This window comes from Juglans regia, chromosome 4 (assembly GCF_001411555.2).
Source record: "Juglans regia cultivar Chandler chromosome 4, Walnut 2.0, whole genome shotgun sequence".
NCBI classification, from domain to species: domain Eukaryota; kingdom Viridiplantae; phylum Streptophyta; class Magnoliopsida; order Fagales; family Juglandaceae; genus Juglans; species Juglans regia.
Genome location: NC_049904.1, coordinates 4,539,465 through 4,611,553, shown reverse-complemented (window position 1 = coordinate 4,611,553; position 72,089 = coordinate 4,539,465). Strand labels below are relative to the sequence as shown.

Here is a 72,089-nt window from a genome sequence, read left to right as displayed (position 1 = left end):
TGAATATATCTGCCATATAGATGATGGAATCCCAAACTGTCCACTTTGGACAATTCAAGAGCTGTACCCAAACATTCTTTTTAAAAAAATGTTTGGCCACAACTCTCGAACGCGTTACAAGAAAACAGGCCTATTGCGGCGATTTTAATTTTGCCGTAATAGAAAATGCCGCAATAGAACTTTATTTACAGCGACTTTGTAGTCGCTGGTCACTTTTAACAGCAACTTCCACTGTTTTCATTTATTAGGTAGTGTTTTCCTTTTTGCAGCGATATCTAGGTCTACTGCATCCGAAAGTTTCGTCGCAAATTCAATATAACTTGTTGCGTCGTTTTTTTCCGTCGGCAAAAATTTGTTCTAACGGTAAGTATGTCAATTAGGCACCATGCATAACGCACTAAATTTCCTTCCCGAAACCCTCGAAAACCAAAACACACGAAAACTTTCCCCTTATCAGATTTCCTCTTCCATTTACCACGAAATCACAGTGCTCACACAGAAATCCCCTTCTCCATAGCAACCTTCTCCACTCTATTGTCGCAATCTTCGGTCACCTTCTCCCTGTCTTTGCCTTCGCATCCACAGATTGGACCCCCTAGCATTTCGAATCCACTGGACTTGCAGAAGATTTTCGGCCAACACCAGAGATAAGTCGCAAATCCACCGAATTATAGCTCCTCCTCATTCAACATCAACAACGACTCCCAAATCTACAGATTATTTGCAGAAAAGATCCCTCCACAAAGTGGAAATTCTAGTTCCCTGTCACTGGGGACCCAAATTGTTCTTGGCACCAATTTCAACCCGAATTGACTCTTCCAAGTCACTGTCGAGTGACTGTTGGGCAACCCACATCGGAGGTATATTGTCTTGAATAATCAAAATTTGCTCCCGACTTTCACAACTCTACAGGTAACTCTATATCTCTTTGGATTTTCGCTCCCCTCCACCCTTGCAGTTCTCGATATTGCATTGCCATATTCCATTACTCATTATTTTGCTGGGGACTTTAATCTTTAGTGATTAGTACATACTTACAAATTCCTCTACGTATCTGCCTTTTGTGTGCCGTGTGCCATTCTTATGATGTGGGTATTACTTTCTGGCAAATTTTTTGTTGGGTAGTATTTTGCAGTTGACACAGCACATATGCATGGATTTTGCACTGGTATGCCAAACATGCATGACCATCCATTCCACTTGTTACACCTTTTTGACATGTGTTTAACTCCAGGCAAATTTAGAAAATCGAGTTGTACGTACATTGTTCTTTTAATATACCATTATTTTCAACATTTGTTTTGGCATTATTAGCAACCCACATACATGTCATAATGGTGCATGTCTGTATTTGACTTAAATGAGTAGGGCCTGCATGTTGGTCACTGCATGGACCAACAGGGAACATTATTCCCCACCATTCAATCTTGGTCAAAAATTAATGTTGTTGTTTGCGTCCCGCGTGCATTGTTGACACAATTATTGCATGATTGTTAAGAGCTGCCCTATTACTTCCTAAAGTGTATTATTGACGTCGTGTGGTATAACAATCGAGATTTGTTATGCTTTGTATTATTACCAAAAGGTGAAAAGGAAGATGGTGAATTAACAATGCACAATAACATTAACAAGCTGGCCTGAATTTTGTTACTTGTAAGTAGGATTCTAAGTTCCATCTAGCCCACATAGGGTCCCACCTTCTTTCTCTCTATTAGCTAAAACAGAGCCAACACAAACATGTCAATATATATAAACATTTTAATTGGCTATGAATTTAATTGGGTGGTATAGCCATTATGATCAACAACAACTGATAAAGTGTAGGTGCGAAAGAGTGAATGGACCATCTGCCACCTGAATTGGAAGACCTCCCATCAAACTGACTAAAAGACTGATTTAGACCTCCCACCTGAATCCCCATTAAGTTAAGATTTCTGGATATATATTGATGGTAATTAAATTGTAAATTTCTTACAATTAAACTCATTAAATATATTTATATTGATATATTGAGTTTATTAATTAAATTAGTTCATGTATTGTGGCAAATTCTCATAACTCCAGTGTCTTTTTAATAGATGGTTAAAGTCAATAAATATCCTGCATATTGCAGCTACTAAGTATATGTCATCCACACAGAAAAAAATAGATGGTTAAAGTCAATAAATATCCTGCATATATGTTATCTATTATTAAGTTTATAAAGACACTTAAGGCAGAAATTGGGATAGAGTCTTGTTGGGTAATGTTAAGCGGATCCCGAACTGTTTTGTTGTTTCCCTGTGCCATTTAGGATAGATTATCTACATCCAATAATATATCAATTCACATGCTTCTCATGACATCCAATTGATAGACTACATTCAATTTTAAATTTGTAGGTTAAGGATTTCTCTCCCTATTCAACTGCCCAACCAATTGCACCATTTCGATTCTTGACTTGCTGTTTTATTTATTTTTCCTATAGACTGCATAAATCTTAGCTGGCAGCCATTCATGCTATCTAGTTAATGGATCTTACTTGACTGAATCCCTCCCACTACTTGGAAGGGCTAATCATAGACCTCCCACTACATAATATGTTCTCTGTTTTATGACAGTGGTCATTATATATGCGAATAATTACTAAACCATACTTATTACTTTCTATTTTGGTATGCAACAACTTGACTTATCTTGGTACGAGTGTCATCAAGAAGGGGAGTTTTTGTTCTCTGCTTATTTTAAAACCCTAGCTTGGTGCATGCTACTGTGCAGATAAGAATTGTTACCATCGAATGATCTGGACATTTTACTATTTTTTTGTCCCCGCAAATAATATATATTCAATTGCATAAACTCAGTTATTCCTCTTTCTCTATTAATTAATGACAGCAATGAGAGGATAAAAACCTGAATATTGCTGTCATGTTAGGTTGTCCTTTAGCCCTCTAGTTTTTTTAATTGGCACATATGGACTATTTTTTACATGCGCCAATTCAGTGTTATGACTCGTTAGTGGATCATTTCAAATTAGATGATCACGACATTAACAATAGTTTTGGTTTTGTCTGTCTAGCAGAGCCAGAAACAGAGTTTTAACAGAAAACTCGTTGCCACAATAAATTCCGAGGAAAACAACTGCCATTGCACTTGAAGAACTCCCATTATACACTAATAATGAGACAAAAGCTTTAGAGTTCAAGCTGTGCACAGGCTTCACATCTAGCTGCGTATAAATCTGTTTGATACCCCTGTGAAGCCCACAAATATATGGGTTGATGCCGGCATCAATAAGACCAAATACAACTAACTTTATAAGTGCGTTCACACAATGAAAATTGATAATATATAATGAGACAAGTGTTGTTCAACGCTAAGAATTGAACCATAAGGAATACTCACGACATTGTCTTCTCCTCTAGGCCATCATTGTCTACTGATACAAGGTTGAATTAGATTTGGTCAAATATCAAATGTGATCCTAACGAAAAAAACTATTATTTTTTTGGAATTGATGTGAAAAGGTTACCATGCAACCAATCAAATAACAATTTTGAACCACAATAGTTTTTTACGTGGATTTGTTATCTTTACTTAACCCAATCGCGTATGCACAAAAATCATTTGAAGAAAAAATGGGCTAATGAAGTCTAACACCGCTATTTAAAAAAAGCTAGTTGGGAGTTTGGATGGTTTTGTGCATACATGGGGAATGACTGTGATCAAAGGGGGACTCAATTGGCTTTGTAAAATTTGTCCGGATCAAACTACAATATTAGTTCTACCTTGTAGCTAACTCAACTAATCACTTTTCCTTCCTTGGAATATAAAAGTAATACATTTGTCATAAATGTGATGTTACAAAAGTAAGATGGTGCAAACTAATGTGATTTAATGCAATTAGCAGGTTAGATTATAACATTATTTTGGTTGTAAAACATCATTCTAATATATTATATCTAGCTACATCATTGCATCAGAAATTTTGCTATATATTCCACATGTTAGACCCCTATATATTCCTTAGATGCATATCCAATGTGGGTGTTACTCTCTGTTTTCTTCTCTCAATTGTCTACAATATGATCAACTTGTTTATCCTAGATGTTTCATTTCTTTTTATGCACTTCTCCTGACCCATTGAAAATTCACAAGCCAAACTCTATGTTTCTCTCTCTCTCTCTCTCTAGATAGCAAAGGAGAAGTTGTGCTCTCATCAAGTGTATATTGTTGTTGTAAATAGACAGACTAGTGCTCTCATTCATGGAACATATGCTCTTCCTATGAACGATTAATTCACCCATTTGAAGGCTGACTGGATACCCTACTCGTATAACAATTTAAAGCTATTGCAGCCATCAATAAACCGGTTTATTGAGTTCAAAGAATGGTAGAGATTCTTTGAACTCAAGACCCACCTCACAAGTCTCCAAACTGAGTCTTTTAAATGTATCTTCGCTCTCAACCCATAATTAACACTCAACCAACTAGCCCTGCCAACTTCCCCTCTATCACCATATATATCACCAGAAATATATCAATTTGCGTCTTTGGAGGTTGGCAGACCAAAATAATTCAGCTCTCCCACAGATGCAATAACTATAGTTAAGCTAAATTTGCTCAGAACAGAGAGCCAATAAGGGTGGATGAAAAATTATTACATCTAAATAATTAGAAAGATGGATCCTAAATTTGCTCAGAACAAAGAGCTAATATAGCCATATTCTCATTTTGAATATCTTCCAAATGACAATGTTGCTATACTCTACTAATAATGTTGTATCATTATTGTAGTGATGGACAAAAGCTGGATGACTGACTCCAATAGACTTCGATCACCTGCTTATGCCATAGGCGTTAACAATTTTCTTGAGATGGCACGAAACCACGCTTGGGGAAGTGATCGCATTCGGCGTCCATGTCGAATATGTTGTAATAATCTCTTCCTATCTTTATTTACCGTAGAGAGTCACTTGTTCATAAATGGGATCAATCTGAACTACACTCAATGGATTTTCCATGGTGAGGAGGAAACCCGAAATTTCAATGTGGACGATGAAGAAGTTGCTGTTAGTGATGAAGATGAATTCATCGATGATATGGACAATATGTTAGACGACATATGGGTTGGGACAAACGTCGATGTTCCCCAAAGCAGTACTCCATTGCCGAGCCAGGATTCAGTTCCTGAATCATTACCAGTGTCATCGTTTGACCAGCTATTAGAGGATGCTTGACGTCCACTTTTCGGCGGTTGTACAAAATTCTCTAAACTGTCGTTCATTGTGAAATTGTTACACATAAAAACCCTTGGTGGCTGGTCAATCAAGTCATTTGATATGCTTCTTAACTTGTTGAAGTCTGCTTTTCTGGATGTTGAATTGCCACACTCATATGAAGATGCTCGTTCATTGGAGCGAGGTTTGGGCTTCAAGTACAGCAAAATTCATGCCTGCCCCAACGATTGCATCTTATATTGGAAGGAATATTCAGAACTGAATTCATGCCCTATATGTAAGGCCTCAAGGTGGATGTCAACTACAAATCGGACTCGGGTGATCCCTCAAAAGGTGTTGCGGCATTTTCCTTTAAAGCCAAGATTATAGTAGCTTTTCCTGTCTACAAAGATAGCAGCTGAAATGAGATGGCATAAAGAGAAGCGAGTGACAGATGAGAATAATATTCGTCATCCCGCCAACTCTAAGTCTTGGAAGTCATTTGATGAAGCCAATAGTTGGTTCGCGAACGATGCTCGCAATGTTAGGCTTGGTTTAGCAAGTGATGGTTTTAACCTCTTCAACAATATGGCTAAGCCTTACAGCATATGGCCAGTGATGTTGGCGATAAGGACCACATGACTAGTGTCAACATGGACAAGACTTGGTATAAGGACGACCCATTTGTCTTGGCATGGCAGGCTTCACAGTGTTTTTACATTAGAGATCTAAGAATGAGGGGAAATTGGTGTGTTGTGCAGAAGTTCACAAATAGGAATGTATATGACATTCCACCAATCATGAGGGTGTTAGAAGATTTAGATGGTCAATGTAGTGACGATGATGCTTATCAAGAAAATGAATCTGCATATCCCATGCAATGTAATGAAGTTCCTATCTCGACTCCACTAAGTCGGATTGATATAGAACCTGGGGAAATTCATGCATGCGAAGTGGCTATGATGGGTCTAGCAGGCATAGATTCAGTTACAAGAGCAACAATGGAAGATTCCCTCGCCATGTCAGGTTCAGCAGATGGGTATAGGGATGGAGAATATTCTGATGAGCACGACCTATCCATAGATGAGGAGTCCATGTAAGATTACACAATCACTTGGAATATTTCTTGGAAGGTAAATACTCTATATTTCTCAAACCCCCTAAAAGGGTGTGGACCACACACCTATTTCCATGTCAACTACAAATGTAGATGCACATCTCGTTGTTGCGTGTTGTTAATATGCTCAATAATTACATGTCCTTATTGAGCTAACCCAACTCTTGTGGTTTTGTTAACAGGTGTATGCTCCAAGGGGTGCAAGATGGCCAACGCACAACATTTCATCAATAATACAAGTTAACTTCATATTGCTGGTAAAAGATTTTTTCCAACACATTTTGTTCACCCATTAAGATATAGAAGATTTAGATGCCACTTACCTTGGGCTTCGATACATGTGATGTTAATGCAGGTGCGAGGTTGGTGTACATGTTCTCAAGACGTGGTATGGAATAGAAGATGAGAATAGAAGATGAGAGATCTTCAAATGAATATTACTAGAAGATGTGTTGTATTGTATAAAGTAATTCCCAAAATCCAGCAATATGCATGGCCATTAGTGGCAGCTTAAATTTAAACAAAGCAGACCATTAATTGTTTAGCAAATTTAAACAAACTTGGGCAATATTTAGCATAAGCAGCATTTCAAAATAATACCTCCCACCCCCTAAATGAAACTTGAAGAATTAAGATCATATGAACCATTAATGGGAGATTAATCTTTTCCTTGGACTGTTATATTGTGTACTGTCTTATCACGTATATTTTGTTTAAAATCTGGCCAACTTTGTGAAATGGAATATAGTGGTAAAAATGACAGCACCCTTGGGTAAAACATTTGCCAAACAGAGTGTAGATGGTGATGAGATTGTTAATAGACTATGTTATGTAGTAATGTTAGATAATGCCATGGTCAATTCAGGTGTAACATCGAAATTGGAATGGAAAAACTGGTTGTAAAACGTATATGAGCATCAGCTTATTTTGGTTTTTGGATTGACAATAAAAAAGTCTGCCCACAATAGGGGGCATTTCTTCAAGGCCTAGAGAGAAGTGAGGTACGAATGATGAATAATATAGAGTTCACCAAGAAAAATTGTAATTACATTACCCAACTTGAAATTTGTTAAATTATATGGACGAATCAAATTTAAGCTAAAGACTTAAATGGGTGATCCCATACTGCTGAGTAAATAGTGATTTACTAGTTCTATAAAGATGATGCTAAGCACAACAATATAAATGGGATAAAGTATATATACTTAGACTGGGGGATAATAACAAAGAATCTAGCCAGCTAGAGAGGTGCCAAAGATTTTTAGTACGATGTTTTAGCATGAACTACACTCCCCTAGACACATTGTAAAAATGCATGGCCCGTCTCTACACTCAGTATACAACTGTCATCGTGGAGTTACATTCCAATTTGCATGTCCCTATCTACTACTAATATCCGAAACTTGTGTATCTCAGGATAAAGCCCAAAAAGTTGGCGCTAACATCCAAGACAAGATGGGCGGGAGTTTTACAAAAAGCTAAGACAGAATGAGGGCAAAATAGTAATCTCATGCTGCTGACATGAGATTGAGAGCTAACACAGTTTAAGTCATGCTCCATATCATACTTTCACACGGTAGAACCAGAAAACACTTGAAGAATATAGATGTTCCTCCATATGCACCTCTAGCTGCCCTGCTGCAACCTAAAGAAAAGCTTGAGCTTTTCACCCACCCACGTCCATACCTAGAAGCTGCACTAGACCAGTACTGATCTGCTCCAAAATTGCACAAAAACAAAAGCTGTTTCCTGGCAAGTAGTGAAGTGGAGCCATTTTTAATCAAGTCATCGAGGTTGATGTCTGGTTCTGCGTGGTAGGCTTCTCCAAAAAATAACTGGTATGTATTGTTGAAGACCCTTAAGCACTCTTTATCCATAAAAGTGGGAGGTTTCCCCAACACATGCCATTTTTTCATTTGCAATATCTGGGTGTTTTGCTGATGTATATTAGCTTGGGGGGTTTTGTTGGGTTAAAATAACATGCAGGGAGGGGGGTAGCTATTTACAACATAGTTATATCCAATAAATATGTGGAGTTGATGTAAAAATTGAAATGGCATGTTTACTTACATATTCTCTATAACGGTAACCATATTTGTTTTCAGGTGCAATCTGGTATTGCGCCCACTTGCCAAATCTCCAAAACAGAAGGTTAGTATACAATGTTTGAATCCTTCCACACATTGTATAATAACTATTTATCATATTGAATAATAAAAAATACATGCATAGTTGGGAAGTTGTCTGGCTGCCAATAATGTATCCTTCTCCCATCTGAATGTTATAATAGGTTGATGACAAGCATGTGGTCTGTGGTTCTTTCTTTTGTGCATTATTTTGTGGGACATTCGAATCTGGCCAACAGTTAGAGGCATTGCCACGCAATCTCTGTTTTTAGATTTCAGCATTAGAACCCTTCACATATTGTTTTGTTGTTGGTAGTTTTGATCAGAAAAAAAAGTGAGGTATGAATGTGATGCTTCTGATGCTTATGGAGTCCATTTATGTTCCAGCACATTTAAATGTACTTGGCATTCCATGGAGCATATATTATTTGTAGCCAGTTGTAACTAACTATTTTTCCAAATTTAATGAGTTCTATTTTTAGGTGACCTCATGGAGACAAGTGGCCATTTTAGATGAAGAGGACCAGTAATCCGTCCTAGACGACGTTTGCCACCGTGGTCAAGTTGAGCTCGCCGACCACGCGGTGTTCACATCGCGTCATACCACAACCTTGTTGAGTCATCTAAGTCCAACTCAGATGACTCAACACAGCCTCCCTCACACGTTTGGGAGACTCCACCTGCCAATCCAATCCCACAACCGTAACCTACTAGAGATGAAATTGGTAAGGTTAATTACTGTTTATATATGCTTAACACTGATTAACAGTTTTAATCATATAGTAGTACAATAGGCAATAATCACCAAACAAAGAATGAGATTGATATATTAATTTATACTGTCATACAGACATGGAGGCAACAATGGTGCCTATTGTAAACCAAGTTAAGAATAAACGTGTGCTGGGCCCGTGAAGTGCACAGAGTTTGAAAAATTGCGAAAGCATGGGAAAATTCACTTGAAGATTAATGATGGAGAAACCGCACCTTGTTGTGAGAACGCGTGAATATTTACGACATGGATAACATGGATATTAAAACATCATTTGGACATGTCATATGCTAGATGGAGTGATGTACCCAAGGCAGAGAAGGACGAGCTGATTGAACGGGTCCGGGTAATTTTCTCAAAACTTCATTGACAAAACTAAAAGTGAACTTAGTATAATGATAGTGGTAAAAGATTTTTGGTTATAAATATGTAGGGTGACTTAGAATTAGATTGGGAGCTAGATAATCATCGACTGGCAGTTACGAAACAGTTGCAAAAGAGGTTTAACGCCTTCCACCATGAGTTGCATAAGAAGTACATGGCTTATGGCAGCCATGAATAAGCGTTGGCGTTTGGGACTACTTTGGTCGACAATCTCGTATGGGTAAAGCTATGTGGTCGATGGGGATCTGACGCGTTCAAGGTATGGTGTGGTTGTTAATTGACATTAGTTAGATAAGTAATACAATTAGTGATGTAGGTTGGAGGTCAGCAGCTTGTTCACACGTGCGGCCAACTAAGAATGGTTGTTTTTGGGCAGAAAATGTCAGCCCAAAATCGGGAGAACTGGAAGAGGCTCAATACCAATCACATTGCAGGGCGTAAATCGTTTGTTCGGATACTAGAGGAGAAGGTAGTATAATAGTTTGGGTGGGATATGCTATTATGCAAACTAAAAACAGCTTGAGCTTTGCTCAATTAAAGCTGTGGTAGTCAAAATAATTTCTGGTTGAGTTACGAAATCAGTTTTTAAATAATCGCATTTCCTAGACAAAGTGTATGTTTGATTGATACATGTCATATGCACATTGTAGAAGGCTGAACGAGCCAACTTGGTGGACTTCCACAAGGAAGTTCGTTGGTCTAAGAAGATGGACAAATTTGTGACGCCTACCACAGAAGACATCCACGTGCGTCTTGAGAAATTACATTCAGCCACTACTACTTCTAAACAGCAGATGGTTCAATTATTGTGCCAAAATTGATAAACAAATAAACTTCATAGGAGCACTTACAATAAATCTCTCTCTCCATGTGCAGAAATCCATGGTCTCAAAGATGGATGAGTTAGAACCTTCCCAACGTACTGAGGAGGCAGTGGCGACAATCTTCAGGGAGGTCCTTGGAAGTCGATCAGGTTATGCACGAGGGTTAGGCGAGATGGTGATACCAGAGACTACCAGAGTTCGTGACCGGGAGCGAGATCAACGATACTTAGATTTAGTGGCCAAACATAAGAGGGATGCAGAGATGCACAAAGCTGAAATAGATGGGATGAAGGCAAACATGAACAGAGTTTTGGAGAGACAGAATGAGATGGAGAGGATGATGACGACATTCTTTACCGAATTCCCTTATCAGCTCACTGACTCTCTTCGGAGGTCTCAGTGAACAAGATACAATTTATAGATTTTTGCAATGATCTTTTTGAGTAGTTTGGGTGCATTTTTGGTAGAGATATGGTGGATGGGCAGTATATATGCATGGGAGGTTAAAGGTAGTGTTTTGTGGTAACTAGAACAACCTCATTGAAACTAGTGTCATTTGATATGAATCATGACATCTTTTTTTATATGAGAGGAGGATAAAGCTAGTAATATGAATGTTGCATTTTGGAAAATATGGGTTTTGGGGTAATGGTAACGAGGTATGCTTCATCCTATATTTTCCTGCACTTCAATGTCTTTTATTGTGACTACTGGCATGCTATCTAACTCCGACATAATTTTGTTATACAGGCACATGGACAATGGGCAGATTTCTTGTTAAATTGGGAAACCCAAGTTGTAGATAACAATTGAGGTGGGAGAGACGGACGAATCAAACTGGTATTGCAGATGGTTAAAGTGGGAAAAGGCCAGTGTTTTCCTTTGGGGTGCATTTCAGGTGTGGTTGTTTTTCATAATATAGATTAAGAATATATTATAAGACATAATAGGTTGATGACATTGAGTATGTTTCTAAAAGATATTTGCTTGCGAAAAAACACACAAATGTCTTCCCTCTCTTCCACACTACATTCAATTCAATTTATTCTGATGATATTTGAACACAACATATATGATAGTTATTTTGTAATTCCATGATAACTATCATATATTCTGATGATAACTTGTCTACAATCCCATTATTACTGTACATGTTCTCAAGTTTGTGGGGGTATTTTTGAATGTAGGGGTAGTATAGTGTAATGAACATCCTGCATCATGTGAAAGTTAGATAGAAGCAGTAAATACTCTGCCATAGGGTGGTCATCGGTACAGCAAGACTGTCATGAGATGGGATAATTAGATACTAAGCATGTTATTAGACAATTTTTTCAGTAATTGATATAGGTAAAAATGACTATAGCAACTTTCAGTTTATAACCCACCTTCCTCAGCGCCAACATATATCAGCATATATGCTAATATCAGTCCACAACTACAGCCCACCTTTATCAGCATATATCAGTCTAATGTCAACAACAAACTAAAATTACCCAAAGAAATTAATTAATGGTATATATATTAATTTCTCCATGCTGGAAGAGAACAAAAAGGATGAAAGAAATTGAATAAAACTAGCCAACTAGTTTCCACACTCCGGGGACCAAATACATGAAAGTTCCTCCAAAGAAAGAATTCATGCTGAGTGGAATGAAAAGAATTACAATATATGTTCCAACTTCTAACTAGTATCTCAATGGATTTGCATATATATATATATATACCTTCACTCAATAAAGAAATACTTCAAGAAATATCATTAAATGTTATATGTACAATTACTGGGTAAAAAACAACAAACATGTACAAAAATTAATTAAAATAAAAAGGGAAAAGGAAGCTGGCTAGCTAATTATAAATGAAGGGAGACAAACTGGCTACTCGTGTCTCAGTGTTGCTTTGTTGAGAACATTTATTGTGGGTAACAGTACATATTGGATACCCTAGGAATACAGACTTGAAGCTAGCTTAGCTTAATATTATTTTGTCAGACCAATTGATATTTGAAGGGTTATTGACAAGATCTAGAGAGAGAGAGAGAGAGAGAGAGAGAGAGATCTTATATTTGTCCATGATTTAATAATACTAGCTAATACTAAGATACAAACAAAGAACAACGAGCAGGGAAAAGGTAGGAGAAGGCCAGCAGGGAGAGAAGACACATATATATATATGTTTCAATCAGGACATACTTCCAAGAGAAAATAATGATATCATAAACATATATACCTGAATTAATAAAGTTAAATAAATTTAATGTAGATCTAGGGCCCTTTGAGACAAGACAATTTTATTGGAATATTATTTATGTTTTGGACTTCTCCTACTGATATCTCAAATATTCCACAAAGTTGTTGTGACGACCCCTCTGATCTCCCGGCCCTACCCCCCAACTCCATACCCCACCCATCCCCTTACTTCTTTAGACCATACATTTTCTATGGTCTTATCTTCTTAGCTGGCCAGTGATTATATTTATATGATGATCAAGAATATACAACCAAACTCTTTGATGTTATCATGAGGATATTCATTTAATTAATTGTGTAAATTAAAAACAAGATCTCTGCATATTCCTCATCTATTATATCATGAGGATATTCATGTAATTAATATTCCTTTTAGCGCCCATCTTTCCCTGAAGGTCAAGGGGAGTTTTTGAGTCAGCTTTCTGAGTCTTTTATTTCAAAATATTAGTTCTATCAGCCTACCATAGATCTCTAAATTCCATTACTTCTCTGTAGATCAATTGGGCTACTTATCATTGTTACAAGACTAGTTTGAATAAATATAATAATATACCATTAGTGGGATTGGGGCTAATGATACCATGATTCTACAGAGAGAGAATTCATGTTACTGCATGTCATGTAGTATATATATAAGCAATGAAAGGATGTATGTCATGTGGTTATATTCAAGCATTTATATATAAGTGGTTTCATGCCTAACGATATCTGTTAAAGATGTATTACACTGAGATGCAGGGTTGTAACCCAGATGCAAGGGCTAATTAATGTACATGAGCAAAGATGTTGCTAGTGTGTAGATGGGAAAGTAGATGCAATACTTATGTTGGTGGAGATCCAGTCATGCATGCGGCAACAAAGAGAATATAACTAAGAGCTGCAAAGGGCATATGGACTGAAGGAGAAAGCTGCAGGTCATTGAGTCCATGTCTGTTTGTGAAACAGGGTATCATTCCTAACTACTTAAGCCAACCATCTTTCTACATGTCTATAGCCAATATGCACCAGTACATGTATATAATGGCTTATAAGGAAGTTAAAATGACAAGATGTATGCCTCTTAGGGGGCTTTGCTGTTGATATGAATTGCTTTAGATATTTGATGAATGAATCATGATCTCTGTCTTAGCACTCATGATGATGGTTTATTTAATATAGAAAAGGGAATGTGTTTCTATATATGTATATACTTTGGTGTTCAGGATCGTCATTCTCAACTTGATGCTATATGTATACATGTATATAACTAGCTATATTATACTAGATGAATACTATGCATTGACTTGTTCATAATTAGTACATATTAAATTTGCATCCAGATTGCAAATTTAATTATAATTGAATTTGTTTGTTTAAGTCATAATTTGTTCAACATATATGTTTGTTTAATTATAAAGTACGTACCAACCCAGATTGACATTGCCATAGATTTTAACGCAAATATATATTGCAAATAACATATATGTTAAAGCAATATATTTATAGTTGGGGTATGTACATAAAATTGTGCCAAAAGTAGTGCAGCAGGACAGTAGCAATTTAGGCTATGTAATGGGTTTTTTTTTTACACGCAAATATGTGCACGTTTTGAGCTAAAACATCATTGTAAAAAAATACCTATTGCAGCGAAATAATAAGCTGACGGGAATGAATCCCCAGCATTTCAATTACAGTGCGTCGAACACAAAATTTGCTGGGAAAAAAACCTATTGTGGAGAAAAAAACTAGCTTTGCAATAGTCAGACGTTGGGTCATACACATTTCCGTCCGTATTCTGACATCGTTGCAAAAGCCAATTGCGGCGATATAAGCACCCCGCGAGCAGTAAATAAATGTTAGAATAGACATATTGCAGCAGACTGTATATTCATCGTGACAACAGATTTCCAGCGAGAGAGACGGATTTTACGACGACATATATCGCGGCAACAAACCCCAATTGCGGCGATTCCTGACACGCCAACGAAAAGCTCCATTAATTGCAGCGACTAATTAATTTTTTGCGTCGCAAAATATTGACTAAAGTAACTTCTTCTGTCGATTAAATGTGATGTCTGGACACACATTTGTGGCGATTAAGGTTGCCATTTGCGGCGATAGGAGTTCACGGGAAAATAATAGCCATTTGCGGCGATTTTAACATCTCGCTGACCGTCATAAAAAAAAATGCATTTAATCTCAACCAACGTGCGGCGATACAATTAGCACCGAGAAAGGGTATTTTCAGCGAGTTGGTGGGGTAATTGTGACGAAAACTGGCACTAAGAAATGTCTGTTTTCTTGTAGTGACGGGTCTAAGGTTCAATTACATGGATATAAAAATAACACTAAAATCCATATAGCTCCTAACTAGTAAACCAAATCACATTCCAAATCATATGTTTCTATTTTTAAGTATTAATTATAATTTAAATTAATTATTTTTTAATTATACCTCATAGCTTTTAAACTCATTATCTTTTAAGCATTAATTGTAATTTATGTATTAAATAAATCTTATATTTCTTATTTTTAAAGTATTAATTATAATTTATATTTATATTTCGTCTCTAATAAATAAATTTCATCCCTAAATTATTTCATCCCTAAAACTTAAATTTCTTGTAGTATTATACAGCTTCCGCTGCTTGTAAACTCAATTTGTACATTATGTTATAACTGAAAGATGTTCTCTTATAAATTTGTACATTTTCCTCATAAATGAAAGATATTCTCTTATCTGCTCGTTGTGTGTGAGACGTAGATTCTCGAAAACATGTCTTGTTTTTTTTTTTACAGATGAAATAAATTGAGATAAAAGTTAAAAATAAAATTAAATATTATGAAAATATTTTTTTTAATATTATTTTTATTTTAAAATTTGAAAAAGTTAAATCTATTTATTTATTTTTATAAATTTAAAAAAATTATAATAATTAGATAAAATAAAATAAAATGAATTGAAAAGAATGGTAAAAACAAACTAGACTTATGGTACCCGAGCTACAGGTGAACACAGAGAACATTACTTGTTTTATCGCTAGCATTTACATTAGAATTAATTTTGGGAGCAGCCACTGTTTGGGAGCAACCATTTTGCACACACTACGTGGCATCATCCAAACCACACATCTCTCACACATCATCCAAACCGGGCTGAGAGAGAGATGATGGATGAGAGGTGGAGAGTGAGAGAGAGGTGGAGGGCGAGGAAGAGAGACCGAGTGCGAGGTGGAGGGCTTGGCTGGCTCGGAGGTGCTCGGGGAGGAGTTGGGGTGGTCAGGGGAGGTGCTCAGTGAGGCTAGAACCGACGCATGGCGGCGATAAGGCCGTCAGTGGCTCGAGCCCGAGCTCGTATGAAACCCATTTTATGGGTAGTTTGCGTGTGTGTGACGGAGAGGGAGAAGGAGGTTCATGGTGGCTAGGTCTGCGAGAGGTGGTCGTCGGTGTGAGGTGGTGGAGGTGCGGTGGCCTGGGTGGCCGCGTACGGTGGCGCAAGTGGAGAGAAATGGGTGAAACCCATTTCAGTTGGGTTACCACAAGGGAGAGAGAAAGCTATGCATGGGGGAGATCGATGGTGACTGGCTTGGTCGCCCGTGTGAGGGGGAGTCGCCGGTGGTGGCAGTGAGGTTGGGCGGCGCCATGTTGGGCTAAAAGGAGATCAGGCAAGAGGAGAGAGTGAGAAAGTGAGGAACGGGAAAGGGACTAAAAAAAAATATAAGGATTAGAAGTAATCACATAATATATGTATTGTGTGTACAACTACAATAACTGTTCTGTAGCACTTTCTCTTTACGTTGGCGTGTGCCGATGGACGTTTTTGGCAAGTGCTGGTGGATGTTGTCTACACGTGGTAAGGCTGTAATTGACGAACACAGTTGGCCAGCATTGGGCCATTGTTATCAACAGGTGGATATCAACTACCTTTGGGAAATCATCACGTTGGAATCTCCGTATTGTTACAGACTTTGGCACATCAGAGAGCGTTGATTGATATTGTGTCAGAAGTTTTAAAAAGTAATTAAATAATTTTAAAAAAAGTTTAAACGAAAAATTAAATTATTAAAATATTATATATTAAATTTTTTACAATTTTAAATAAATTAAAAATTATATTTAAGAAAAAATATCATTTTAACGTTTTTTTCTTAAACATTGTTTTCTAGATAATTCAAAATGTAGTTAGAATTTTAAAAAGATTATGAATAAACAAAAATACCTATAAAATTTTTAAATAATTAAAACTTCAACAACATTTTTTTTTATTATTCTATAAAGAGTTAGGGTCACATGTCCAAGAGTGACCCCTTTCCAATTTTATTAAACACAAACCCTCACTTATGGTGGAGGAATACCTTAGTAAAAAAACAAGCATATATAAAACACAACTAGCAATATGCCACAAAAAACCAAACCTCACCAATAAAAGACTAAACCAAGAAAGAAAAATTATAAAACCAGCAAATCAAAGACCTCTCAGATAAGGCAAAGACAATTTATCCATGTGCAGTAATCCTTTAAGAAATTTTGGAACTCTCAATAAAGTGTGCCAAACATAAGTCGAACATTTGAGCTCCCATTTTAGCTAGATAATCAGCTAGTGCATTTCCTTCACGAAAAATATGATTTATACCATAGTCTTCACCTTCAATCAAACCCATTGCCTCCTCCCAAAAATCTTCTAACTACCACACTCCACAACGCTTCTTCTAAACCCAGGATACACAAACCAAAGAATCAGATTCAATATCCACATGAAGCAATCCCAAAGAATGACAATATTTTAACCCAATTAATAAAGCTTTCAACTCAGCAAGATTATTGGATTCCACCCAAAGATAACAAGAAAAGGCAAGCATCAAATCACCATTAAAATCCCTAATAACCCCTCCTGCACCTAAGCTCCCTGGATTGCCAAGGCTGCATCCATCAATATTTAATTTGAATCTATCATATCTCGGCTTCACCCAATAAACCAAACTAACAGGCGTCAGTTTAATTAGACTAACTGGAATATTCAATTCTCTCAACCTCTCCTCATCGGCAAAAGCAAGCTTAGTAAAACTAAACATGCTACGTTTCATTTTCCTTATCCACACACAAATAGACCTCCAAAGCACTTCCACTGAAATGCATTTATCTTCCATCCTTGCCTTACACCTACGATGCCACAACTTCCAAATAATAATAGAAGGAAGCAGCCCCAAAATACAACCCACCTGGGACTTAGTAGACGCACGTTGAAACCGAAGTAGTACCAACTCAAACCAACGTTTATTTGGGTCATAAGGCACACCCAAAATATTCAAAAACCTCTTCCAAACCCTAGTCGCAATGTCACCTGCAGCAAGAACATGATTCAAATCTTCATATCTTCCCTGCACACAACAATTACATTTTGAAGTAATAGGAATACCAACTCTCCTCAATCTATCATCCACACTTAAACCATTATGAAAAGCCTTCCACATAAGAATGGAAATTTTTTTTGGTATAGCTTCATGCCACACCCATTTAGCCCAAGGAACCGCTGGTGTCCTGACCCTAATACATTGCCAAACACTTTTTGTAGAAAAACATCCATCTTTATTATGAAGCCAAACCAATATATCTTGACCAGATTTATGCGCACCCAAGTAACTACAAATCTCCTCCGCTTTTTGTACTCCCACTAGTCTCTCTAAATTTTCAACGTCCCAACCATTAGAAATTTTTAAATCAACCAACATCAACTTTGGCACATCAACCACAGGATACGAATTAGCTAAAGAACCTTCATTCAACCAGTGATCCCACCAAAAAGAAATATTACCATCCCGTACCCTCCATATCGAATTTTCCAAAACCTTCGGGATGCACTTTACCACCATCTTCCAAAACCTAGAGCCTTTTTTAGGATCTAATAAAGAAACATGTTTGTCCCCAATATATTTTGCTCGAAAACATTTTGACCAAAGATCATTGTGACGCCCCCAAATTCAGCTTGGAATCGGACGGACATTTGAAGTGTCGAGACATGCAACACAAGATTACCTGTCCCCGTTCATGACATATAAGATGCAATATTCCTAACATGCATCTAGCATTATGCAATATTCGCAGCGGATAATTTTTTTCTTTAGCAATACTATGCACCAAACTAAAATATCCCAAATACTTAAAACATACTCCATACTTAACGACATACTAAACAACTAAGATCACAATAATAGTCCATAAGGTTGTGATCAAAAGAGTGCTGGAGATTGAACTCCACCAATACAAGTAGTAATCTGAGGTAACTATTGTAATACCATCTACGTCGCACCGTCGCTTAGTCGGCCGTTTCCAGTTGGTCGATTCCCGGTTCTCCTTCAGATCCTATAACAAAATCTACCATTCGGGAGGAATGGTAGTTGGGACTACCATAGTGAGATTTGATTACAAATCTCAGCAAGTTAACGGAAAACTTCCACACAGGTTAATGATGCATGCATGGCAGTAAAAGCATGAATGAATAATCAAATCATAAGTAATCATAGCATAACTTGACATACAACATAACATAACTGGCATAACTTAAACTGAAACTGAAGCTTAGCATGAATGTGACTTGAAACATAGCATGAACGTGAACTTGAAATATAACATGGACTTAAAACATAACATGAACGTGAACATGCATAATTTGAACATGAACTTGAGCATGACATAACATAAATGTGAATTTGGAACATAACATAACATGAACTTGAAACATATTCTTGTCTCATGGGATTACCATGATTGCGTGAACGTAAACTTGAACGTAACATAACGTGAACTTGAAACATGACTTGAACGTGACATGAACTTGAAATCTTATTCAATAGACTTAATCATTAAAGTGACCATATGGGTGCTACACAGGTCCCCTTGAGCCGTGTGTCCCTGCCGATTACCGCATCACATCACAGGTTTCTATACCAGCTGTGAGTGTGTTAATACGTACTCCACAGTTGTTGTGGCCCCACGTATTCTACGTGTCACAATTGCTGTGTCTCACGTAGTGTATGCTCCACAGTTGTTGTGGCCCCATACTTCATGCTCCACAGTTGTTGTGGCCCCATGACTTATTTGTTTGTGCCACACTTGCTGTGGACACACGTAACGTAATGTGTGGCACCATCGGCGTTAGTGCCTGGCGCGCTCCGGTGACCAGCTAATTAGGCCCCATTCGCAACCTGTTGACTGTACTTCGTCAACCCAGGGAATTTCACACCTATTTAGACACTCCAGCGTGAAGAAAGGAGTTCCAATAGGATATTACCCCATCCTAACGCTTAGGTTCATGATTGACATGAATAACTTAACTGGCATACATGACATTTCTTAACGTGACGTAACATGATCGTGACATAAAAGACAAAAGTCCTGACGTAGCATAACATAACATGAACATAAGATGACAGACATGACATACTTCAAGACATAAATGTAACAGAATACATTTCATAACATGGCATACATGTAACATACAACATTTCGTAACATGGCATACCATATAACAGACAACATTTCATAACATGGTGTAACATGTGACAGTGAATCTTACATGACATGAAATACATGTAACAGATGGCATACTTAACTTAACATGACATGCTTGCAATGTATAGGAATACGTGACAGAATATCTTTTGTAACAGATGAATAATTCATGACAGAATAAATTCTGTGTAACAGATAAATATGTAATGACTTGGCATGGCACATATGATAACATGCATACATACAATTTAGTTCCCTTACTTATCACTCATACACATTAAACTGATAGTAAGTTAAAAGCTAACTTACCTCGATCGTCGCGTTCTACTAGAATAAAGCGCGAAACACGAGGAACTGTAAAAGGTTATTCTAAAAGTTAGAAATTAATTACTAACAATTAGAAATGTGAAAAGAGACAACTTAGAGTAAAATTACCATTTTACCCTCTACATGTGGGCAAATGACCATTTTACCCCCTAACTTAAGGATTTGATATCCTAATTCCAAAAAATTACCAAAATTTACATTCCTCATGTAAATTTTGTCCCAAACTCAAATCTCAACTCAGAAAAATTTAAAACCAATCACAACTATGAAAAACTCACTATGGCCGAAACCTACATAGGCCATTTGTCTTATTTTGGTTGCAATTCTTTCAAGTTCCAAAACTCATGAATAAACCAAAATCTTGTAACAAAGATCTTCCTATCCTAAGTTTAAAAACACCCTTAAAACTATCCATTAAGAAAAAGCTAATTATCAATACCAAACTTTTTGTAAAAAGACCCAAACTTTTTAACAAAAAGTAAACCTTAAATCACAAGTTTTGACCTTAATAAAAACATCTCCAAAAATTCCAAAAAATCAAATCTTACTTCTAACATATTCATAACATCATCCTAAGATCAAACATGCTTTAAAACATCAAACAAAACTCACCAAAAAACACAAAAGAACACTTGGAGTTTTTGGTTTTAAACTTAGTGCAAAACCGAAACTGATTTTCCCAACTAACTATGATCAATCTCTTGATCCATGGTTTAAAGACATGTGATCTTCAAACTAACACATCACATGGTTTAAAAATGTGTCCTAAAGAAGATCCAACCATCAAACTTAAAATGACATGGCTAAAATTTAATAAAACATGGATCTAACTCAAAAACATCAAAGTTTAGGCCTAACCGAAATCCTCTTGCATAGAAAATCATATCGTTAAACAATAATACTAAATATCTTTGAAATAACATCCTAACATGTATATAAGAGGCTTAGGATCATCATATAAAAATATCAAAGCCTTTGGAATAAGATTAAACCACGAAATATTCAAACTTTCACCAAACAGAAACTGTTTTTCCACTACCAGTTTTCAAGTTTCTAACTCTAAGCAAATCTATCATCAAAAGCTTTATTCATGCAACAAAACCTCAATCAACATTCATAAACACATGTTAACAGCACTCCATAAAATTTTCGGACCAAGATAAGTCCATTAGCTTGGTCAAAACTTCCAAAACATAACATACTCTCCAGTTTCACGCCCAGAATGACCTTTCCATGGTTAAAAATACTTTTTACCGACCAAATTAGAATGGAATGAGACTAATAATATATCCACGGAAACTAGACTCAAAGACGAACAAGTTATGTGAAGGAATCATCGTGCGAAAATACTTAAGGTCGTAAATGGCCATGCAAAAAGTCCCAGAAATCTGCCCGAGAGAGCTCTTTTGGGTTTCTCTCTAAGAACGGGAGAAAGAAGTGATAAAATGGAGAGAAGTATGTCTTGCACGACTTTAGACTTCTGGAGGGAGAAGTTATGGGCTTGAATGACCCTTGATTGGAGGTGGATATGTGACATAAAGTGGAGAATAGAGAGGGGCAGAGACTGCTTGCAGCAGCTGTGAAAGATGGAGGTTGATGGAGTGGATTTCTCCTTCACATCAAGGCACTATTGAGTGCAGCCAATGGTAGTGGATGGTCTGCCATGTGGGAGAGGAAACTTCTTCAAGAAGTTTTGCCAAGGTGGCCAATTTCGTGGGCCTTGGTGGGCCCCACCAAGTGGGCTTCAATTTGAGGTTTAAAGGGGGTTTGGTTAGGGTTTGAGATGCTATCAAGCCCAAAATCAATTTTTCTTGGCCCAATCAAATTCCCAAGGTTTAAAAGGTTGAATAATGATGTCATAACAAGGATTTGATTAATTAATAGCATGTGGAAGTGATTTAATCAAGTGATTAAACACAATGCTAGAAATCGGATTAAAAAGGGTTTGGAGGCCAAGTTTAGGGTTTGGGAAAACCATTTAGGGTTTTGGTTTCAACCAAGCTTTTGGGATTTCAATTGGATTCCAATCATTTAGGGTTTTGCTAGGGTTGAAACCCTCTTTGGTCTGGCACAATTTGGTTGAACAGATGAAACACAACTTTGCTTAGGTGGCATGATCTCACACCTTGATTCCTTCACAAATCTATCTAATGGTTCTTCTTTGTGCGAAGTGTCTAATACCATTCACTAAGTGTGGCTAAGATCTTGCCAAGTGTCCAAATAAAACTTCTCTAACCTAATTTGGACTTTCCACACTGTGATTTTGAAAACACTGCAATGCGTGCGCTTATCGAGGTTACTATTCACTCCAAAAAAATACATAATAAACTTAGTACTAAAAAATTCTAAATATTCATATTAACTTATAGTGAAAATCGTTTAACGAAATTTAACCCCGAAGTGCCCCTAAAAATAATTTCACAATTTTCAACAGACGTTTCGTCCGGAATTATGAAAATAAGTTATTGCACCATAAAATCCTAAATAATCCTCTGAGTCTAATGGCATAGACCATAACGCATTCTGACACTTCTAACTACCTCAAATAATTAAACTCATATTACTAGCACCATAGTGAGAGATAATACTGACTATGTTGACAGACTAAAATCTATGTGATTGGTCGATTCGTAAAAACTTATGGGGTTTTCACGAGATTTCTAAAGTCAATAGAAATTCCACCAATGAATTTCTAGCGGGCTGTTACAATCATCCCCAGTCAAAACCTTCCATGCAAATTTCATATGAAGAGAAGTTTGTACCTCATCAAAGTCTCGAATCCCAATTCCCCCCTCATCAGTTGGCTTGCACATCGACTTCCAAGCAACCCATTTCTTTTTATCCTTTTCATCTTTTTCCCCCAAAAAAATGAACTAAGAAGCTTGTTCAGATTTTTCAAGATCCCTTTAGGCAATTGAAGAATAGACATAATATGTATCGGCATACTAGCTAACACATGCTTCAACAAAATCAACTTTCCCCCAGCCGAAAGACATTTTAATTTCCATCCCCCAAGTTTCTCCCTTACCCGATTAAAGATAGGCTCTAAATGTGAATTCATAAGCCACCCATTAACTATAGGAGCACCGGGATAAGTGAATGGGAAATTACCTTCACTAAATCCAGTAATACTGAGCAACTCCCTCTTCTGCCCTACAGTAGCATTTTTCGAAAAAAACATGGCTGTTTTTTCTTTACTCACCCGCTGCCCTGACCAAGACTCATAAGTCTCAATAACCTTCATCAATTCTATCAAAGATCGCTTCCCTCCATTAGCAAAAATCACTACATCATCAGCATAAAGAAGGTGAGAAACAAGAGGCGCACCTCTTGGATGAGAAAATTTTTTAATATTACCACACAGAAAATTTTTCTTTAGTAAGTGAGAAAACACTTCTTCCCTAATGATAAAAAGGTATAGAGATAAAGGATCCCCCTGTCGCAATCCTCTACCTCCTTGAAAAAAATCCCGAGTTGTACCATTCATCATAATCGAATACCAAGGCATAGCAATTCAATTCTTGATCAAATCTCTTACAAATGAAGAAAATCCAAAGGCAGCCAAAACATGCAAAAGGAAATCTCATTCCACCCTATCATAAGCCTTAGCCATATCCAGTTTCAAAATCACAATCCTGCCCATCGTTTTCTTATTGAGTGATTGCACCATCTCCTGCGTGAGACTGATATTATAAAAAATACTCCGACCTGGAATAAACGCACATTGCTCAGAAGAGATCAAAGAGGACAATAAAGGAGCAATCCTTGCCACCAAGACCTTTGTGCAAATTTTGTAAAAATACGGAACATAAGCTGATAGGCCGAAACTTGTCAAGACTCGTCAGTTGAGCTATTTTAGGAATAAGAACTACAAAAGAAGCAGTATAAAATCTGGGAAGAGGAAGCCCTCTAAAAAAATCCGTTACTACCTCCACCACTTCCGACTTGACAATATCCCAACAAGCACGGTAAAAACCCGACCCAAAGCCATCCGGCCACAGACTACTCTCTATGGGAATACTGAAAACTACTTGTTTCGCCTCCTCTTCTGTGGGCACCGAACCTAATCTCAAATTCTCATCTTCTGAAATCACATTAGACACATAATCACCTAGGTCCGGAAGCACTACACTAGTAGACTGCCCCAAGAACTCCCAGAAATAATGCACAGCCCCATCATGAACTTCTTGAGGGGACTTTAACGATAAGCCTTTGGAAAGTCTCATCTCCATGATCTTCGATTGCCTCTGTTTATTAAGGATAGCATGAAAGTAATGCGAGTTTTGATCTCCATGACTCCACCACCTAGGGGTGTAACCGGTCCGGTCCGGTCCGGTTTTGGATAAAATCTAAGATCGAACCTGTATGTATCGGTTTTGTATTTTTCAAAACCGATTACGCATCGGTTATCCTCCTAAACCGATACTTCCGGTTTTACCGGTTTCCGGTCCGGTCCGGTTTTCTGGTTTTTTTAAAATGTAAATTTCACAATTTGTCATTAAAAATTTATTTATAAAAAAGAAAAAACTTTTAGTATTAATTATAAGTATAACTATAATCTATAGTCTATATTGGACTATTAGTATTATTTATAAACTTATATATTAGTATTAACATTTAATGTAATAATTTATAAATTATAATATGAAATTATTTCATATATATGTATATATATATATATGAAATTATAAATTAACATTTAATGTATAAATTTATAATTATACATTATATATAAAATTTATTTATATTAATATTTAATATATATTTAAAATATTTTGTATAAAATTTATATATAAAAATATTATTTTTTATTTTTTTTAATCAACCGGACCGGTCCGGTCCGGTTCGGTTTGGTCCAAAAAATTTCAAAATCGGAACCGGCCGGTTTTTACATTTTAAAAACCGGTTCCGAACCGGACCGGTTCAAAATCGGTAAAACCGGTCCGGTCCGGTCCGATTCGGACCGGTTTTCCGGTTTGAGTTTACACCCCTACCACCACCTAACTTTAGCACACTAAGCTAACCGCACTTCTTCACGACAAATCCAGGTAACCAACTCCATTTTTTACGCCAACAGATCAAGTTCCACCTCTTCATCATAGTTCAGCTGCAAGTGACTCTCCAATCGCTCTACCAACCCTCCAAGTCCTTAATATGCCAAGTCGTCCATCCAAAAACTTTTTTGTTCGACCCTTTTAGAACTACTTTCAGTTTTTTCAATTTTGCCGCAAGTTTTAGGAGACCACTACCAGCCTCAGTTTGATTCCAAACCTCTCGGACGCATCTAGGAAAATCCACATGATCCACCCACATCTGCTGAAAATTGAAAGGAGATGGCCCATACTCTGCAACAATTTTCACCAAGGAAATAACCATAGGTGCATGATCTGACGAAGTACGCGGTAGATATCTCATGAAAGAATCCGGAAAATCTTCAATAAAATTCTGCGCAACCAACGAACAATCCAAGCGTGCCCAACTACGAGAAGCCCCAGCATGCCGATTACACCAAGATAAACTCTTACCCAAGTATTTTAACTCCAGCAATCTGCAAGAGTGTATCCAAGAGTTGAACTCCTCCATCGCCACCAAAGAACGTGGGTGACCACCTCGTCGTTCCTCATCCGAGACAATAATATTAAAATCCCCTGTTATTAACCATGGCTCAGTTCCATTACTCTCATTTTCAAGCTCAGCCCACAACTCCCGCCGTTGAACATACGTACATTTAGCATAAATAAATAAAGCTTTACATTTCATGGAGCCATTAGACACAAGAACTGTAATATGTTGAGTTCTGCAACTAACCAACCTCACATCGACATCATTCAACCAAAAAATCCACAATTTACCGTCCCTAGCAGCATTAGATAACCCATAATCAAAACCCAACATCCGTTTAACATCATCCAATAAATCATCCTGTAGAAAAGGCTCCGCTAACACAACAACTTTCGGCTTATACATACTCAAAATCTTTCTCAGCCTACTCTTAGAAGATCTCACCCCTTTAATGTTCCAATACAATATTGGACTTATCATAAATTCAATTTAGAGGACCGGGTAATCACCCATTTACTGCTGCGAACTTTCGTACCAATTGCCTCACCCTTTTTCTTCCCATGGTCTAGTGTATCAGAATCAGAACAAACATCTTCACTATGCAAACCTTTATCAACCATTATTTCTGTATCAGAAAAATTGGCCAACGTAGCAGCCAAATCATTGTCATCCTCAATCAACCCACTCTTAGTGCAAACTTCAACAACAATTGAAAAAGCACTGTTTAACATAGTCAAAAGATTTTATTTGTGTAAAAAAGTATTCTCACGTATTTTTTTTCCTTGAGCAATGCATTTTAAATGCTTTTACAATACGCTAGTAACAGAGCAACGTCCAATGAAAGTTTGCCTAATTTAGATTTTTTACAAAAATCATATGATTTTTTATAAAAGAAAAATGATTAATTCAAAATATGCTATAGTTTGATACAAATTTTATAAATTGATCATTTTGCTAAATTTGTTTAATATAAGTTTAACAAAAAGATTAGTTCAAAATGCTGACTGACTGGTTTGTGGCAGACCATGTAATGCATGACACCTCTTTATGATCATCGTGTAAATTAAGTCGTGGAAGATGCATATATATTATGATCAGGAAATGTGTCACAAGTATATATTAATTTGTGCATTAAGTATTTAGAATTCATATTTTTAAACATGTTACATCCCTTACTATAGAACTATAGAAGAAAGTTCGCGCGTCGAGATCTCAATGAGACGCAGTTCAATTTTTTTCGTTCAATATTTAATAAATAATATTCTTTTATGTCATTTTTATTAGTTCTTTAAATGAAATATTCTTTTATGCATTTTATATTTTAAAATGAGTATGTTTTTATTTAAATAGGATTTATTAAAATGAGGGAAGGGTATAATTATATGATTTTACAACATTACTTTTAATTTTACTATTTTATTTATTTTAAGTATAAAGCTCTTTTAATCATAGCCATTGATTTGTTCGGTAAAGAAAATATCTTCCTAAATTGAATCCCCATCATCCATTTTAGCTTCTAAGGGAAGGAGTTGAAAAGTGACTTAAGCCTGACTAACCCACCCCACCCCCCCATCATATCCGTCGGCTTCCAAACTCGAGCAGTATAGTACATGGACACGTAGTTCCTTTTGCTAATATAATGGAAAAAATAATTTGCTTCAGGTAACGGATTGTACGAGAAAATATTGAGGGTGAGAAAAGAATTTTAAATCCAAACTCAAGCACCCATGATGCAAAGTGAGAGAGAGGATAAACTTCTCTTGGAGATTTACTTGTAAATATCGCAAGACCATCAACTGATACTCTTGCCGAATTAGGTAGGGTCTTGTTGAGATATCTTGGAGATAAGTAATCCAGAGCATCTGAAACAATTACAAGGGAAAACGATTTTGGCCTACATGGAAGAGGAAACTTGATATCAGCTACACGCACAAGGCTTTTGCGGACAAGAGCTTTGCAGTTAGTATCTGCATCCTCTATATCATATGGTTCCATGCCCCAGGCTTCAGTTTCCTCCTCTTTAAGCAATTTAGAAACCATCGAACAGGTGTCTGGACCAACATGCAAAATTTTATGCATGCTGTCTCCATATGCTTTCTCCAAAATAGGAATTGTCCGGCGTTAAACAGAAGCAGAAATAGAAGAGAGAGGGGGTCTGAGTTAGGGGTGCTACCTGCCCCCTACGGGACGGGATAGCCCCCACCCCACTCCCCACCCCCTCATGGGTTGGGGACCCATTTTGTAATCCGCCCACTATAGGGGCGGGGGATCTTGTCCTAGATAACGGGGTGCGGGTGGAGGGGGTCCTCCATCCGCCCCTCGCACCCTACTGGGCCTTTGCGGTTTCTGGGTCATTTTGGACCCATAAAAATATAATTTTTTTTTTCGAAAAAAAAAAAAGACCTTGAAAAAAAAGGGTTACAAATATTATATACATACACAATTTTATATAATTAAGACTAATAAAGTACTACTATAGACTACAAATCTACTACCTAATAAACTAATAAATAATAATAATAACTAAGCTATTACAAAAATAAAATGGAAAGTCTAAACAATTACAAAATTACAAAGAAAAAAGTGTCCAAGGGACATTGTATCAACGTTACAAAATTACAAATCAAATACATAATATATACATCTAATTCAAAATTCAATATTCTAAGAAATTAATAATATAAAAAAAGAGGCGAGCTGTTTGGGTCTTTGACTGTGACATTTGGGGCGGCCGGATAGGTAGTCTTTGACTATTTTGAGGCTTGAGCATATATTCATATTGCAATGTAGGTAGACATCGTCTGAGTCTTCTCATGTGTTGCTACAACAATCAATACTAAAATTAATACTGATAAAATTGAAATGAATATATATAAATCAAAATAATAAAATAAAAACAATAATTACCAGATGGTCCAAATCCAGACTGATCACCACCCTTTTCATCGGTCTCTTTAAAATCTAAAACATCTAGAACATAAATATCATTTTCCATCGTCCAACTCTGTATGCATATCAATGCCTCCACAGTTGTAGGAGACAATGAACTACGGAAATGATCTAATATGCGACCTCCGGTACTAAAGGCAAACTCCGAGGCAACAGTGCTAATAGGGATAACCAACATACAACGGGTAATCTCAAAAAGGATGGGATATTTCTTTGATGCTGCCTTCCACCATTCTAATATGTCAAAATCATCATCATCATCTTAAATAAGACCCGTTGACAAATAATTGTCTAACTCTGAAACGACCTTCGTAGATTGATGGACTAGTGTAGGATTATGTGCGAGGGTCTTAGTCCATACCAATCTACGCTTCTTTGTTGCCCCGGTGTCTGGAGGAGGTGTTGGGGTAGGTGTAGGTGTAGGTGTAGTAGATGCAGTACCACCCTTAATTGTATTAAACTCATTATAAAATCTATAAAGGGTATCTTGGGCCATTTCACCAATAAAATCAGTCCATACATGATCATACGCAAGTCCCAAACCATATAACGTGCCTGAAATTTTTAGACGGGGATAAAAAATAGTAGCCACATATAACAAAATATTTAGTCTAGTCAAATCTCCCCAATACTTGTCATATTTGACCCTCATGGTCAATGTCAACCCCCTCATCCTTAGATTGAAACTCCTACACATGTCTTATAATTCTTCTTTCACCCTACATATTTGTTGACAAAATTCATGGGATGTAGGGTGCAAATAAGTAGATAACTTCAACGTGATATCGTAAAAAAGTCCAAGAAAATCAACAAATGTTGCAACTACCTCCCAATCATCATCATTAAGCAAGCCTAAACCCTCATGCTCATCAAAGTATTTGACATATTGAATGTCTTCATCACCCAATAATTGAAAGGCTTTTTCTATATTCTTGGGCCACTTCCAATATCAAGAAGGTTGAGTTCTATCTAGTAGCAACATCGGTACAAAGACCATTCTTTGATGTCATGCCCACAGTCTTCGAAACAATCTTGAATTTCTCTAATCTAGAAGGAAAAGACCTCACAAATTTCACAACCAGTCTAACTCGTGCAACTGAGTTATTAACATCTTTTAACCCCTCAGTCACAATTAGATTCAAGATATATGCAGAACATCTAACATGCAAATATTCACTACCCAATAATATCTTGTTTGCCTCTCTAAGATAAGTCTTCAGATATTCCAAGACGACATCATTAGACGAGGCATTATCAACCGAAACTGTCAAAACCCGTGTCAACCCCCACTCCTTTATTGAGGCCTCTAAGGCCTTGCCAATCGTCTTACCCTTGTGATCAGTTATTTGACAAAACTTAATAATCTTTTTATGAAGAATCCAATCAGAATCAATGAAATGGACAGTCAAAGACATATAATTATAATTTTGGATAGAAGTCCAAGTATCGGTAGTGAGGCAAACTACCAAACTCGCCAATTGGCCCCTTAAAACATCTTTATCTTTCCAATACATCTTTTTAATATTATTTGCCACAGTGTGGCGAGAAGGAAGTGTAAATCTAGGTTCCAATTCTTGGACAAATTCTATCTCTCATCCATAAACTGAAAAGGTAGCTCGTTTATGATAATCATACGAGCGAACTGCCTTCTACACTCATCAGCATTATACTTTATAAACCTCTTCAACGTTGGACCCCCACTACTCCCATCCGCCATTTTTTTCAGTCCAATTTCTAGTCTTGATTGACTCTTCTCCAGTAAGGATCTTAATATTAGACTCTTCTTGCATTATTCTTCTAAATAGACCTTTTAACTAGGATGTACCATGTTTCCTATGGTGACATCCATATATTTTTTCACAATAATTACATTTAGCTTGGGGTTATTGGTGACATCCATATATTTTTCCACAATAATTACATTTAGCTTAGGGTTATTAGGGTCACCACCCTCTAGTTTGGTAAAGTGAGACCAAATTACAGAAACATTTTTCTTGCTTTGTGTGGGCTTGGGGGCAGGGCAAGGTGTATTCCCACTCCCAGTGGTTGGAGTAGGGTTAGGTTCTGGGGCAAGGGTACTGGTAGGGATAGGAGAGCCGTCAGTAAAATCCCTTTGAGAATACATTCTTGATTCCACAACACAATAAAAAATTATAAAATCAATCAACACACGAACATAAGAAAATCATAATAATACACCACACAAGGCAAAGTGGAACATAAAGTGTATTGTGTGGTACTACGGGATGATGAGTAGCACCATTGTTATTAAATACCGTGTGTCATAGGTTGGGAACCCAGGAACATGTGGTGTGCTTAATAAGTTATAAACTTATAAGCCTCAAAGTTATAAGTTATATTTTCCACTGCCTTCCAAACATGCACTTAATCACATTATTATTTCCATCAACATTGGTTTCTAAATAAACTTAATAATTAATAGACTTATCTTTCTTCAATTAAACAAGCCATATTCATATATAACTGCTTTATAATATGCGTTTTTTGGGCCATTAAAGATAAACCTACAAGTAGTTTACAACTATTTTGTAATTCTATTTAAAATAAAGAGTAATTATGTAAGATTGAAAATACTTTTTAATGAAGTGCTACAATCATATTAGTTTACGGACCTTTAAATAGTAAAATAATTATAAAAAAGTTGTAGGTGTATTATTATGTTTTTTTCCGAATATTTCTAACTTGCTATTTAAAATGAAGAAACTCATGTCAATGACTAGTAGAGCATGAAAAAACAGATCGAACAATAGTGTGCAAATCTCGTACATCCTATTTAAAAACGACATTTATTATTAAAAAATATTTTTTTTAATGTGAATTTCAAATTTATCTATTTTTTTTTTAAATAGGGGTTTCAATTGAAACCCCTAACTCAATTTAGGGTTTCAGATTGAACCTAAATTGATTTAGGGGTTCAATCTGAAACCCTAAAATTTTAGGGTTTCCTCTCAATTTAGGGTTTTGGATTAAAACCCAAAATCAATTTAGGGGTTCAATTCGAAACCCAAATTGAAACCCCTAAATTTCAAGAATGGGTTTCAGATTGAAACCCTAAATTGATTTAGGGTTCTAATCTACAATAAAACAGAAACAAAAACAAATAAACAAACACACGAATCAAACACATGCACAAATTTCTCCACAGCACACAAATTCACAATTATTCCCATCCTCCATCTCCGATTCAACCCAATCTTCCTCCAATCTCCAATCCAAAACTAAAAAAGAAAGAATGGGTTTCGGATTTCTTACCTTTGAGTGGCGGCGAATTCGAAGTGAAAATTAACTTTAAGTACGCACGAGTGACTGGAAAGTGCAAACCTAGTGGGCGGTGGTGCTGCTCGTGCAGTCGTGGACTCGTGCGAGACGCAAAGAGAGAATAGTTCGAATGAGAGAGACTGAGAACTAAGAAGTGAGAGAGCGTGAGAGACTCAGAGAGAGTGAGAGAGGAGAGTTCGAGAAGGTCTGGGAAGGGAAACAGACGCGGGGAGGTGGGGGAACCTTAACTAAAAGTGAAACGGCGCCGTTTCACTAAAAGTTGAAACGGCGTCGTTTCACTTTTAGTTGAGGCTTACCAAGTCTAAAAGTGAAATGACATCGTTTTGTCATGAATGGCGCCGTTTCACTTTACTTATGGGTTTTTTTTGTATATATAATTTTAATTATATATATATTTAGTGGGGCGGGGGAAAAGCACAGTGGGGCTTCGCCCCCTCCATCCCCCGCCTCCGTAGCTGTCCTTGTGTGTGGGTGGGGGCCCCCGCACTCCGCTTGAGTGGGCCGAAACCCCCACCCCGCATGGGTAGGGGCAGGGCGAACGAGGCGGGTCAGTCGGGTGCGAGGTCTTGCTACCCACCCCTAGTCTTAGTCGATAGAGAGAAGGAAACAGAAGATGTATAGGACCTTCACTAAAAAGACCAAAACACCCTCGGACATACGAACGAAATATAAGGAACTCAAGGGCAAAAATATACACACTCGGCTACACAGAGGGACAAAAGTGAAAGAAGGAAGTGACTGTTCATTCTTATTCATCTACGTATAGCGACTTTTAAGATATAAGGGATATAATTTTATTTTCAAAGTCTCAATTTTAAAACATACATTCCAAGTCAAAATATGACACCTGGATTATATGTGGTATAAAAGTTTTTAAATAAAATTATTTTTCATTCTCAAACATCACTCAAAAATAATAATTTTCATTTTAAAATGTTAAATTTTTTTTATATAATTATTAACTAATTATTATCCAAACACGATTCTTAATACAGCCTTTTAAACTTTCAAATAAAATAAAAAAAATTAATACAATTTTATCAAATTTTAGAATGAAAATAAAAGTTTTATAATTTTACAATATTTTTAATTAATAGTTTCTACCCTCTTTAATAAAATTTAATAAAATAGATTAATTTAAATTATTTTTTTACTATTTATATATATTTAGAGTGAGTTTGGATAAATAATTTGAATGAGATGAAATAAAAAATTTTAAATAATAAAAAAATTTTAAATTAAAATGATATGATATAATTTATAAAAAAAATATTTAAACAATAATACGAGAGAAAATGAAGTAGATTATAAGAGGAGTCTGGACTCAGTACCCTTCACTGACCATAAAAGAAACTTGTCCGCGAATCTGCGCGCAAAGCTCATCCCGTCAGTCCCATCCTCCCCTTTTTTTTTAAGGAAAATGCTAGGGATCCCGCTGTGGGATCCCGTTCTCTCTTCCCGTTTGACGTGTCCTTCAGATTGCCTTCTTTAATTACATAAGTGGGACCTACTTTTCTCCATTCTCTTTCCTTTTCCCTTTCCCTTTCCTTCTTCTCTTTCAGTACAAGATCAAATGACTATCTTCCTTCACCAACGATGAGAAAACCGAAAGAAAAAAGTAGGAGAAAATCAGGATCCATTGTTCTTCTCCCACTTTCAGTCTCTCCTCCTTCGACAGTACCAATACTTCGCTACTGCTATTGCTAGTACTACTGATACTCTAAAAGATTCTTTTACAGTTTTTTTTTTCCCAGCCCATGATGTTTATTCCCTCCATTACTGTGCTGTCCGATCATTTCCTTCTCATTTAAGATTAACCCCGTGTTCTGTTTCTTGGATTCTTTAAAAATTTCTATATGGATTCTTAGAATATCTTGTCGTCAACATCTAGATTTTTCTAGGAATTGAAAAGCAAGATTTTCTTTGAGGAAAAATAAACCTCTTACGAAGAACTGACGTCGGCAAGTGGTTTTGTTTTGGCGTTTTGGCGTGTGTAGACGAACCAGGCGAAAGAGAGGAGGGAGGATGAAATGGGTCTCTGTCGGGGGTGGAACCGTGGAAGACCAGTAAACGCGTTGGGGGTGATGACCAGTAAAGGCATTGGGAAGGAAAAAAAAAAGGAAAGCAAAACTAAAGGAAAAAAAATGCAGAGAGACAAAATAGAATGAGGATTCGGGAAGACGAAATGGAATAGGGAAGAAAAAAAAAAAGAAGCAAAAATGAAAGAAAGAAAAAATTCAGAGAGACGAAATGGAATAGGGATTCTGGAAGACGATGCGGGAAGGGAAACAAAAAAGAAGCATAAATGAAAAGAAAAAAAAAATAGCAGGCCACATCAAGCGGGAAGTAAAATCGGGAAAGAAGAACGGTAACTATAGCATCGTCCTTTTTTTGAAGTAGATTTTGTCTTACTTAAAAAAATATATATATATATATATACATTTTGTCTACGTTAACAATAGTAACGATCTGACATTTTGTCTTCACATTTTTCCCACCACCGACTCAGGAATAATACTACATTTGGCAGAATATATAATCATGAGTAATGTTAAAATTTATTATTAAAAAATTATTTTTTTATGTAAATTTTATATATATTTATTTTTTTAAAACGATTATATAGTATTTATATATTCATGATTATAAGTATAATTTATCTATAATTATTATGCAATCATTTAAAAATTAATAAGATATATTATAAAAAAATTAATTTCTTTTTAAATAAATTTTATATATTTTTTAAAATAATTATACGATACTTATATAGTTATAATTGTAACTATTATTTCTTCTGACTTATTGATAGAGCTTCTTATTCAGTATTTTTATAATTTAAGATTTTTAATTAAATAAATTTGGAAAAAAAAAATTCAAATCTACAGTTGATAACAAGAATTGTATATTTTACATTGATGATTAGTCATTTTTTAAAAATTTGAATTAAATAAGTTTTAAAAAAATAAAGCTGAACTTTTCCATTTTAATAAGTTTGGGGATTTTTTGATTAATAATTAATAATTGTTACTAGAAATTATTTTCATTAATATTAATCAATTATTAAAAACACATTTTATAATTGATGGAATCCACTGGTACTTCTTCAAATCCCATCAAAAGTTAAAATCATCTGATTTTAATTCTACATGCAAACATATTTCATAATAAGATTCAAACACTTTTATAAAACTATTTAAACATCTTAACACAAATTATCTCATTACTATTCATAAATTTATTATTTAATCTCTTTTTATCTCACTTTGCAAATAATCCTAAAGTATCTAAAGAGGCCCTAAAAAGTCACGACCTTGTGTGTTTGAATAGTGAAATTTTTTTAGATATTTTATAAATAATAATAATAAAATATTAAATAATAAAAAATAAATATTAAATATTAAATAATAATAATAGTGATAAATATGGATGATAAAGAATTATCTAATAAAGAATTATTTAATAATGATAAATATGTCACATCATGTATAATGAGATGAAAATAAAATGATAGTGTGATGTATAAAATTTTCTATTTCTAATATTAGAGCCAAGATGCTAAGCTATGAAGAGAGTTCAATTAAACAGATAAAAAAGAAAGGGAATATAGTTGCACATGCACTAGGAAAGAATGCCTTAAATGTGGATGACTGTATTGTTAACATGGAGGAAATCCCTCAATGTATAAAGTCTCTGTTATAGAGAAGTTCATCAATGAAACGTATGTGTTTATTCCAAAAAAATATAGTCACGAGGGACCCCTTTCAGAAGAAGTCATAATTAATAAAAAAATTTACACAATTTTTTACTATTTACGTAATCTTAATACATTTTATTTTTTTTTATTTTAATTTTTTTTTCTTTTATCAAATATTTAATATATAAATAATAAATAAAAAAATTTTAAAAAATTAAAAAAATATATTTAAAATTTTAAAAATTTTAAAATAATATAATGCGTAGAAATATGAAGTTGGGTAGCGTTACTCAATATTTAGTAAGGACAAATATTCAGTGTTCATAATTGCAAAGCGTTCCATCCTTAATAGGACAAACAAGGACAGATGATTTTCTCAAAAGTCCAAATAAGGACAGATGATTTTCTCATGAGACGTAGCTACACGCTTGCCATTAAAGTCTTTAGCAACGCTATTCCTGTACCGGCTACCACGTACTGCCCCCACATGATTTAATTGCGTAAATAATTTTGATGAGATCAAAAAGAAAGGGACAGAGATTAATTACATATTAATCTTAAATGTAAGATATTTTTTTATTTAATTTTTTAATAAAAAAATTAAGTGAATATTGGTATATGATTTGATACGTCAAACTGTTTGTATGTAATAAATCCAAAAAATATATAGGTATTAGGTAGGTAGGGAAGCAACGTGTTTTGCACTCACTCGATCTCATCCAAAACGTCGATTAGATCATATCACCAATTTATATATGCTAGGCAGGGGTAACGTGTTCTGAACGTTGCCTAGTTGAGTGAAATATTTTTTTTTCTATAAAGATTCGTCTAGTGTGAGTAGATTTTCAAGTCAGTTTAGTTTAGGTATTCTGTGATCTGTTTATTTCAAAAATAAAAACGAGATGCTGTTTGACACATGATGTGGGTCCGAATGGGATTCAATCCCGAGGGGATCGATCGATCGAACTGGACATAGAGATATTTTTTTCTTAGTTTGTCTTTTCCCTCAGCTCTACTCTCTTTCCACAGTTTTAGAGTAATAAACTCATTTTAACTCATTTTAATATATTATTATAATTTTTTTAAATTTTAATATAAAATATAATAAATAATTTAATTTTTTTAAATTTTAAAATAATAATAATATTAAAAAATAATATTCTAACGATATTTTATCATCTCAACTCAACTTACTTCAACATCCAAACACAATCTTTTTTTTTTTTTCTTTCTCTTTCATTCTTTTTCGGTTTTGTGTCAGGGATAGGATGGGTTATTCGAAAATTCAGTACTGTTCATAAAAGTAAAGGACAAAAACGTAAAAATACCAATAAAACAAAACAAACTGAAGGATAAAAAAGGTAAACAAACAAAATAGAAGGGTAAAATTGTAAAAATTCGAACAGAAGATAAAAGTAAAGTAGACAAAAATGAAATAAAAAAAGTCGAAAATCCGACATTAAGGTTGTATTTAGATGTTAAAGTGAGTTGAGTTGAGATGATAAAATATTGTTAGAATATTATTTTTTAATATTATTATTATTTTGAGATTTGAAAAAGTTGAATTATTTATTATATTTTGTATTGAAATTTGAAAAAATTGTAATAATGAGTTGAGATGAGTTTGGGATCCAAACGAAACCCTTCGTTTGATTATTAAACTTCTCTCAACTCATCATTATAATTTTTTCAAATTTCAACATAAAATATAATAAATAATTCAACTTTTTTAAATTTTAAAATAATAATAATATTAAAAAATAATATTCTAATAATATTTTATCATCTCAACTCAACTCATCTTAACTTATTTCAACATTCAAACACAACCTAAATACAGATATACTTAATTATAAATTTTGTACTGACACAATCAGTAAAATGTAAAAGATAAAAATAATAAACTTAAAACATCATAAAAAGGACAAAAAAAGAAAGGAAATTGCTTCTCCCGTGGTCACTGATGGTGGCCGCCGTATGCATTTTTTATTTTTTATTTTTATTTAATTGTTAAGTAATTATTTTAAAATAAATATATATTTTTATTTTAAAAAAAATATTTAATAAATTTAAAAAAATGTTTAGCAAAAAAAAAAGACAAAAAAAATTTCCCTATTCGATGGTGGTTTTGATGGATTATTTCTGTGGGAGTAGCACCGTACAAAAGGAAAAACCGACTGATACAACCCGTCCCATCCCTGACACAATACTGACAAAAATTAAAAAAATAAAAAAAAAATTAAAAAAATATTTTTATTCACAGTTTATCTCAACTCATCTCATTATTATTTTTTATTATTTAATAATTTTAACTCACAAATTTCATTACTATTTATAACTCATCTCATTCCTATTCATAATTTATCTCAACTCGGCCAAACATCTCCAATACACCTGTAACAAAAGACAAAAAATCCCCACATAAACAAACAAAATATTATAATAGACAACACACGGATTATATACGGAAGCACAAAAAATTACTGTTCATTACGACAGATTAACAGGACACTTTAATCATAAATTTTGTACAGACAACAGGTAAAACGTAAAAAATAAAAATAATAAATTCAAAACATCCTAACACTACTCAACGGTTAAAAATGTAGAAAAGTAAAAGCTGACAGAAAGAAAAGAAAATCACAGTTTCCAAAATTGCAGTAGTAATTTAACACTGATTTAACGGAAAGTTAATGAAAAACAGGAATTTCCGTCTAACCCGTTAATAGCGAGACAGATATAGTCTATATATAGTGAGAAAATTGCAGAAAAACACACACAGAATATTTTCAAAACATAATGGTTTACGTCAAGTCTACTTCCTCCATCATTCCAAGCAAGCCTACCCCGGGTGGCGTATTACGGTTATCTGAGTGTGATCAACGAATGCAATGGACTCATATACCGCTCATCTTCATTTACAAAGCCACCGGTGACAACAACGAAAAAACAAAGACAGTAGTAGAGACTTTGAAAGACTCCCTAAGTCGTGTATTGGTTCCCTATTATCCACTAGCTGGTCGACTACACTGGATTCATGGTGGTCGACTGGAAGTCCATTGCAATGCCAAGGGAGCGCAGTTACTGGAAGCTTATTCAGAAGCAAAACTTGATGAACTTGGCGACTTTGCACCAATGAAGGCAATCGAAGATCTGGTCCCTAAGGTTGATTATGGTAGTCCGATTGAGGACTGGCCGTTGCTGCTGGTGCAAGTCACAAGATTTAGTTGCGGTGGTCTCTGTGTTGCAACAGCCATGTCCCACACAATGGTTGATGGATGGTCTGCAGCTAAATTCTTCAATGCATGGGCCAAGTTGGCTCGAGGAGATGAATTGGAGGAGAATGAGATGCCTTTTCATGATCGCACCATATTGCGATCACTTCATGAACCGCTTATGCCTCCACGCTTTGAGCATATAGAGTTCACCAAACCACCACTCCGATTGGGACACACTGATGCCAAAGAGGAGAAGAAGAAAGAAACTTGTGTCGCCATATTGAAAGTCACCAAAGAGCAAGTCGAGGGACTAAGGAAGAAAGCCAATGCGATCCCATGTCAGGACGTGGAGACGGTGTCGACGCGACCTTTTTCTCGATATGAAGCTATTGCCAGCCACTTATGGAGGTGTATATGCAAGGCGCGAGCAAACGATAACTCTCAACCAACAAGAGTTACCTTGGTGATTGATTTTCGCAGCCGCTTGAAGCCGTCTCTCCCCCCAGGATACTTTGGAAACACAGTTCTTCAGACCGTAACATCGAAATGTGTCCATGGCGACCTCTTGGCCAAACCACTTAGTTATGCTGCTGGAAAACTAAGGGAAGCCATCGAGCGTATGACAGATGAGTATATAAGGTCTGCTCTTGATTTTATAGCTAGCCAGAAGGATGTGGGCGCTTTGAGGTGTGGCTTGCACAATGGTGCACACACCAATCCACCTAATTATTTAGGAAATCCCAACGCTTCTATTTTAAGTTGGATCAATTTGCCATTTTATGGTATGGATTATGGGTGGGGAAAGCCAATATACGTTGGTCCAGCATTAATAAATGATGATGATGGCAAGACGTACATCATGTCAAGTCCAGCTGCAGATGGATCTCTAATCATAGCACTCCGTTTGCAAACAGAATGCATGAATTCTTTTAAAGAGTTCTTCTATGAGGACATGCCATGGTAATGGACCATAAAAATCGAGCTACTTAGTAATTAAATAGCAGCTTATCTGTAGAATAAATGTGGGTAAAGGTGGCAGTTCTTTTAGGCTAGATGGATTGTCACCAAGGGAAGATGCACGTTGCTTGCTATTATGATGATTTTAGTTTCCTTGTTTATTTCCATGAGCTTGTCAGTTGAGAAAGTGATGGATATATATCAGCTACTTTGGGATATCATTATTGTTGGAGTTTCCTTGTTTTTTAGGACTTTGGCCGAAAGTCATTGGGAAATACTAGAGAGTCGGTTTTGGGATCTCGTTTGATTTGCCTGATTATTTATTTTTATTTTTTTGTAGTTTTTTTTTTTTTAACTTAGTGATTAAAAAAATATTATTTAATAATATTTTAAATATTTTAGGTTTTTTTAAATATTTAAAAAGTGTTAAAAAATAATGTGAAAAAAAAAATTAATAATATTTTTTTAATCATTAAATAAAATAAAAACTAAAAAAAAAATAAAAAAACCAATCGGACAAATCAAACCGGAGCCCAAAAAAGGGGCTCCCTAGCATTTTTCAAACTTATTATATACGCGAAAAACAAATCAAAGTTTTTTTAACTTATTTTTCAAAAGTAAGGAGTGCTTATAAAGTAGGAACATGAAATTTAAGCATATTATTTATAGATATGATTGAATTGAATTAATTTCTTTTTCAGTTTTGTTATAAATATTTTCATTTTTTCAAATGAATATGGGTTGGCACTAGAACTTAATATTACTTAAATAAATCGTTTTATTTATAGAATAAGACGGCCTTATATATGTAGGTAGGGGTAGGGTATGTACAGTCCCCAAGGGAAGTTGTAGTTAGTAATGTTGATATTATCAAGTTATTTGTCTGTTTTCATGAGCTTAATTATTAGTTGAGAATAAAAGAGATCAAGATTCAAGATAGATATTAATTCAGTCCCGATTTGAACCAGCCCGGCTATGTTGTTGAGGCCTTAACAGAAGGCACCAATCGAATTTTGCCACATCACATATTCCACATGAAACCAAAAAAGGTGCACCACTGGAATATGAATTCTGCTGAAGCAAAACCTGTAAGCCCCTCGCTCTTCTTCCTCGAGTTTTCCAGAACAAGAAGAAAGAGAAAGAGAGAGGGTGAGGGTGAGGGTGAGTGAAATTTTAGTACTTTGATTTTCCGTTTCTTTAGATTTTGCTTCGACATTGAGTCTTCTGGCACGTCCTTGGGAAAAATCGTATGTTTCAGATTCTTGGGCTTTGGTTTTATTTCAGAAGAATTTGTTCGGCCAAGGAAATCTACAGCTGGTTGACTACACTTTTGCTTAAGAGATCTATTTTCTGAGCCTTGACAGGTTCAAAACTTTTGGGTTGCAGCCGGTTACTTTCGCTAGCCGACGATCTCTTGGTGGCTTTCTTAGAGAGTAAGCTTGAGGGGTTCGATTTTTTTCTTATGCGAGAAGCCATTGATTCTATAAAGAAAAAGAAAAAAGTTGAAATCTCTCTCTCTCTCTCTCTCTCTCTCTCTCTCTCTCTCTCTCTCTCTCTCTCTCTACGTGTGGTTGTCGTGGGGTTGAACTCGTGTAATGCTGGGGTCAGAAGCTCCAACAGGGTCTAACAACCTTTGTCTCGATTGGGTATCTCTGATTTCCAACGCAGATCGCCCATAATCAAAGTTCACGGAGAGAGGGGCCATCGTCATGATGGAGAGGGCCGTCATCTGGGTTCCATGGGAGAGAATGGAGAGTTGTTGTCATCTGGGTTCCGTGGGAGAGAATGGAGAGGGTTTGTGTTTCTGGTTCCGTGGGGAGAAAATGGAGAGGGCAGCATGCGTAATACCATGTAGAGGGGGCACATGGTAGGTAAAGTGAGTTGGCTAAATAGAAGGAGCCCATTGGAGGGCTGTTTCTTGGGAGAAAACAGTTCGACCGGTTATAAGATTAACTCATATTAATTATGATTTTCATTTTGTAGAAAGAAGAAAATCTTATTGACTATGATCTGACCTAATTGTATGTTAAAGCACATAAAAATCGTGATGGTGTTTGAGTCAATCAAAAGTAGAGACAAATTATATAAGTTTAAGTTTCTTTAATTCCATTGTGACATGATATTTTTGTTACTTATAATAATTTTAATGTTTTTGTTTTTGTAGGCCAATATATATGATATCTCTTAAGGAAACTACTGCGGATCCATCTGATGCATCATCTGTCAACGCTGCTCAGATCATTTCTCAAGTTCTTGGATCACGTTCTGGATATTTGAGGGCCTTAGGACATTGCATGAAGCCATCCTCAGCATCATCATCCTCTTTTCGAACCAGATCGAATGACGACAAGACTAAGTAATTGGAGGAAGCAACACTTGAGATAGAACGTTTGAGATCCAAGGAAGAAGAGTTGTTGACCCGATTAGATCAAACAGCAGATCTTGAGGCGAGATTAGAAGAGAACATGTAGAGGAGACTGAGGACGAAGGTACAAAAAGCTATGCTTCAATTATGTCCCAAAACATTTGAACAATTGATGTTTGAATTACAATTTGTGTAATACTAGTATGATATTTTTAATTAATTAAATTCTGTTTTGTATGATTGATACTGTTCGAATGGTAAATAACTAATTCGAACGCCATTTATAAATCCATTTGAACAAAAATAGACACATTCGAACAAAAAATAAACAATTCAAACGACAAACGAGAAATACAGTCCGTATGGACGTTCGAACAATAAATTAATTCTTTGAACAACATTAATTTTCAAAACACCGTTCGGATGGGCATAATTTTACAAAATAAAATGTCTTTTTGAACGAACATAATTTATATTCGAAAAAAATTTATTGGTTCGAACAGAATCAAATATGGTTATTTGTTCGAATCAAAATCTTAATTTGTTCGAATGGACGTGTCGATTCGAACTGACAAATATTCCATTCGAACAATGTTTTGAGACGAAATTGGTTCGTCTAAAAAAAAAAACTCCCTTTCAAACAGTTTCGACTGGCCTTGCCAAATTTCGTACCTAAAAGTGATTTATTGAGACAAAAATTGAATTTCGTCTCCAAAATCCTTTTGAGGCGGTCTTTTAGAGATAAAAAGTTTTCATCTCCAAAACTATTTTGGGACGAAATTGGGGTTTTTTGAGAAAACATTTTTTGTCTAAAAAAGCCATATCTCTTGTAGTGATTATACGTTTGAATTGAATTAATTAGTTTTTTTAATTTTTTTTATAAATCTGTGCATTTTGTCAAATGAATTTGACCTTTTTATGATTCACATGATAAGCTGTGTATAAATCGTTATAAAGGTTGGCTCTAGAACTTAATATTTCTTAAAAAAATTGTTTTATTTATAGAATAAGAATGATACAATCGGCGCAATGTTTTACCAAAATCGATGCCGACCGATAGAGGGGATTTGCATGAAACAATCGACCGTACTGGTCAATGGGGAGGAGAAATACCGGCCGTATTGACTCCTGCGATTCTCTGGCAGTTCTCGATCCCCTTAGCGACGAGATTCACCTGAGAGAGTAGAGAGAGTGTTGCAAAAGAGAGAGATAGAATGAGAGAAACTGAGAATTGAAGAAGAAGAGGGGAGGGGAAGAAGAAGATCTCAAATCGAAATAATGCCGTTTGGTTTAAAATCAAATGGCGTCGCTTCACTCATATTTTTTTAATATGTTATGTATAAAACGACGTTGACATTGTTTCACTTGTATTTTTTTGTACACCTTAGGTAAAAAACAACATTGTTTCACTTAAACTTTAGTAGAATGACGTATTTTTAACGACGGTATATATAAAAAAATAAATAAATTTATTTAATCGGTCGGTTCGCCAGTTTGAACTATGTTCAAACCGGAACCGAACCGGCCGATGTTGGTTTTATCTATTTTATACCGCTTGCCGACAGGTTCTCCACCTGTTTTGGTTGGTTCTTGACTCTGGCGGCCGATCTTCGTCGGTGTAGGTTGGTCTTGCCAGTTCTTGTTCACCCCTAGGTATGGTAAGGTATGCCACCATATTGAAAATCACTTGAGAACAAGTCGAGCAACTAAAAAGCGAACATGATTCCGTATCAGGACATGGAAATGGTGTCGACGACTCTATATTCACAATACGAAGCAAATGCTAGCCATTTATGGAGATGTATAGGCAATTAGGCGTGAGTGGGCGATAACGCTCAACCAACAAGAGTTTATTTAGTGTTTGAGCTTTGCAGCCATTTGAAGCCACCACTCCCTTAAGGATAGCTGGGGAACATAGTTCTTAAGACTGTGACATCGAAATGTGTCAATGGCGACCTCTTGGGCAAGCCTTCAAACTTTGGTGAAGGGAATCTAAGGGAAGCCATTGAGCATTTGACAAATGAATATATATGGTCTATTCTTGATTTTATAGCTAGTCAGGAGAATGTGAGTCTTTTGAGAGGCAGCTTCCACATTGGTAGATATACTGAAATAGCAAATTTCTTAGTGAGTCCCAACATTTCTAAGCTGGATCAATTTGATATTTGAAATACTAGAACTTGATATTATTTGATTTAAATCGTGTTATTTGTAGGATAAATGTAGGCAGAGGTGGTCAGGCTATATATATATATATACATGCACGGTCATCGAGGGAAGCTGTTGTTGGCTGTACATTATGTCAATTATCAAGTTCCTTGTTTGTTTCCATGAGCTTGTTAGTTGAGAATAAAATAGATCTAAGTGATTGGATATCAACTACTTTTTCATATATCATGGTTGTAATCTTGGGCTTATTTTTTAGGACTTGAGAAAAGTAGTTAGTTTCCTTTGAAACTCTTGTAAGATTTCCCATTTGTTGGATACTGGGAAAAATTTGTTTATCCCAAACACAAAACTGTTTGTGCTTTGGATTAGAGATTCCTTCCAAATAAACCAAATTGATCAGATCTTCTAAATCAAACCAAAATAGGCAAGTTAAAAGAAGAAAAATACTACTATTTTGTCTACTTCTCATACGTTAGTTTCTATTAGGTTTCCGTCGTGGGTTGAGGGAAGAGATAGGAAATTAAGTGAAGTGTTCTAGTGGAATCTGTCGAAGTGAAGAAGGAGAAGGTCGAAGTGTTTGAAGAAAGATGGAATGACGTCGTGGAGGCCAAGGACTTGAAGAATTCAGACGCACCATTTTGGGTTGGGTGTTTTATGAAATGAAATTAGTTTGCAGTTGGGTGCTACGCACCGTTTCACTTATATTTGTTATGGAGTCTGTAAAACGCAGTGTTTGGATTGATTCCAAACGGTGCGTTCATCTATCAATTATTTTTCTTCATTCTCGTTTGTCTATCATTTGTTTTCTTCATACTGTCAATCACGTTAGTTTAGTCTAAATTCTGTTAGAGGCAACGTCTAAAGGCAAGGAAGGCAGTGGAATTGAATCATCTAGAATCTTGTTGGAAAGAATTGTAAGGAGGTTTGAGAGCCCTCGAAGCACTCCCGTAGCAATCTATTTCTTCTAGTATTTTATCCAAACACCTGGTGTGCTCATTTTCTATTGCAGTAAACCGTAGCATTTCATTTCCATTACCTTCCTCATTACAACAGCAACTCAAGAGAATTTATACTACAGTAGTAACCTTCCATGCTTCCCATCATCTTCATTATTACAGTATAGTTTACAAGGGAGCTCTAGTAGTGGTATCAGCTAGCAGTCGGTCCTATGGCAGAAAACACATGCTCCAAAAATCAGTAATATGATGTCCTCCATCAACAAGTTCAGGATATCCAGCAACAAAACATTCATCAACACCAAACAATGGAGGACCTGAAAACAAACATACAACAGTTAAATGATTTGGTACGTACCCTTGTCATAGCCCAAAATACCCAAGTTCCCCAAAACAGAGACCCTCACCTAGACCCTTCCCATTTCCAAAATGACCATGACCAGAATGACCTCAGAAGGCCTATTATGAGGGGATTTAAACTTTGAATTTCCCCATTTCAATGGTGACAACCTAGCCACTTGGCTCTTTAAAGCCAGTCACTGTTTTGAGTTTCACCAAACACCTTTATCTCACCGTTTACTTATGGCCGCCTATTATATGGATGGAGAAGCTTTTGTGTGATACCAAGAGGCCTTGGAGGGGGGCCAGTTTCAAGATCGGGATACTTTTGCAAGGTCTATACTGATTTTGTATGGACCAACAACTTATGTTGACCACATGGAGGCCTTAACTCGTTTGAAGCAAACTGGTTCTATAACTGTTTATAAAGCACAGTTTGAGGCCCTTTCCAATCGGTTGAGGGGACTATCCAATGTGCACAAGCTGAGTTGTTTTCTAAGCGGGTTGAAGAATGTGATCCATCTTCCCATTCGCATGTTCAATCCCATTAGTTTAAGTGCAACATACGGGTCGGCTAAGATACAAGAAGAATACCTTGTAAGTACCAAGAAATCTAGCAAAGTTATGTTGGAAAAACGCAGCCCACTGGGAGGAGGAAATTAAAGCCGTGGGCCAAACTTGAGAGAAGGAAACAATAGTAAATCGCAAAAGTCGGGGGGACGAGGAAGGTGTCATCCATTCAAATGGATGAAAAGAGAAAAAAAGGTTTGTGCTACCAGTGTGATGAGAAGTGGAACCCGAAACACACGTGCAAGAATCCTAGAATTTATTTGTTGCAAGGAGATGAGAGGTTATCTGAAGATGAAGAGGGACCAGTAATGGAAGAAAATGGTGAAAATGAAGCTTTAAGAGTGGTTGAAACTAGTGTAGAGGCACCTGAAATTTCTCTAGCAGCTATCACAGGAACACCCACCATGAATACCATGCGTTTGCTAGGAACTTTGATGGGAGGAACCTGTTGTGATCTTATTGGACTCGGGCAACTCACACAACTTTGTGGAGTCCACTTTGATAACAAAATAGATGCTGCTAGTTGATGCTTCCAACAACTTGAATGTAAGGGTGGCCAATGGGCAGAGTTTGAGGAGCGGTGGTGTGTGCAAGGAAGTGAAGTTAAAGGTGCAAGGTATAATGTTCCAACCCTCTCTTCATTTATTAAATCTTGCTGGTTGTGACATTGTGTTGGGCATTCAATGGCTGGTTACTTTAGACACTATAACTTGGAATTTCTCCAAGTTGTTGATGAGTTTTACCTATGGAGGAAAAAGGGTGGAAGTAAAAGGGTTAAAATTAAAACCATCTATGGTAGAGGGTGGACAGAATTTGCTTAAGGCCACCACAACTAAGAGCAGGGGAATTTTACTACAAATTATGACCCAGGAAGTGAAGGTACAGAAAAGGGAATTGTTAGATCTTGAGTTTACCAAACTGCTGGCTGGGTTTGAGGGAGTTTTTAAAGAGCCTGAAGGTTTACCACCACTCCATAAGCATGAACACAAAATTGTCCTTAAGGAGGGCACCCAACCCATTGCTAATAGATCATACCGATACCCTTATTACCAAAAAATTGAGATAGAAAAGATTGTAACAGAATTGTTGAAGTCCAGAGTGATAAGACCAAGTGCTAGTCCCTTTTCATCTCTTGTTTTACTAGTGCGAAAGATGGATGGGAGTTGGAGACTTTGTGTAGATTACCGGTCACTTCATAAAGAAACCATGAAGGCAAAATTTCCCATTCCCTTAATTGACAAATTGTTGGATGAGTCAACTGATTCAATAGCGTTTTCTAAGCTTGATTTAAGGTTCGGATACCACCAAGTGAGAGTGGCGGTGGATGACATAACCAAAACGGTCTTCCAAACACACGAAGGGCATTACGAGTTCTTGGTAATGCCCTTTGGATTAACTAATGCCCCGGCCACATTTCAAGGGTTGATGAACGATGTGTTCAAACATTTTTTGAGAAAATTCGTACTTGTATTTTTTGATGACATAGTTGTGTACAGCCGGTCTCGGGGGGAACATTTGGACCATTTAAAACAAGTTTTATCACTGCTAGAACAGAATTCTTTGTTTGCTAACAGGTCCAGTGTATGTTTGCTGTGGGGGGAATTGAATACTTAAGCCATGTCATTAATGCTAGTGGGGTAATGGCCTATTCCTATAAGATTGCCACTATGTTAGAGTGGCCCGAACCTAAGAATGTGAAGTCCCTAAAGGGATTCCTAGGGCTAATGGGATACTACCAAAAGTTCATAAAGGGGTACGAGACCATTGCAGCCCCGTTAACAGATTTATTAAAAAATAATTCTTTTGAGTGGAATGATATGGCTAAGAAGGCCTTTGAGGAGCTTAAGCAGGTTGTATCACAGCCTCCCGTGTTGAGATTGCCTGATTTTAACAGACCTTTCACCATTGAGTGTGATGCGTGTGGTATGGGGTTGGGTGTTGTGTTGATGCAAGTGGGACAACCCATTTCTTACATGAGTAAGGGCCTTAAGGAGAATGCTTTGTTACTATCAACCTGTGAAAAGGAACTTTTGGCTCTTGTGACAGTGGTGCAAAAATGGAGAACCTATTTGCTTGGTCAAACTTTTATTATTAAAACTGACCAAGAAGCGCTTAAATATTTTCTAGAACAAAGAATGGGAATGGAGATGCAAGAAAAATGGGTGGCTAAGTTGATGGGCAATCACTTTTCTATTGAGTATAAGAGGGGGAAAAAATAGAGTGGCAGATGCGCTCTCTAGAAGGATGGAAGATCCAAATAAGGGTGAATGTGCAGCTATACTTTCTTTCCCTACCCCCTCGTGGCTAGACGAATTAAAACATAGTTATCAAGAATCAAGTGAGATGATTATGTTACTTGACCATCTCAAGGCAAATCTGAATATTCCTAAGGGCTAGTCGTTGAGGCATGGGGTGATTCTAAAAAAGGGGTGTATTGTGTTAGCAAAAGATTCTGATTTTTTTTTTTTTCATACGGGGTACTTGAAAACATATAAGAGGGCCAAAATGGATTTTTACTGGAAGGGAATGAAAAAAAACATAAAAAGGTTGGTTAAGGAGTGTGATACTTGTCAGGTCATGAAGAATGAGACTCGGCCTGTTCAACCGACCCGACCCGATTCTATTACCCGATTAACCAAACCGGCTGTAGTACCCGATTAACCGACCCGGAAAATTTCAGAAATTACCCGATTACCCGATTAACCATTTTTTTTTTTAAAATGTTGATGTTGATATTGTTGAGGATTGCCCACTAAGCTATTTTCACAAGTTAAATGAGTAAATATAATATTATTGAGGATTGTCCATATTGTGTAATTAATTATTTATAGCTCATGGTGGGCTCCTCAATTGATTTCATGTGTTGATCTATGATAGTTGCAGTATAGCTCGCTTCCAAATTAATCATGACAACATATGAACATGAATAGTTTTGGTTAATCTTTTGGTGAAATACCTTCCTGCTTTTGGTCCTACAAGTTAAATGAGTAAATATAACAACATTGTCAACACACTCAAAATGCTTTTGGTTCTACAAGTTACATGAGTAATTATCACAGCTAAATACTTGAGATGAACAAAAAGCAGCCGCCCAACAAATATTCATCAATAATATGTGTATCATACAGAATCGGTATGGTATAAAATGATCATAATGGTATTCATCCTGAGTATCATTTCTAAACTTATGTACTTGGTCCTACATGGGCATAATCCCAGTTTACAAGACCAAAAACAACAAAAATTTCCATGTTACCTATGTGGATAAGTCAGAAAAGCATAAAAAAATTCAAGTAATCTTCAATCGGCCTCATTCAAAATATTCATCATCATCTCTACATGAAAAAAAAAATTATGTTAAAAATATAATTAATTGAAATGATTATATAAAAATATTCTTCAAATATAAAACTTACCAGTATCTAACTTGTAGCTTTTCGCATCTTCCATTACATCTTGAGAGTCATAATTAACGGAGGGTGAAATCAACCAATTTTGTGTACAGATAAGAGTTTCAACTGTTGCAGGGGCCAATGAGCTACGGAATGAATCTAAGACACGACCTCCAATGCTAAATGCAGACTCGGAAGCAACAGTAGATATGGGAATAGCTAACACATCTCGAGCAATATTGGCAAGGATTGGAAAATTGATTGAATTCATCTTCCACCACATTAAAATATCAAAGTTGGGTGTCAACCCTTCAAGGCTCCCCATAAAATATCGATCCAACTCTGATTTGGACTCTACGACACCCCTTGATGCTTGATACTGTCGATACCTACTATAAATATCCTCTGCATTATAAGACGTTGTGTTGCTTTGACTCTCATCAACATTTGAACCTATATTGGATTTTGAATATTGTTTATACATCCGTTCAATCATCCTCCTTAATCTTGTAACAAGTTTGGATGCTCGCTCATGACCAAGAAAATTTGTAAACCAAAACTCCAAAACTTCCAACTTGGCGCGCGGATCAAGCATAGCCGCAATAAATAAGATTTTGTTTACTTTCTCAAAATCTCCCCAATACTGTCATATTTCAACAACATCCTCTTCAACATAATTTTCAACATATCATCATCACCCATAGAAAATTTGATCAAATGGTTATAGATTGAAGCTATTTCTCTAATGAACAAATGTGAAGTTGCATAAGTTGAGCCTGAAATCCTCAAGGTGATATCATAAAAAATTTGCAAAAACTGTACAAAAATCTTGACAATTTTCCAATCATCTAAAGTTGGTGGTCCTTCTCCAACCTCACGTAAATGCGGACCAAACTGATAGTCTTCATCTCGCATCACCTCAAAAGCCGAATAATAATTGAGAGCCGCACTCAACATCAGATATGTTGAGTTCCACCTGGTTGGAACATTAAGAGAAAGAAGTGCACCACCCAAGATATTTTGTCTCTCCGCGCATGACTTGAAATTTTCAAGTCTTGCAGGGGAAGACTTTACATATTTCACCGCATTTCGAATCTTCACAATTGATCTATCAATTTCTTTCAAGCCATCATGGACAATAAGATTCATAATATGTGCACAACATCTTATGTGCATAAGGTCATTGTCTAGTTCCAAACAATCTCTAATTTTGGTAATCTTCCTCAAATAATCAATGGCAGTCGTATTAGAGGATGCATTGTCTACTGTGATTGTAAATATCTTCTTTATGCCCCATCTAAGTATAGATGACTCAATCTCTCTTCCTATTGTTGTCCCTTTATGATTAGGAACTTTCATAAAGCCTATAATTCTTTTATGCAAAACCCAATCATCATCAATAAAATGGGATGTTATGCACATATAATTAAGATTTTGCACTGATGTCCACATGTCAGTAGTGATGCAAATCTTATAATTGGATGTCATGAATATGTCCTTTAACTTGTCTTTTTCTGACAAGTACATTTTCATACAATCTCGCATAATCATAATGCGAGAAGGGATTGGAAATCTAGGCTCAACTACAGCCATAAAGTCTTTAAATCCCTGTTTTTCTACAAATCTAAATGGTAGCTCATCCACAATTATCATTTTAGCTACTGCCAACCTTATTTTCTGCTCATTATATTTGGCAAGTCCAAAACTAGGACTGCTAGTTGTACCATCCACCCCATCCCTCCTAGGTCCGGTCGTTTTTTATTGGGGGTTATCACTTCCAATCCAAGTCTCAATAAAGGCCTTACATGTCTCAATATGGTATCTCAAGGATGAAGTACCTTGTTTTTTAGAATGACACAATAAAGTCTTACCACAGTAGTTGCATGCAACTCTCTGGTCATTGGGATCTTCATTCTAAATCTTAGAAAAATGAAGCCATACATCCGATCTACCCCGAGATCTTTTGATAGGAGGACGAACATGAGAAGGAGTAGTCGTAGGGAGAGAGCTATCCAAATGAATTACATCAGGGATTGTTTCAGACCCTGACGAAGGCATAGAAGAACTAGGCTCCATAACTGCAATTTGAGATAAAGAAATCATCATTAAATTATTAATCACATGAACAGTTGCAATAATGAAAATGAGAAAACCATATGTACAGAACATGTACAGAGCATGCTATTTAATAGGGGAAAAAATAAACATTTTGCTACTCCTATCTATTAGGAAAAAAAAAACATGTACAAAATTAATGTACAAGTTGTAAACATGACTTCATTACATAACAAATGAGAAATGAGAAATGATCCTTCACATAAGCATCTTTAAAACTTGTCATGTTGAATAGCTCCAGGATAACACCTTTCAAAGATTGATTTCCACACCACACATCATGCTAAAAATGGACCGTGGACCTATCATTGGCCACAAATTTAGTGAAGTGGGGAAAATGCCCTTAATTTCTCTATGGTTCTTCCAAAAGACAACCTTTAATGACCCATTGACCTCGTGAGAACATTAACCTCCTCTTAAGCTCCTTTTTTTTTGTGCCAAATCCAATCAGCACTCTCTAAAGACCCTCTCTTTTACGAACGTAATGTTATAGCTACTCCAAAAGTGATTGGGTGAAAAGAATTAAATGCCTCAGACCTAAACCACCGCCTGCACTGGTGAATGCAGCTTTGATCACTTCACAAGATGGAATTTAGACTTTTTCCCCAAACCACCCCAGAAAAAATCCCGCTGTAACTTCAACTGGGAGTGGAAACAAAACACAGAAAGGTAAGTTTGATGGCACGCTCTTAATTGTACTTCTACCCTCGTTGGACAAATACAGTCATTTCCAACCAGCCAAGTGTCATTCCATCTTCACAATATTTTCTTAATAATTCCATCTTCTCAATATTATCATCCATAATAGATTTGGCTTTGAAGGGATCTCCCATGGGAAGACCAAAGTAAGTCATGGGTAAGGCCAAAATCCATTGCTGCTTCACTTACCTTGTTGCCTGTTGGCCTTCTTTTGTGGATAGGTTGAGGACATCAATTTAAATGTTGGTACCGGAGCTGAACTAGGTGAGAGCATAATTCAAGATGTGAAGGGTGTTTCAGTCATCATTCAAAGGTCACTCCGAGACTTGTTGCATTGAATACAAAATACTGAGGTTACACTTAAAGTAGTGGGTTCTCAATGTTGACAATCATAATTCGTAGGACCAGAGCTAGTTGACACTGTACTGACTGATTCTCAATGTTGTAATCCTTCGATCTCAAATCATAATCAGAATACTTTTGTAATCCTTCCATCTTAATGTTGGTATTAAATTTTCAATGTGAAAAATTTCAGCACTCTCGATCTGTTGCCGTGTCATGCTTTTTAGGGTTACATGACCAATATCGTTTCCAGGAAACCCAAAATGAAGAGTAGCAGCTTATAGAAAAAAAATAAAAAATAAAAACAACTACCATACAACGCGAAAATACCCACAACTGATAAACCAAAAATCTCAACAAAAACACAAAATCAAAAAATGAAAAGAACTAATAAAATCCCAAATCCAAAACTAGCATACAAACACTAACTATAAAAAATCAAAATAGGGATAGAGATACAGTCTTACAGAGAGTGAGAGAGCTGCGAGCTTGTAAGATAGTGACAGAGAAATCCTTCCTTAGGGCAAGCGAGCTGTGGCTGCGAGGGAGATGAGAGTGCTTGAGAATTTGGGATGAGAGTGAGTGAGGGAGAAGAGAGTGCTTGCGATGAGAGTGAGAGTGAGTGAGTGAGTGAGTGAGTGAGTGAGGGAGACTCAGGAGACTCGGCAGAGTGAGAGTGCTAGCGATTTGTGAGGGTGAGACGAGAGAGAGAGTGTTTGAACTCTGTGTTGAGTAGGGAAGAAAAATTCATGTACGGTGTCGTTTTGGTCTCAGGTTCAGTTAACGGGTATTAGTCAATTCAGCCGAATTATTTCGGAATTCATTCGGCATTCTTCCGCTTCTTGCTCGTTTATATTCGGGTCGGCTAATTCGGAAATTTTGGGTCGGTTCGGGTGGACGGTTTAAATGTACAATCCTAAATGAGACAGTACATCCAGCTGGGCTGCTCCAGCCACTTCCCATACCCAACTAGCCCTGAATTGATATATCACTTGATTTTGTGGAAGAGTTACCCGTGTCTAAGGGATTTAGCGTAATTTTGGTGGTGGTGGACCAACTCTCTAAGTATGGCTATTTTATATCCTTAGCCCATCCCTACACTACTCAAGTGGTGGCAGAAGAGTTTATAAGGAATGTCTTTAAGTTGCATGGGTGCCCTAAGTCTGTGGTGTCAGATAGGGACCCAATTGTTTTGAGTAATTTCAAGAAGGTCATTTTCACTGCACAAGGATCTTCACTTGATTTTAGTTCAGCTTATCACCTGCAATCGGATGGCCAAATTGAAGCAGTGAATAAGTGCATGGAAGCCTACTTGCGCTGCTATGCTAGTTCTAAGCCTAAATTATGGGCTCACTGGCTTCAAATGGCCAAGTGGTGGTATAATACCACCTATCATACAACCATAAAAATAACCCCTTACCAGGCTGTCTATGCCTATACCCCAGTCACTCTTTTGTCCTACGTACCAGGCACAATAACAAATGAGGTAGCAAATCAGTTCCTCAACAATTGGGATCAGATCATCAATTTATTAAACCAGGACTTAACAGATGCACAACATAGAATGAAACATTGTGCTAATAAACCGAGAATTGAAAGGGAATTTGAAAAGAGAGATTGGGTTTGCTTTAAGCTTCAGCCATATCGTCAAAAAACCCTAGCTTTGAGGAGAGATATGAAATTGTATCCGAGGTACTTTGGGCCTTTCTAGGTGGAAGATAGAGTCGGTGGCCTAAAGACTGAAACTCCCTGAATACTCAAAGATACACGCCACATTTCACTTTCTTGTTTGCAAAGGAAGTTGGGATCACAGGTTGCCATACTTCAGGATCTTCCTCCCACCAATTCTTCTTGGGAAATCTAGCTAGAGCATATAAAAATTTTACATAGAAGGATGAGGAGGCATGGAGACCGTGCGATAACAAAGGTGTTAGTTAAATGGAATGGGTTGCCAGCAAAAGAAAGTACTTGGGAATTTTTGTGGAAGCTTCAAGGCCTTTACCCACACCTTGTGGGCAAGGTTTTTTTAAGAAGAGTCCCATGTTAGGTTTCCGTCGTGGGTTGAGGGAAGAGACAGGAAATTAAGTGAAGTGTTCTAGTGGGATTTGTTGAAGTGAAGAAGGAGAAGGTCAAAGTGTTTGAAGATAGCTGTAACGATGTCGTGGAGGCCAGGGACTTGAAGAACTGAGATGCACCATTTTAGGCTGGGTGTTTTATGAAATGCAATTAGCCTGCAGTTGGGTGCTATGCACTGTTTCACTTATCTTTGTTATGGAGTCTGTAAAACGCAGCTTTTGGAATGATTCCAAACGGTGCGTTCGTCTATCAATTATTTTGCTTCATTCTCGTTTGTCCGCCATTTGTTTTCTTCATACTATCACTGTTTGAGATTGAAAACTAGTTTTCCTAATTTTCTTGACTACTAAACTAAGAATTAGACCTCCTAAATGTTGTTACTGATGATGATTCAATTAGCATGCCTTTTCCTAAAGATGATTGCTGGCTAAAGCTCCCAAAACCTTGAATCCCACTTGATAGATTCTGAGCTTTGTCTCTCTTCTTTGAGAGGAGGGGTTTTCACAAGCAGCTTCAGTATTCTTTATGATTTCTTTCTAATAGTAAGGCCCCAATCAAATATGCGTGTGAGTATTAGGATCTAATCACAACTACATATACTACCAACATGAGTTTTTTCTTGTTGGTTCGCGATGGAAAGGAGGGCAAAAATGAGTTCGGCCTAGTTGGTTCTCAACGGAGATTGAGATGTTTGCTTTTGAACTTCAAAATGAAAACAAAAGTTCAAACACCAGGAGGGATAAGACTGACAACAAATTAAATCACAGAAGCTCAGAAGATAGAAGGCAAAGGAAGACGTTCAACATTCGCAGGGGAGAAAAGAAAACGAGTAGTTTTCAGTGGTAAGGGTATTGTGAGGGAATTTTTCCCCCGACCCATAGAATTTTCTAGGCCCAGCCCATTGGGGAAGGGACTCACTAGAACATAAAATATGAGAGAATGAGAGGGGACATGAAGAGACTAAAGAGTGAGGGTGTCAAGAGGGGAAAATGGGTGATTTGACATAAACTTAGGAAAAACAAGGTGTAAGGTGTCAGGAGAGAAAAGTAGGGAAGTGACTTAAAGCAAATGGAGGGTATGAGATAAAAGGCAAGGGAAACCTACGGACTAGGGACTTCTGGGGGGGACGGTCTGAGAGGCTTCTGGGGTTTTTCTTCTTCGATTTCTTCTTCAACCTTTCGAGAGAGAACATCTTCTCCAGCAAGTAGATCTCCATTGTACAATGAGAAATGAGAGGGTATGAGAGACTATAAACAAACATATTATAGTGGAATCTCCATTCTCCAAACCCCCATGGACGTATGCCTACTGTCGAACTACGTTAATTTGTGTGTTCATCTCTACTTATTTTCTCTGCATTTAAATACTATTCACCACCATGAATGTATGGACCAATACCGTACAGCCGCACCGGATCACTAACGGGGGCTCCATACATCATCGATCGAGGCCAATCTCTGAAGACCCGAGTTGCTGAAACTTTGCCCAAAGGCATGCGAAACATGACGTTAACAGTGGCGCCGTCTGTTGGATCGTTATAGATCGTGCATGTACTTCGTATGACCGCGACAACTTGTTCCAGGCGACTTGAAAGTCAAGAACGAGATTTTTCTTTGGCACTGGAAGTGGAAGGAGGAAGATTTTCTAGCACGCTAAATGATCTTCAAAGGAGCAGATGTAAATCTTCCAAATAAGTACTTTTGACTCTCTAACCTTTTATTTTTATGGGTATTTAGCAAGGAATGGCACCTGGTTATTTTTGCTTGTGCACAAAGCCAAATATATCGACTACTTAGAATTGTAAAATACTGAGTTTTGTGCATACTTTATTAGGAAAGAGAGGCTAGGGTACACCAAACAACTCACAGGCAAGGACCAAGTATGCACAGTGCACCATGGAGGTGGCTGTGCATGGCATGAATAGAGCCATGCACGTACCATGTTGGGTGCATGACAACGTGCACCCAAGAGCTTGCGGCACCCAGCCGCGAGCCTAGACCACCCGTCGGTGGCCTCCGATCGGACCACTGGCAATTTTTTATGGCAACCTCGCCGACCCCTATCGACGGGAAGCTGTGAGTAGTGTTTATAGCTTGCTCCTCCCCGTGCGTGTGAGATTGCGACTTTGCCCAACTGTGGCGTGGCCAGGGAGCAATGCAGGCGGCCACCCTGTGCCCTATCGGCATTGTCTGCCTCTGCCAGTAGACTCCCCGACCGACGCAGTGGTCAAACGTCCACTAGAGAACATGCACCAATAGCTCGCGGCAATGGAGAGAAGAAATGCCATGGCCACAGAGAGAGAGCGGCCCCCGTAGCCACCATTTGGCCCACTGGCATCGTCTATCCATGTAGGAGTAAACGCCGACCATTCTCACTTGGCGGCAACCTTTTTCACTTGGTACGCAGCCACATGAACACGACCATCTCATGGCGGCATCTTTCTCCTCGACGACTGCCATTGAACTCCATGACCTTAACTCCTCGACCACAACCACTGAACTCCATGACCTTAAGTCCTCGCCCATAGCCACAACTCCTCGACCTTCGACTCTCCATGGGCATGGACTCATCGGCAACCCCTCCAAGACCTTTGAAGCGTAACTCCTCGGCTGTGCACAATGGCACGTCGGCCCATCACTCCTCGGCTACTCTTCCTTCGCCAGAAACTCCAAGGTTCAATTGTGGCGCCCCCGACCTCCATGTAAGGAAACACAGGAATTGAGACGCCAGGATGATGACAACACGGTCACGCATCCCAACGAAAGTGCCAAGTGTGTGTGTACATGCAACGGTGTACAAAACAATGCAGTGGATTAGTCAACTAAGTACCAGAATTTAAATACAATCTAAACATCAGTAAGGTTTAAAAAGTAGTTATACAGTCGTCCAAAATTAAAATACAATATAGTAAAATAAAATAACTAAGCAAGTGATCCCAGATCACTCCTCGGGCGGAGCCGTATCCTCAGGCTCACTCTCCTCTTCATCTGCATCAAAATCTGCGTTACCACAAATGGTACCGCAGGTAAGTATAACCCAAATAACCACGTAATGAAAATGCATTAATGCAACCAACATGCATGCATATGATGAAATATGCATTTTCCTCAAAACATCATTTTCCCCGAAAATGATTATTTTCCAACACACGCCAAAATCCCATTTGGCCCAAAATATCCGTAAAACATTTTCCCAGAAAATGATTTACACAGTAATCCAACACACTATTTTCCCAGAAAATAGTTCATTAATCCATTATTACATATGCACCATGATCTCCCCTAGGGATCATCCGCACATTCTGGCTTCGTAGTGATGCCCAGTTCCGCGCCCAGCGCGTTCATGGCCAAGCACCCACTACGCAACAAGCGATACCCAGTTCCGCGCCCAGCGCGTTCATGGCCAAGCATCCTCTAGTCCCTGCCAGCAGAGGGACCATGGAGTCGGCACGAGACCATCTCGTCCGATCCCATTGTCGCCCAGCGACTCAGTATATTCCGCTCCCGCGTAACCAGAGGAGCTCCACCGAGATAATGCCCCATCTCGGCTTGGGGTCGTGATACACACGCACCCAAAATCCATTCTCACATGAAAACCCAGTTTTCATAAACACATGAACATGAATGCAATACACGAAAACCCAGTTTCCTTTACAAACATGATCATGCGTGCAATACATGAATAACACAATATCCAAACCAACAATTACCAACCCAATCAATCACACAAACAACTCCAATCACTAATCCATCCGACCCCCGTACTCCTCGGACTCAGTCTGGCATGTTCAACCAAATACAGTGAAATGAATTAGTGCAAAAATACATTTAAATCACGAAAGTTCTTTGGAGAAATACTTACAGTGCTATATAGCAATTTCCGAAGGATCACGAAACTGCAAGAAGTGACGTCTGAGCAACATAATAGTGCAAAATGCACTGTGGCCGTGGGTCTCAAATACCCACTTTTCAAAGGAGACAAACGAAGACCCAAGAATGATAGGGTAGGGCCTAGGGATGTCGGTGAAGCTAGTGGTGGTGGTGGTTGGCCGTGGGTGGCGGCGCAATAGGCGGTTATAGACCAAAAACACCCAAATCGGAAATGGGGTTGGTTGTGCTTCACCTGTAACGGATCAGAGGTGGGGTTGGGTCCAATGGGTTGCTAGGAGGTCGATGATGATGTGGTGAGAAGATGGTGGCCAATGGTGGTGCGACAGCGGCGCTGGAGTGAAGATGACGCCGTGGCTTGAAGGGCTGGTGGTGGCTAACGGCGGCGCGAATGGAGCTGAGGTTGGTGGGGTGAGGTCGCCGGCGGCTGGGGAGGCTAACGGGTTGGGCGGTGACGGTCCACGCCGGCTCACGGCGGTGCTGGGTGGTGATGGAATAAACGAACAGAGAGAGGGAGGGGGAGCTGGGTCGCGCGGGAAGAGAGGCCGAATGGAGAAATAAGGAAAAAGAAAATAAAGAAGAAAATAAAAGGAGAAGAAAGAAAAATGGAGGAAAAGAAATGAGGTCCAATCCTCATATATTGGGTCACAAAAATGATCCAACGGAAACGATTTCAAAACCACAAGTTAAATAAAATAATTTAAACATAATGGTAAATTGAAATTAAAATAATTAAATCCCACTGTAATTAATTTAGAATAAAGAGATTTTAAACGTATAACAATAATTAATAATAAGAAAGCACTTCAAAATATAATTTTCACAAAATTAAAAATCATAAAATAAACCCGCTAAAAAATCCAACAATTTTAAAATAAGAGAATAAATTTTTGAATAAATAAAAATAATCATTCAGTAAAAATACACTAAAATACGGGGTGTTACATCAGGCCGCTCAGACAACACCTCTCTCCGCCTCCTCCAGGCGCACAACTCCCTCCTTGCCCATGCATGTCGGGCAGAGCTCCTTAGCCTGCGCACACAACTAGCACCTCAGCCCAACGTTTTTCGAAAGTTCAGCTAGTGCACTTGGCCAACTGCTCAGCCTTGTGTTTGTCGACCAATGCATGTGATCTATTTCTCACCTACCAGCAGCTTGGCCATGTGCATCAGGCAGAGCCTCTCAACTAAGGACATCACGGTCATGCATGGTCATGCACAACGAGCATGTGGCCCACCACTTTACTCGATGGACAACATCACGACAATACACAATTAGGAGAAAATGAACAAATCTGAAGACGGGTGACTTCCCCAACGATGAAATAAAACAAGGAAAATGGAAGCGGAAATAAAAATAAGGAGCGAAGAAGAAAGGAAATGGAAAATAGCAGCAGACAATTTCGATCAAGCGGTGGGCAAACAACAGCGGGCAAAAATTAGTCGCAGTAGCTAAACACTCCGGTTTGTCCCCCTCAAAACTTATGTGAATTCTGTTTTACTAACGTAATTATTTCCTGTGGTGCGAAACACTAGTTGTACTGTCCAACATGATATCTCCAATTAACGTAACCTGCAATGACAAAATCAACTAGTTTCCATCAACAAAGTCAACTGCACTAAACGGGAAATCCATCAACAACTTACCTCACCATGAGGCAAAAAGGGAAAGGTAGGCCTAAAAGGTTGTTTTATCCCTCTCGCGGAGGAGTGCTGGTCAGTCCTTGGCCGTTCGAAGATAAAAATTTACTTTCCTCGTCAGCGTCAACAGGCGAGAGTGGGTCCGGTAATAGACTGCCCAAACAACTTACTTCCCTGAGGGATAACAAGGAGAAATGTAGGCCTAAAGGTTGCCTTGTCCATCCCACAGCGAAAAGCGGGATCAGCCTCATGGCTCCCCCAATGAATTACCCTGACCTCCGTTGCGGCAAAGTGTGGGATCAGCGCAAGCCTGATCCAAACCTACCATTTCTTGTAACCTACCTGCCCACGAAGGATGATAGGTGAGTAGGTGGCTGAACCTCCTCGTCCAGGAGAGAGGGACCAGCCCCCACGAAGTCCTGAATAACTTACCCTGACCCCTGTCACGGTGAATGAGCGGACCAGCCATATCGCTGTTTGAATTATCTCTCCACGGGGCAAGAGAGGGAAGGGTGAGCCTAAAGGTTGCCTTATCCTTCCTGTGGTAGAGTGCGGGTCAGTCATCAGCTTCTCGAAGGAAAATGCTTACCTTCCTCGTTAGCATAAACGGGCAGGAGAGGGTTCAATAGCAAACTGCCTGAACGACTTACCTCCCTGTGAGATACCATAGGGAAAGGTAGGCCTTATGGTTGCCTTATCCCTCCCATACTGGAGAGCGTGATCAGCCTTGCGGCTACCCAAATAACTTACCCTAGCCCCCACTACAATGAAGTGTGAGATCAACGCCAGCCTAACCCAAACTTACCATTTTCTGCTGTGTCAATGGGCGGGAGCAGGTCTAGAATAGACTGCTCGAACAAATTACCTCCTATGGGGGACAAAGGGATGAGATGAGCCAAATGTCGTCTTGTTCCTCCTGCGAGAGAGAGCAGGTTCAGCCCTGAGGCTGCTCAAATACTTACCCCGACCCCCACATCGGCGAAAGAGTGGACCAGCCACATTGTTGTCCGAATTATCTCCTCGAGGGAGAAAGATGTGGTTTGGCATGAGGCATTCCAACCTCTCCTCGACGGTGAGCAGGCCCAATCTATGGACCGCCTGAATAATGAAGAGAAAGACATATAAATCATCAATAGAATCTCAATCAACGGGATCGCCATCAACAAATTACCTCCTCGAGGCAAAGGGGAAAGGTAGGCCTAAAAGGTTGTCTCATCTATTTCGCGGAGGAGTATGGGTCGGCCTTAGGCCACCTAAAGACAAAATTTCCACCAACAGACTCAACATCAGTGAAATCTCCACCAAAGGAAACTCCAGTAGCTCCAACCTACCTCTCCGCGAGGCAAAAGGGATGAGTCTCGCCAGAGTTGGCTTTATCCCTCTCGTAGAGGAGTGCGGGTCGGCTTTTGGCCACCCGACATATTTATTAACGGAATCTCCATCAATAGAATCTTCAACAACCGAATCTCCATCAAAGGAATCTTCACAAATAGAAACTAACACTCTGACAATGCAATAAGGAGAAAATGGAAAGAAAAACTAAGGAAAAACAGCGGGACAAAGCGAAAGAAAAGGAAAGGAAGATGCAAATGGAGAGGGGAGTAAAAGGGAAGAAAAAAAGGAAAGGTGGCTAAGGAAATATGAGCGAAAGGAATGGAGCTAAAGAAAATAGGAGCGAAAGAAAAAGGCCACTAAAGGGAATAACTAAGGGAAAGACAGCTAAAGGAAATAGGAAATGGAAGGAAAAGACAGCTAAAGGAAATAGGATAGGAAAAGAAGGTTAAAGGAAATCGGTAGGACAAAGCAAGAAAATGAAGGTTCAGCAGGGTAGAACCCCACTTAAAGACTGACAAGCAGAAAAACTGATGGCCCAACAGAATGAAGCGAGGTGAATGGAAAACAGGTTGAGAAATTCCAATCGGACAGGTCCTATAGGAATTGGTGGGATAACTGTGAGAGAAATTTTCCCCAGGCCCATGGAATTTCCAAGGCCCAGCTTATTAGGGGAGGGACTCACAAGAAGACAAAATATGAGAGATTGAGAGGAGACAAGAAGAGACCAAGGAGTGAGGGTGTTAGGAGAGGAAAATGAGTGATCTGACATAAAGCAAGGGAAAGCAAGGTGTAAGGTGTCAGGAGAGAAAATTAGGGAAGTGACTTAACGCAAATTGGGGACTGGAGATAAAAGGCAAGGGGAAGCTACGGAATTGGGACTTTTTTTTTGGGGGGGAGGGGAGGCGTGAGAGGCTTTTGGGTTTTTCTTCTTCAACCTTTCGAGAGAGAATATCTTCTCTAGCAAGTAGATCTCCATTGTATAGTAAGAAATGAGAGGTTATGAGAGACTGTAAATAAGTATATTATAGTGAAATCTCCTCTCTCCAAACCCTCATGGACGTATGCCTAGTGTCAAACCATGTCAATCCGTGTGTTCATCTCTACTTATTTTCTCTGCATTTAAATACTGTTCACCGCCATGAATGTACGCACTAACACCATATAGCCACACCGAACCACTGTCAGGGGCTCCATACAGCATCGATCGAGACCCAGCTCTGAATACCCGAGTTGTTAGAACTTGGCCCAAAAGTGTGTGAAAAACGACGTTAACAGGTATTATTACCCTTTATGTGATATACCTCACCCTTTAGGGCTGTAAATGAATCAGTCTGTTAGATAGTTCGTTTGGTTAAACTTGAATCAAACTCGACTCATGGAAAAAAAAAAAAAGCTCACCCGTTAAAGCAGATACCCGTTTGATTAGTAAATGACACATATCTGACAAAACTTGACTTGACTCGGTTAAGGCCCGCTCATTTTTGCCCTAGTCGACTCGTTAGCTCGATTTGATTAAATCTCATTCATTTATTGATAAATATATACATACACCTATGTATATATGCACATATATGTGTGTGTATTAGCTAATAATATAAGCATAACACTTTTATAATTAAATATATAATATGTAACATAATTACGTATGTCTATATATTGAATATACTTAATAGCTATATTTTATAATTTATACAATAATTAGTCGATAAGATTTAATAATTTCATATACTAGTATGTGAAAATCATATATGAAATAAATATATGCTATCATAATACGTGTATGTATTAATAATTTTTGAAAGCATATAATATATTGTTATTATGGATAAATATCAACTAGTTAGATATTAATTATATATAAATTTTTAGAATCTTATAATTCAATAGAGGTTCTACTTGTTAGTTGTACATATTCAATATTAGATTTTTTATTTTTCTAATTTATTTATTATTAAATCTTATGCAAAAAAAAAAAAGAATAAAAAATTCAAGCCAAGTATTTTGAGTAGAGCTGAGTTCGGCTAGCTACTCTCGGCTCGACTCGATTACAGCCCTAGCTCCCTTCGTCCGTTTGATGTGGCGACCACGTAGCACATAAGAAAATGAGGGATGCTACTCATCATCCCATACCATACATTTTATATATTTTAAAATTATTTTTTATTTTATTTTATTATTATTAAACTTATTGAGTTGTTATATTCATCATCCATACACCATATATATATATATATATATATATATATATATAATTAACAAAAACCAAACGAAATCTAATAAGCATTCGTCACAAATCAAACCCAGAAAAGACCTTATGGTTACCGGTTACTTGCCTAAGAATATTGATACAATATTTACACCAATTTTACGGCTTTCGACGACATAGAAGAGTGCTTTCTTTTGTCCCTTTTGTCAATTATTCATTATTTTGACTCTCTTGTCAATTGTTCATTGTTATTTTGAATATGACCTACTTGTAAGATCATCGCTGACATGTATGCTTGGAATTGCAACACAACTCATGCAAAAAATAATTTGATAATAGCGATCAAACAAGAAGGAACCAGAGATTGGATTCTCATTTAACATTCTTTTTTTTTTTTTTTGCATATAATGGAAACCAAAATTTTCTAGCATACTAATAAAAAAGTTAAATATTTAAAAAACAAAGAAAAATTGGAATCGAATCGGGTCTCCAATTCTCATTCGAATTTTTTTTTTATATAGAATTGTAATCAAACTTTTCTAGCATACTCATCTAGAATTTATTTAAAAAAAAGGGTCGAAAAACCTAAATTTTTTCGAAATAAGTTTTGTGTCGAGTAATTAGTTAATGGAATCAGCTCGAAAGTGACTTTACAGTATCTTATGTTTTAGGGTCGGGTCAGAATAGTTGATTTTCGAGCCAAGTGCACAATGCTATGCCGGGCCTCTTCCCATTTCATCCCAGTCTTATGTGTATAGATTGGTAAGTTTATATTAGTCACCTGGAAAACCATTTAGGGTTGCTTGGGAACATAATTGTTTGGTGATGAGCAAACTATTCGAGTTGTGTATATTTCTAAGTTAATGTTTATGAGGAACATCATAAACTATTTCTATGATGTGCTTTAGACTTTTGGTATTACAAGATCTAGTTTACCAATTAAACCTCTATCTCTTTCGCTGCAATTTTGTATCTGTAAGCTACATGTGCACTTGCTTTGGATGAGGCAAGCCAATTCTTGACCAAACCTTGGTTGTTAACCGTTTGGTTGGCCGTGTTGGCACCACAGAAGCTCGCTAAAACCTTTACAAGAGGGATGAAGGGCCACATCCCTTCCTTCTTTGCATGCTCTGAGCTAAAATGTATTCTCTCTAAGAGATTACATGGCCCAACTACTTCACTTATGTTTGGTCGAATTGACACTTTTCCTTTTTGACATATAATTGGTGCTTTCTGAGTTCTTTTAAGACTATCTCAACATGCTCCAAATGGTCTTCCCAATTCTTGATAAAGATTAAAATAGTCAATGAATACTAAAACAAATTTTCATGAGTGATTGTAATGTGCATGGGGGCGTTGGTAAACCCGAAAGGCATGTGACAAGAAGTTCATAGGCCCGTGGTGAGTTTGAAAGGTGGTCTTTTCCACATCCCCATGATGCATCCTTATTTAGTTATATCCTGACCTTAAATCAAGTTTAGAGAAGACTTTCGTGCCGAATAATTCATCCAACAACTCGTCGACAACCGGAATTGAAAATTTATCCTTAATAGTAATTTTATTTAAAGCTCGGTTATCTATGCACAACCTCTATAAACCATCATGCTTCTTAACTAGTAAGACTTGTGATGAGTAAGGGCTGGTACTGGGCCTCACCGCCCCAGACTTGACGAATTGCCATACTAGGCTTTCGATTTCATTCTTATGAAATTCTGGGTATCGATAAAGTCTCAAGCTTATGGGTTCTGTGCCTGGCAATAGTTGTATTTTGTGATCTGGCTTCTGGGTAGTGGTAGACATTTAGGTTCTATAAATAAATCCGTAAATTGATCCAGTAGCTGTCACATCCTTAGGTCCATTGAAGAGTTTCCTACGTTGCCTAAGCCTAGTGTAATTGCATTGAGTTGGAGTACATACCTTTGTTCACCCTTTTGGAAACTGTAACTCCCGGTCCAGGATGGGTCGGAGAGTTACCAACTGGAACGTTTAAAATTATATCTCAATGTACAAATATAAACTCAAATTCCTCAAATACTCATAGACCTCATTGCTTTAAAATATTTTCTCCAAAATAAATAACTAAGAATACAACAAAGTCTCAAAATAAATGCCAATTTCCCAAAGTACTAAGTCAACAGATCAAAACGAAATTATTCAATAAAAATTCCCCAATAACAAGTACCATCTTTGTATTTAATATACCATGCTCACAAAGCCTTACCCATGTTTCCTATTCTTGAACCTCCGTTGAAGTATCCAAAATATTTGAAAAATGTTGTGAAAATAAGGGGCGAGTTATTAACAACTCAGTAGCGGATGACATATACTAGCGTGCAAACATGAGCATTTACAGAGTACAGTATGCAGAATAAAATATTTTTCAGAGTTATCATGCAAAATAAAACATGTTTTCAAACGTAGCAGAGCAATGATTTTAAGACATATAAAACCAAGAGTACCTTGGCATAACATAACCTAAGCATCATCATCATATCAAAACAGAGTATCTCACAAAGCAGAGACCATGTTTCACCCTTGTGGTAGGGTTGTGCTAATCCCGGTGGCCAAACCGGGCAGAGACATAAGTGAAATCTTTCTCTTATTACTCTCGAAGCCCCGAGTGTGCACATAGGAAATACCACATAAAACCACTTTGTTTCCAAAGTGGGTGCACTTAGAGACAGAAAAGTTGGTACCAACCCAAACAGAGCAGTACAGAGCATAACAGAGCAGAGAAGAGACATAGTTAGATAAAAAATCAGTACACCATGCCAAAGGTTTTCAGATGCCATATCAAAACAAAACAGAGTACCAAAATATAATCAGATCATTCTCACATACTGAAAATAAAAGTCAAAGCATTTTTCTAAATCAATGCACAATTTTTAGATTTTCAATATCGCTCTTTTTTAGATTTCAGAAACAACATGACAAAATTTAGCTCATGTCTACACAATGCATGTCAGAAAATATTTTTCCTTTTTCGTATAGATTTCATGAGTAATGCAAATAAGCAACCGAGGTTGGTTTTTTCCAAGTTCTCATTTCATCACAAAAATATGCAAAGTTTTCATAAAGTCAACTTCAGTCTCAAAAATTCGTGTAAAGCCTATCATAAGAACTTTGTTTACCTGGACTTTTAGCTTTTCAAAAATTCTCCACAACAGTACTGAACGAAAATCAATCGTCAATTATAAAAATAATCACGTAATTTTCATAAATATCCGAAATTAACACTTTTTTCAATACTTGAACTTGAAACGCTAAGTAACCTATTTTCCTAAGAATCTAAATTTCTCAAAACCCTAAAATATCATCAAAACTCGAATGCATCGATGTTCACTCAATTTTTTTGACAAAGACAAACTCTAAATTCTTTAACCTTAATACCAATTGCAATTTAAAAACCAACTATTTTCTGCCAAACAAACTTTGGACTAAAATAAAGTGAGCCGAAACTTCACATAAAATGACATACAAATTTTCTGTAATCATCTTGAAGCCCATCGTAAAATCATGCCCAATATGGAACCATCCTAATGACAAGGGCGTTTTGGAAAAAACTCATAAACATGCATGGGCTTTTGGGAAAAGCATGGAAACCGAAGGAATATGAGATTATGAAAATTACCGGACCAAAACTATGCTACAAAGGGATGTCCAAGCTCACCGAGAGAGGGGAGAGTCGCAACGGCCGACGAGGTGGGAGAGATCGAAGGTGGTAGGCGCGGAGACACAGAACTGAGAGAGAGTTAAATTTGATGAGAGAGAGAGAGAGCCCGAGAGGTGGGGAGGAAATTTACGTACTCTCCATGCATGCAACATGAGGGCTGCAGAAGTGGTGTTGGACATCCAAAAGGTGCGTAAGACAGTGGATTGGAGTGGCTTTATCCTCAGATGGTGGTTACGATGGAGGTTGGCGTGGTGCCGAGAGAAGTAGGTGCTATCCACTTCATGTTGTACGTCGATCTGTGGACGAGAGGAGCACGACGACCGAGAGGTGGGGGCTGCAGTCCGAACGTCGAGTCTTGCTTTTTGGCATCTTCTGTTTGCCGATGAAGGTGCATGAGGGTGGTGGACGATCGTGCGGGAAGTATCGGGGCTAAAAGCACTTTACTTGCTCGGTTTTCTTGCTTAAAAACAGAGGCTTCGCTTTAGTTGGGTCACGGTGTTGCCGTGTGGGCTGGTGGTGTAGGGCAGAGCAGCGGTGGCTGACTTGAGTTGGGCTATCACGGGGTAGGGTTGGTTACTGTGGCAAGGCTGGGGTCAACGTCGATGCAACCCAAGAGAGCATCGTGCTGGGTGGTTGAGTGGTTCATGGTGGCTAAGTGTTTCTCTTTCAGTGGTTGCTCGAGGTTGGCAAGGGCTGGGTAGTGTTTGACCATGGTGGTTTGGGTGGTGCAAGTTGAGTATCACGGCGGCTTATACTTAGTGATGCATGGTGGTATGCAGAAAGACTGCAGCAAGCTTGGGCGGCGTTGCTCTAATTCTGGTCCGTTGGTTCATGACAACCGTGGTCACATCGTGTTGCTGCCACTGGATCGTGCATGATGTTCCTCGTGTGATGCAAGTGATTTTCTCCAGGTTTGGTTTTCTAGCCGGCAGCTTGGGGTGGCACTCGGAGAGATACACAGAGAAGAAAAGAGTGAGAGGGAGAACAGTTGTTGAGAGAAAATAGGACATGGGTAACTGGGAAGGAAAACTGTCGAGTAAACCGTCTGGTGGGGGAGAGAAGAGAGGGAGCAAATAGAGGATGATGTGAGAATGATGGTTAAGAAGATAATGAATAACATTTTTCTTTAGATAAACCCAATTATTTGAAGCCTATGCTCTAAATGCTCCCCATCATATTTTCTTTTCATCATTTCCTATGCAATTCTCCGATGAGTAATAAGATATATAAGCTTTTAAGTGTGCAAGTTGTGAAAAGCTGTAAAAAAAAAATAAATCCCATAAAAGAGTAATGTTTTTACATTTTTCGTGTTTGTGCCTAGTTTTAAATAAAGCGTCAGTGCAAGACTTGTATGCTTGAGACTTGAATAAATCATTACTCTCTCCAAAGTAATCAACGTGTTTCTTATATTTCAATCCCTCTCAAGTTTCAAGTAACCATTTGATCAAGTAAAAATTGTTTTACCAGTTAAACTAATTTAGTCGTTCCATGGACATAGTACAATGGAGTCCTCCATGAGTGTGGATTTGTATTATCTCAAGTGCAATACCTTTCGCCATCTTAGTTCAACTATCAGTTTAAGGGTAGTAGTGGTAGTTCTTGGAGCTCTCTCAATGGGTTTAGCCAAAGTTAAACTCCACTTTTAGTTAATATCAAATGAATTTGGTTTTGGCTATTCCATTCAAATCAAATCTCCACATTAGAATAGGCATTTTTTCATTATATAATAATAAAATATTATGAGATGAATTTGACTTTTACTATTCCATTTACATCAAATCTCAACATTGAATTATTCATTTATTCATTATATAATAATAAAATAATATTAATTTAAAAAATAATTTTTAATTTTTAATTTATTTAATTTTATCATATTTTATCATTCTACTTATTTATTTAATATTAATTATCTAATTTATTTAATTTTATTTAGACCATTTTTTTTTCTTCATAGATTTCAATAGAAAGAGAAAAAATCAGAACAGATAAATAAAATAATAGTAAACAATTAATTTGGTAGGCTTAGTACACATCTAAATATGATCAAAAGTTTAGATTTACTGTAGCTGAAGTCTATTTTTTTGGAATTTGCCTAATCCAATGTCATCATTTCTTATGTCCTAATAGCTAGTTGAAGTAATTTTTTAGAATTTAGCTAATCTATCGAGGATGCTCTAGAAGGCTGGTAAAAAATGATAGTTGAACTTTGTTGAACCAAGTGGATTTGTATTATCTCAAGTACAATACGATTCACCACATGCGATTCACCTCAATAGGACTACCATAATCAACAGTAGGGACCAGATCTTCAATTGCCTCTGTTGGTGCAAAGTCACCAAGTTCTTCAAGTTTTGTTTCTGAATAAGCTTCCAGTAGCTGCACTCCCTTGGCATTGCATTGGAGTTCCAGTCGGCCACCATTAATCCAGTTTAGTCGACCGGCTAGTGGGTAATAGGGAACCAATGCTCTGCTTAGGGAGTTTTTTAGACTCTTGAGTGGTGTTGTTTTCTCATTGTTGTCGCTAGTGGTTTTGTAGATATAGATGAGAGGTACATGAGCTCATGGCATTCTTTGGTCACAGGTCTTTGGGCAGGTGGGCATGCAACTCATTGTGGCATGGACAGATGCATTGGGGCCGGATGCCCTGCCACCAAGGTTTTATAAATTTTTTTTTATATAAGAAGCTTTTAATTTTATTTTGTACTTAGATTTTTGTAAATTGAAAAATAAATTATGAAGAAAAATCTCATCCTTAATTTTATATGAATATATAATAGTTTTTATGTTGCATGTATTCGCTTGAATTTTATGCAATTGTTAATTAAAAAGTAACTTGAATTTAAGTACCTGTAAATTGTAAACTTTGAGATTGAATTTATTATATATATATATATATATCTATTTAATTATATAAAAACCACGTTTTGACTTGCTGAGTTGGCATTCATACTGCATTAGTCGGTGTTAAATTCTCCCACATAAACAAGCTCTACCACTTCAGTAGAACTCGATTTGAACTCAGAGCGATCATTCCGTTTGTTTTTCTACTCGATGGAATTTTTTTTCTCGATTTTATTGGGAACCAAACTGAATGTTAAGGATGTGACTATCTGTTGAAGTCATACACTCATTTAGTTTTCTTATCTTTCTAATGTTTAAGAACAGAGCAGACATGGGCAATGATCATAATTTCTTGATGAAATTTACTCTTTTTTTTTATTCATTTTGATATTGCCTCTTCGGTTTCTTTTCGGTTTTTGTAACGTCCCAAACCCGGTTGGCCTGGAGAATTACTACCTGTCACTTAAGAACATATTTTCCAACACAACTAAAATAAAACACCAAAATTTTATTAGCAAAACTCAATCTCATGTACTCTAAATAAGCACATTGAAAACTCCACGAAGTCATTACTGCAGCAAAATAAACTAAGGAATCCACAATCTCCCGGTAGTCATAACAAACCAAACTAATAACTTCATAAGTCTTATTAAACCCAAGCCCAAGATATAATTAAATCTAAAAGACATTAAAACTAAAGGACATCAGAATTCCATCTTCTAACATCCTCTCCTTAGCTTAATCATGCTCACCAATCTAATCCAGGTCCCCAGTTGGACTCTCCACATCATTTGAAAAATATTATGAAGATAGGGGTGAGTTATCAACAACTCAGTAAGTAGAGGACATATACTAGCATGCAAACATGAGCATTTACAAAGTATAGCATGCAGAACAAAATATTTTCTAGAGTTATTGTAACACCCCGTATTTTAATGTATTTTTAATTGAAAGATTATTTGTTATTAATTTAAAAAATTATTCTCTTGTTTTAAAATTGGTTAGATTTTCTTAGTGGGTTTATTTTTATGATTTTAATTTTGTGAAAATTATTCTGAAGTGCTTTCTTATAATTGATTATTGTAATACATTTAAATTGTTTTTCATATTAAATTCACTTATTGTTGGGTTTAATTATTTATTTTCATTTTAATCATTACGTTTGAATTATTTGATTTTACTTGCTGTTTTAAAATCGTTTTCGTTTGATCATTTTTGTGACCCAAGATATGAGGATTGTACCTCATTTCTTTCCCTACATTTTCTTTTTCCTCTTTTCTTTTTCTTCTTTTCTTCTTTTCCTTTCTTTCTT

The 72,089-nt window shown here is 37.1% G+C and overlaps 2 protein-coding genes across 3 annotated transcripts; both read left to right on the top strand.

Moving 5' to 3' along the window:
• The first annotated feature begins 38,792 nt into the window (after window positions 1–38,792).
• LOC108988430 (spermidine hydroxycinnamoyl transferase-like) lies at window positions 38,793–40,175 on the top strand. The gene has a single exon (XM_018961692.1). The coding sequence runs from the start codon at window positions 38,793–38,795 to the stop codon at window positions 40,173–40,175; it is 1,383 nt and encodes a 460-aa protein (XP_018817237.1).
• An 811-nt stretch (window positions 40,176–40,986) lies between these two features.
• LOC108988433 lies at window positions 40,987–42,722 on the top strand. 2 transcript variants are annotated; one of them, XR_001995664.2, is made up of 2 exons: window positions 40,987–41,601; window positions 42,333–42,722. XR_001995664.2 is itself a non-coding variant. In XM_018961696.2 (2 exons), exons 1-2 carry the CDS (start codon window positions 41,878–41,880, stop codon window positions 42,526–42,528), a joined length of 354 nt encoding a protein of 117 aa, XP_018817241.1. In that variant the 5' UTR covers window positions 40,987–41,877; the 3' UTR covers window positions 42,529–42,722. The 2 variants fall into 2 exon arrangements, 1 of the variants encoding a protein (XP_018817241.1); XM_018961696.2 differs by having other exon boundaries at window positions 40,987–42,035.
• Window positions 42,723–72,089: the final 29,367 nt, after the last annotated feature.

Excerpts from the sequence above, each read along its gene's own strand:
- LOC108988430 (XM_018961692.1), top strand. The coding sequence starts at position 38,793 with ATGGTTTACGTCAAGTCTACTTCCTCCATCATTCCAAGCAAGCCTACC.
- LOC108988433 (XM_018961696.2), top strand. The coding sequence starts at position 41,878 with ATGATGGAGAGGGCCGTCATCTGGGTTCCATGGGAGAGAATGGAGAGT. Across the intron at positions 42,036-42,332 it reads CCATGTAGAGGGGGCACATG|GCCAATATATATGATATCTC; the intron begins GTAGGTAAAGTG and ends TTGTTTTTGTAG.